Source organism: Nuphar pumila, chromosome 1 (genome assembly GCF_984573655.1).
Source record: "Nuphar pumila chromosome 1, dmNupPumi1.hap1.1, whole genome shotgun sequence".
Classification (NCBI taxonomy): Eukaryota; Viridiplantae; Streptophyta; class Magnoliopsida; order Nymphaeales; family Nymphaeaceae; genus Nuphar; species Nuphar pumila.
Window position 1 is genome coordinate 116,506,984 of NC_143249.1, and position 72,089 is coordinate 116,579,072.

General features: G+C 35.2%; 2 pseudogenes; both read right to left on the minus strand.

Moving 5' to 3' along the window:
* Positions 1–4,173: 4,173 nt before the first annotated feature.
* LOC149849111 (very-long-chain aldehyde decarbonylase CER3 pseudogene) lies at positions 4,174–31,567 on the minus strand (annotated as a pseudogene).
* A 21,504-nt stretch (positions 31,568–53,071) lies between these two features.
* LOC149849112 (very-long-chain aldehyde decarbonylase CER3 pseudogene) lies at positions 53,072–53,932 on the minus strand (annotated as a pseudogene).
* Positions 53,933–72,089: the final 18,157 nt, after the last annotated feature.

The following is a 72,089-nucleotide window of genomic DNA, read 5'->3' on the forward strand; positions in this document are numbered from 1 at the left end:
GTTTTGCTTGTGTGCTTCATCACACACGACTGTTCTGAGCCACTATCCACGTAGCCATTCATCATACATTCCATTTTTTTTTCTTTCTTTCCTCATTCTTTGATTCTGTAATGTATTTCGTTTAATAGATCTTTTAGCATCAAATTTATAACATCCCATTTTAATTCAATACTACATCTAATGCATTGATCTGATCTTCTTTTGCATTTTTGTTTAAGCATTTTCATTATCTTCTGTGAATATTTCCTTTCTCCTTAGAGATGGCCTTTCATGCTTATGTTCATGACATCAATTCTGTGCATTCAGCACAGAATTCACTTATGCATTGCATTCTCTCCACCATTAGCATCTGCATTTTTTTTTGACATCCCCTGCTCACACATGTTGGTTGAAAACGTGAGTCTCAAATCCAACTTGCTGCAGAGCCAGATGGTGAATTCATTGTAAACCCAAGATCTGGTTCCATTCTGGTACCAGATTGGGTTTCGTCAGAAAAAGCCCCTCAGCAGTTTAGGAAATCACTCTCAACGACTAAGTTGAAATCAGGTCAGAATTGCTGAGATCGATCTATCGATAGTCTTGTTGGGTCCTGGTTTAACTTTTGGAATGCATATTTTTAAAAGATATTTTCAATGAAAACAAGGGAAAATCGTCAACCAAAGATATAAAAACCCACTTTTCACAGAAGTGGCGAGTACGGGTCGAATCCACAGGGAACGAGATACATCTTGAATTAATTCTAAAATAACACTTTATTAATATCACAAATTTACAACTATGTCAATATCACAGTTTAAATTAAATAACAATCTAAACTATGAAAATAAACTAAAGAAGGAAGCTAAGTCTTTTGCAGATCTCCAGGGGCAAAATTGTCTTTACACCACATGTACAGTTGCACTTCATCTTTGAAATACACCTGTAAACAAGTTCTAAGTTATCAACCTACACAATGAAAACAAAAAGTCAGTACACTAATAAAAATTAAATCTAAATTACATCTACACTTATTGTTAAACTAATTCTACTATTAAACTATAGTTAAATAAACATAGAAAACTAAAATTACACTGTCTAACTAAACTAATTAAGAAAATGCATGCTAACTACTCTAACTAGTGTTAATTCACAAACTACAATACTAGAAAACACTAAAACTATGTTAAATCAAACAATTAATGAAATGACTATTTTGTCCCTAAAGAATGCAAAAGTGGACTTTGATAGCTTTTTGCAAATCAAAGATTTGAGGGGTCAAACAAAATCCAATTTTTCTGAAATCACTTCTGTTATGTAACTGATAGATCCAAGAATCTGACACACTTTACATATTTGAAAAATACATTCCGGATCTCCAGATATAAGCGTTTTAAAATCAGGATAATCTTGGAAATCGCAGGACCCGAAATTTAAAATATCGAAAAAGTTGTTTTCACAAAACACTTAAAAACCAGAACAAATCAACTCGGATCGAGCTGAAATTTGGTTTGCAGAAAACGAGTGCACGAGAGGGTAAACATCAGATTTAAAATTCAGTGCACTATTCATTTATCTAAATCCACAATTGACATTAAAACATTAAATCAAATATCAAAACAGTCCTAAACTAATCTAAGCTACTGTTAAACTACATCGAAAGGACAACAATTAAGCTAATTACAAAACTAATAAAAGAACTAAACAACTATGGGTAAACCTACTCTAAACAAGTCGTTAATTCTAATCTAACCTAACTTAAGATCTTATTCTAATTAAACTACCTAAACACATGAATCTAATTAAACCTAAGATACTATAGCTAATATAATTAACTAACTAACTAATTTATTAAATATCTAACTAATCCTAAAATCTAATGGAAACAACTACTAACCTACGGTTATGTTAACTAAGGTTAGTTACTAATTAGTAATAACTAAAGCTAAGCTTAATTAACTACCTAGGATTACTCACTAACTAAGTTATACACTAACTAGGGTTAGTTCCTAACTAAGTTAACTAACTATTTAAGGTTAGTAGAGGTTAACTATCTAACTAGGGTTCTAGGGTACGGTTAGGCAAGGATTAACTACTAGGGTTACTAGGATTAGTCACTAACTAGGGTCGACTAGGTTAGTTTCTAACTAAGGGCAGTTAGGTACTAACTATTGTTAACCTAATAACTAGGGTTAGTAGGTTTTAACTAATTTGTCAAGGTAAATAATATTAACTAGGGTGGCGGTTTTAGATATGTCTTTAAACTACACGCCACCCTATATGGGCTAACTATGCTAACTACATAATATTTACTAAAACACTAACAAAAATCTAATCTAGATCCTAAATTAAATGTAACCTAAAATGAGTACCTACCAAAAAGGGTCAACTCCTAATTAATCTATCTAATTAAAACCCCTAAATGGAATATAAAATAAAGTTAATAAATTCCTAAATAGGATATACACGATTTCTCTAATCTAATCCTAATTCTAAACTTACTAAGTTAACTAATATCTAATTAATGCTAAGTCAAACTAGGCAATTAGTAATTAAGGCTTATAAAAGATAAAACACGAATTTGGTAGGGGCCAACTCCATTATTTCTTACCTTAATAGCTTATTAGGAAAGCTCTTAATTTCAAAAACTGTCCAGCCTATTGGGACCCACACGTTTTCAATCATTTTCCTTAAAAGCAATAGACTCTTTTGAAAACCTTTCCTAAAATACAATACACGATTTTGGCTGGTCTTAAAAGAGAATATAGCATTTCAATTTTTGCCAAAATTGTGTAAACCAACTTTAGAAACTCTTTTGAAAGTCAAAGGGGGTTTTCCACATTTAAAACCATAACTCATAGGCAAATTGGCTGGACACATTTATTAAAACTTTCCTAAATTGAAATTCACGAATTTGGAAGAGTTGGTCTTCTACCAAAAACGTCTTTTTCAACTACAAAGACCATAGTGCCCTTAAATAAAATACATGATTAACTAAACAATTAATCTAAACTAAGGTTAAGCTAGCTACATTAATCTATGCACAAGCAACTCAAAGGGTATGCAAAATAAAGTACAAATTAAAACGATTAACTATTGTAAATGCTACACTAAAAACGATATTAGCAATTTAATTCTAAAAACTACAAAACCCGAATTACACTAGCTTGAGCTATACACATTAACATATTCTAATCTTAAACCTAGGCTAAAATGCTTCAGACAATATTCTCATAAACTACTACCAATAAAATGTAAATAAAAATCTAATTAATCGAAATACTTCATGAACAAACATCAACTAATCTAAATTTGACTAACAACATGACGCTAACTAAGGATCTAAATGAAATTATACTAACACACATTCATAACTGGAAATTGACACTATAACACACCGACATTAATCTACATAACATGCTGTAATTAAATAAATAAAACAGAAAAAATGCTAAACAGGAACTTACTCCAACCGAATAATCTAAAACAATAAATAACGTTAATAACCATTAAACCTAGCATAATACTAAACCTACATAAATCTAAACAGCAGAAATTAACTAATCTGAAACAACTTTATCAACCTATAATGAAAACACAACAGCATAACAACACACAACTAATGATTTTAAGCAAAACTACAAGAATCGATCTTCACAATTATAATTGAAATTCGACCAGAGCTAAAATGAAATCAAACTTAAACATATACTCCACACAATCAGACCTAAATACTACTGGGAAAATAAAGGAGCACGCAGACCACACACACCAGAAGATCACATCACATGCCTACACCCTAAAACACCAATCGTTGGAATGAAAATCACAATTAAATAAAACACAACACCTATAAACCTCTACGTGCTGGTTTATGCACGAAACCTCTATACTAAGGCTGACGACAAACATAAAAACATAGCACACCACTTACGCACAGTTTGGGTTCTATCTAGAAGCAATGGATGGGAAGATCTAACCTCCAGGGCGATTCGACGATTGAGGGGAAAGGCAGAGCGGACTTTGCTTGGCTTCGCATCGCGAGGGACCTCGTTGATGCTGGAAATACACCATGAAATAGTATTGTACAACTGCAACACGTTTAAAGTCCACCGAAGATGGAGGATGAACCGATTCTCGATCGAAGGGCTTAGAAGATCGGATGGAGGTAGAGCCGTTCCCTCTCGTTGGAGTGTCTCACACTTCCACACAAGAGAAGATGTCTTCAACCTCTGCTGCACCTGCAAAACACAGCAAACATGAGATTAGCCAACATGGATGTAAAAGAACTGGGAAGGTATGAAAGAAGGCAAGAGAGAAAGCTTGGATCTCAAGCATTTCTTCGAGCTCTAATGGAGATGGCGTGAGGTGAGGGATGAGAAGGGGGTTGGAGCAAGATTCGTGCCCCTAGGGCATGAAAACCAAAGCAAAGACAAAGATACAATGGGCGTCACCTCCCTTTTACACGATTTTCCCTATTTTGGCAATTTTCCAGAAAAAGGCTTAAAAGATAAATTATGTCTGGGTGCCTCTTTCTATGGGGTTTTTTTAGGAAATTAATTATAAAACGTGAATGACTGGAGCTGGGGTGGATCTACATCAGTTTTGGCTCAGATCTAAGACCCAGATGGGCAGTTTGGATCCTGAATATTTGATACAACTCTATGGTTTGACCCGCAACACTAAAAATGCATTAATTTCCTCAAATTAAGTCCGATTTCGATGAAATTCGAACCATAGCTCTATAACATCATTATGCACCTAAGTGTGGACCTTAAACTTATAGATGATGCATTTATGCATTGAAAATGTGTTAAGAAAACATAATACTTATGCATCATCAAATACCCCCATGCTAGAATAATTGCTAGTCCCTAGCAATACACTCTATCCTCGCAATGAAGATATGGACTACCCAAATAACATGAAAGCTCTTTATTAAATAAATAAAAAAACTAACTCACTTTCGTAGGAATCACGGTTGCATTTAGCACATGCAATAAGCCCTTTAAACCCCTGGGTTACCCCAGTGGACGAGTAAGGTCTCGTTAGAGTTTGCAGAGATGCTACCCACAAACATCTATATCATGCATGAATAAATTTTCAAAAATACTAGGCAATTAAGAACTCATTGTAAACAAATATTTTATGCAATCTACATTCTCAAAGCAAATTTAGAAATTTCATGCCACCACGGTAAAAATCTTTTTCTTTTTCTTTTTCTTTTCTAAAGCTGTAATTATCTATGAGATTTCTCAGAAAATCAAGTATTATCATGTTTTACTCATTTATACTCACCTGTATATTTTCTGCATAGTAATTCACAATTATTTCTAAACAATGAAATTTTTCTCTTTAAGCTCACTCTTTTTCTTTTGATATTCAATTTTTCACTATTTTTCATTCTTCTAACTTGAGCACTATTTCGAATATCCAGTCTTGTGACCCGTGTAACGAGCTTTGGGTCAGTGACTCCCAGGTCAGATGACCTTAGGGCACCAGATACAGAGTATCCCTCGGACTTAATTGCTCGAATCACTAAACCTTCTATTCTAATAGTTTACGTATAGTCTTCATCTCGTCATGTGCAATGTCTCTATCTCTTAGGCTTTCTATGCAGTCCATGTAACAAGTTTTCGAATTGGTGGCTCCCAAACCAGATGGCTTTAGGGCACCAGGTGTAAAACACCCTTCAGACACTACTTACTCGAACCAAATAGGCCACAGATATCGACTAGACAAGAAGCTGATCTCCTTCGTTATCCTTTTCGTCAAGAGACTCAAACACTTCAACTTGTATTTGAACTCCACTACTAGGACTCACGAAGACATCAACAACTAAACGTAGCTCTATTCTATAAAGCTCATTTTTCAAAAACATCTTTCAATTGCTTATCTTTTTCACATAACACACTGTGCATACTTGTACTAAAGTCATTCAAAACTTTATAACAGTCAAATACTATATTTTCTTTAACTATTTCATAAACAACTACTCTATTTAGATCAGAAAAAAAAATTCACATGGGGCTTACAAATTGCTAAATTGTCAGATTATGCAGATAAACGATCATATATGCTACACTTATTCTTAAAAGACCTACTATTATGAGTTTTAAGCTATCAGACATGAAGAAAATTTTTAATTTTTTTTTGTGTGCATCTAAACCATCCCCCTATGCTTGAATGACACTGTCCCTAGTGGCATACAAAATAATGCAAACATGCAATGCAGATGCACACTACAAAACAATAAAATGAATAAGGAGAAAGGATTGATACAACCTGGTATGCTCGAGCCTCTGAAGTTGTCAATTGACTGGACTTTGCACCACCACTATGCATGTACAAATGCATAGTTTTCTGCTTATCTGGTCAATGTTCTACTCCTGAAGGCTTCTTCATGTCTGGTGACTTTGAACTCATACATTGATGGATCGGATGTTCATACATGTAAATAATGAAATCCAAAACAAGAAATGAAATCAAAACATAATTCCGAACAAAACAAAACACATAAACAAATACTGATTTATTCTAATATACATATGATACATCCTACACTACAGTTAATCAAATAAAAACATTGACAACTAAAAAAACTCGACTATGTTAGAAGTACTCTATGAAATCAATCTAAATCAGTAAGTTAAATAACTACTCTATTTTACTCTATGTCAGAATAATCTAATTAAGCTATGAACTAAAAGACAATCTAATCTAAATCAGTAAACACAGGAAAACACTACTATATTCTCTAGAACTCACCTGTCTAATTGAGCATTTAAGCGTGGAATTCAGTGAATCCTAAGAAAAACAACATGTGCATCCTATATCTTTCTAACTATGTTAAAACCTACAAACTAAAACAATTAAATAAACTAAACTAAACTAAACACATATTAATAAACTGAAATCTGAGAAATAATCAGAATATAATCGTCGTTCATCGGCAACGGCGCCAAAATTTGGTTTAACTTTTGGAATGCATATTTTTAAAAGATATTTTTCAATGAAAACAAGGGAAAATCGTCAACCAAAGATATAAAAACTGACTTTCCACAGAAGTGGCGAGTACGGGTCGAATCCACAGGGAACGGGATACATTCTGAATTAATTTTAAAACAACACTTTATTAATATCACAAAGTTTACAACTATGTCAATATTACAATTTAAATTAAATAACAATCTAAACTATGAAAATAAACTAAAGAAGGAAGCTAAGTCTTTTGCAGATCTCCAGGGGCAAAATTGTCTTTACACCACATATGCAGTTGCACTTCATCTTTGAAATACACCTGTAAACATGTTCTAAGCTATCAACCTACACAATGAAAACAAAAAGTCAGTACACTAATAAAAATTAAATCTAAATTACATCTACACTTATTGTTAAACTAATTCTACTATTAAACTATAGTTAAATAAACATAGAAAACTAAAATTACACTGTCTAACTAAACTAATTAAGAAAATGCATGCTAACTACTGTTAATTAACTAACTACAATACTAGAAAATACTAAAACTACGTTAAATCAAACAATTAATGAAATGACTATTTTGTCCCTAAAGAATGCAAAAGTGGACTTTGACAGCTTTTCGCAAATCAAAGATTTGAGGGGTAAAAAAAAATCCAATTTTTCCGAAATCACTTCTGTTATGTAACTGACAGATCCAAGAATCTGAAACATTTTACAGATTTGAAAAATACGTTCTGGATCTCCAGATATAAGCGTTTCAAAATCAGGATAATCTTGGAAATTGCAGGACCCAAAATTTAAAATATTGAAAAAGCTGTTTTCACAAAACACATAAAAACCCGACCAAATCAACTCAAATCGAGCTGAAATTTGGTCTGCAGATAGTTAACACACAGATGTAGAGAATAAAAAAATAATTTTCAGAAAAATCCAGAAAAATCCACATAAAATAACGAGTGCACGAGAGGGTAAAAATCAGATTTAAAATTCAGTGCACTATTCATTTATCTAAATCCACAATTGACATTAAAACATTAAATCAAATATAAAAACAGTCATAAACTAATCTAAGCTACTGTTAAACTACATCGAAAGGACAACAATTAAGCTAATTACAAAACTAATAAAAGAACTAAACAACTACGGCTAAACCTACTCTAAACAAGTCGTTAATTCTAATCTAACCTAACTTAAGATCTTATTCTAATTAAACTACCTAAACACGTGAATCTAATTAAACCTAAGATACTATAGCTAATATAATTAACTAACTAACTAATTTATTAAATATCTAACTAATCCTAAAATCTAATGGAAACAACTACTAACCTACGGTTATGTTAACTAAGGTTAGTTACTAATTAGTAATAACTAAAGCTAAGGTTAATTAACTACCTAGGATTACTCACTAACTAAGTTATACACTAACTAGGGTTAGTTCCTAACTAAGTTAACTAACTATTTAAGATTAGTAGAGGTTAACTATCTAACTAGGGTTCAAGGTTACGGTTAGGCAAGGATTAACTACTAGGGTTACTAGGATTAGTCACTAACTAGGGTCGACTAGGTTAGTTTCTAACTAAGGGCAGTTAGGTACTAACTATTGTTAACCTAATAACTAGGGTTAGTAGGTTTTAACTAATTTGTCTAGGTAATTAATATTAACTAGGGTGGCGGTTTTAGATATGTCTTTAAACTACACGCCACCCTATATGGGCTAACTATGCTAACTACATAATATTTACTAAAACACTAACAAAAACCTAATCTAGATCCTAAATTAAATGTAACCTAAAATGAGTACCTACCAAAAAGGGTCAACTCCTAATTAATCTATCTAATTAAAACCCCTAAATGGAATATAAAATAAAGTTAATAAATACCTAAATAGGATATACACGATTTCTCTAATCTAATCCTAATTCTAAACTTACTAAGTTAACTAATATCTAATTAATGCTAACTCAAACTAGGCAATTAGTAATTAAGGCTTATAAAAGATAAAACACGAATTCGGTAGGGGCCAACTCCATTATTTCTTACCTTAATAGCTTATTAGGAAAGCTCTTAATTTTAAAAACTGTCCAGCCTATTGGGACCCACACGTTTTCAATCATTTTCCTTCAAAGCAATAGACTCTTTTGAAAAGCTTTCCTAAAACACAATACACGATTTTGGCTGGTCTTAAAAGAGAATATAGAATTTCAATTTTTGCCAAAATCGTGTAAACCAACTTTAGAAACTCAAGGGGGTTTTCCACATTTAAAACCATAACTCATAGGCAAATTGGCTGGACACATTTATTAAAACTTTCCTAAATTGAAATTCACGAATTTGGAAGAGTTGGTCTTCTACCAAAAACGTCTTTTTCAACTACAAAGACCATAGTGCCCTTAAATAAAATACATGATTAACTAAACAATTAATCTAAACTAAGGTTAAGCTAGCTACATTAATCTATGCACAAGCAACTCAAAGGGTATGCAAAATAAAGTACAAATTAAAACAATTAACTATTGTAAATGCTGCACTAAAAATGATATTAGCAATTTAATTCTAAAAACTACAAAAACCGAATTACACTAGCTTGAGCTATACACATTAACAAATTCTAATCTTAAACCTAGGCTAAAATGCATCAGACAATATTCTCATAAACTACTACCAATAAAATGTAAATAAAAATGTAATTAATCGAAATAATTCATGACAAAAACATCAACTAATCTAAATTTGCCTAACAACATGACGCTAACTAAGGATCTAAATGAAATTATACTAACACATATTCATACCTGGAAATTGACACTATAACACACCGACATTAATCTACATAACATGTTGTAATTAAATAAATAAAACAGAAAAAATGCTAAATAGGAACTTACTCCAACCAAATAATCTAAAACAATAAATAACGTTAATAACCATTAAACCTAGCATAATACTAAACCTACAGAAATCTAAACAACAGAAATTAACTAATCTGAAACAACTTTATCAACCTACAATGAAAACACAACAGCATAACAACACGCAACTAATGATTTTAAGCAAAACTATAAGAATCGATCTTCACAATTATAATTGAAATTTGACCAGGGCTAAAACAAAATCAAACTTAAACATATACTCCACACAATCAGACCTAAATACTACTAGGAAAATAAGGGAGCACGCAGACCATACACAGCAGAAGATCACATCACACGCCTACACCCTAAAACACCAATCGTTGGAATGAAAATCACAATTAAATAAAACACAACACCTATAAACCTCTACGTGCTGGTTTATGCATGAAACCTCTATACTAAGGCTGACGACAAACATAAAAACACATCACACCACTCACGCACAGTTTGGGTTCTATCTAGAAGCAATGGATGGGAAGATCTAACCTCCAGGGCGATCCGACGATTGAGGGGAAAGGCAGAGCGGACTTTGCTTGGCTTCGCACCGCGAGGTACCTCGTTGATTCTGGAAATACACCATGAAACAGTATTGTACAGCTGCAGCACGTTTGATGTCCACCGAAGATGGAGGATGAACCGATTCTCGATCGGGGGCTTAGAAGATCGGATGGAGGTAGAGTCGATCCCTCTCGTTGGAGTGTCTCGCACTTCCACACAAGAGAAGGTGTCTTCAACCTCTGCTGCACCTGCAAAACACAACAAACATGGGATTAGCCAACATTGATGTAAAAGAACTGGGAAGGTATGAAAGAAGGCAAGAGAGAAAGCTTGGATCTCAAGCATTTCTTCGAGCTCTAATGGAGATGGCGTGAGGTGAGGGATGAGAAGGGGGCTGGAGCAAGATTCGTGCCCCTAGGGCACGAAAACCAAAGCAAAGACAAAGACACAATGGGCGTCACCTCCCTTTTACACGATTTGCCCTATTTTGGCAATTTTCGAGAAAAATGCTTAAAAGATAAACTATGTCTGGGCGCCTCTTTCTACAGAGGTTTTTTAGGAAATTAATTATAAAACGTAAATGACTTGAGCTGGGGTGGATCTACATCAGTTTTGGCTCAGATCCAAGACCCAGATGGGCGGTTTGGATCCTGAATATTTGATTCAACTCCGAGGTTTGACCCACAACACTAAAAATGCATTAATTTCCTTATATTAAGTCTGATTTCGATGAAATTTGAACCATAGCTCTATAACATCATTATGCACCTAAGTGTGGACCTTAAACTTATAGTTGATGCATTTATGCATTGAAAATGTGTTAAGAAAATGTAATATTTATGCATCATCAGGTCTTGTTATCGTCGCAAAATTTTCCCTCTTCCCTTCCCTTGCGGGATAGAGAGGAAAATGCTTTCGCGAGTCAAACTTGTCCGGATTTTGGAATTTGTTTTGAAATACTCGCCTCCATTTTTTAAATAGCAAAAAAATCCATGGGATGTGGCTCGACCTGTTGGTACGAGGTTGGACCGTTCCTGCCGAGTTTTACAGAGGTAATCGAACCAAGGACCAAAAATGTGCTTGACTTAGTTAAATCATCGAAATTGTGTTTTATCCTAAATGCATAGAGAATTCAGGCATGTGCTATGAGATTTTGTAAAATGTAAGTTGGAAAAATATGATGTATGCTTAGAAAACATTTGGAGTTGAAAATCATTTCTCAGGAAAAAGATGGAAATCAACCTCTCAGAAAACTCAGATGAAAGGATTTGGAAATCACCAGAAAGTTTATGGGGATGTGAGAAAATGGAGAGAATTCTCGAGAAAAGAGGAACATTTAAAAAGGAAAATATTTGTCAGGAAAACTCTGACTTTGAAAATTTTCTTTGGAAAACGATTGAAATTCATTAGAAAACTCTTTGGAGAAAAAAAATCAAAACTTAGGAAATTGAAATCCTGAGAATATTGTCCTTAAAATATCTGAAAATTGATTTTGATTCTTGAGAAAGATGAGAAATTCCTTTTGAAAATGAGTCTTAAGAAAATAACATTTTCAGGGAAAATCACAAGAAAACTTGATTTGGGAAATCCAACTTAAAAAAATTTTAGAGTTTCTTAAGGAATCGATTTCCATGGAGTGAAATGTTCTTGAGAAAATCATGGGAAAAGCATATGATGCCATGATGCAGATGATTTGAATGTATGAATGCACTTTGGAAAATATATCCCGAAAGATTTTCTGAGAAATTTGTTGGAAAAATGTGTATTAAGCCAAAGTAAATTCTTTACATATTCTGACTGTGGCCATGAATATGTTCAGAGTTTAATTGATTTAATTCACAATATTTTGCAAAGTTGGAAATATGATGTGCAATTTTGAAGATAGCCTAAGAGTGTAGGCTGTATGTGACAAGTAGAAAGATGCTGAATCTGGGTCTCGTCCATATTCCGACTAAGGCCGTAAATATGTACTCCACCGAGTTCATCAACTCTCTAAAAGTTGGTGCATGTGCCATTTGTGTTCATCCACAGTGATTTTGAAATAAAATTCATGATTCATAGAATCAGGATATTGCAAAAACTCAAACTATATGAGATGCATCTTAATCTAAGCAGAAAAATAACTATTATTCCAAAATTTACATTTGATTGTTATATTGCTGACAAAAACAAAAATATAACTACATATTTGATAGCTCCAAAAGAAACCATATCTTTTAGATTTTCCTGCAAAATGAGAATTAGTACAAGAAATACGACATAAAAGAGATTTTTGAAAATTTCACATTAATAACAACGCCTACGTAATTACACTTGGATTACACTGGAATATACAATACATTGGCTAAAACATGATTTAAATGCCTATGATAATATCTGGGTACCATGCTTTAAACTTAAATGAGAAATATATACATATATCTCTAAATGCTTTATGCTAAATGAAATGTAGTAATGAAGATGTATTCACAAAAAAAAAAAATCTACATGAATGCTCATATATGAAAGCAAGTGTTCATGAAGAGATCCACACACACACACACACACATATATATATATATATGATAGGAAAATATATATAATGATTGAATTTCCATAGGTAATGGGTAAGTGATAAAAAAATACAGGGTATACACAGTTTCTGCACATGATTTTGCAAAGCCATAATTCCTAAATTATAAAACATTTCTTAGTAAAACTTGGTATGAAGACTCCCTATATATCAATAAAAGAGCATGCCAAAGATGATCCAGAAATCATGAATGGATATTGACATATCCATACACGAATATGGCTCATTATCAAGACTGTACACCTGCAGAAAAGAGAATGGGTAAATGCATAATATACAAAATGTGCAGGAAATATGCTGGAGTTAATGTGTTTTCATGAACAACTCTTACTCTTAAATCTGGGTATTTTTGGACAAACAGTGTGCCTCCTCCATTGAGAGCTTCATTCTCGTTTAAAGCTGCAAGACTGATGACTTTGACACCAAGCTTATCTGCGCTCAAAATTGCTTCTTCAATGTGTTTGTTGATCCCATCCCTAGCATATGGTAAGAAATACTGAAATCCAAACCTAGGGATAAGCCAAGTTTTCAGCAGTCGGTTCCTCAGCAAGTAGAATGAATTTATGAATGTCTTTCTCCACGGCCACGCTACGAGCATTGGTATGAAGGCAATTGGCCACACAAGCAGCATTAGAAGATTGGTTGTACATGCAAGTGAGCTAAAAGATCTAACCATAAAGGGCACATGCGTAGAGGAATACACATCAAGTGCATGTGCAAGGAAAACAAAGTCTGGAACCCTCACATCTTTGCCTGATCTGATGCTCCTATGGAGCTCCCAGGATTTTTTGTTAAGAGTATTCCCAAAGACATCATATATTGGCATAAACAGGCAGAAATTTGAGTTCATATCTGTATGATGAAGACTATGGTAGCTTGGAGTGTAAATGAGTTATCTAAGGACTGGCATGTGCTCAAACAGAGACACTGGCATTACTTCAACATTGCAGTGTTGTGAGCACCCCAAATTTTTTAAAGATTTGTAAAAATGACCTTTTTGCCCCTAGCTCCATCTTCTGAGAAAATCAAAACTAAAATTCGGTTATTCTTTAGATTTTCTGGATTAAATTCCATACTGATATATTCAAATTCAATTCTGAATCTGAATCCAGTGTTTTAAATCCAAAACCTGAGCCTCGTTGTCCGATTTCCAAATTAAAATTACAAAAATACTTCTGAATGGCTCGGGCAGTTCATCCGGCACTCTGTTGGATCCCCAACTCTGTATTTCTCGATTCAAGGCTTTAAACCTCGAATATTTTCTCTAAATCCGGATATAAACCCATTTTTTGAAGAAATTTTCTCAAAATGGCTTTTAAATCTCAGAAAAATTCCCCGTTGTAAATACTTTTGCAAAAACACAAAAAATTAGTTTTAATCTTTGTCTTCTCGTAAAACTTTTAAGACTTTATTCTAAAAAATGCAAAATAACACAAAAACCAAAAAATTGGAAAAATTACGAGAAAAACAAATGAGTTTAAAAATCAATTTTTGCTAAAAACCTCGGGCGCCCTTTTTTGTAAAAATTTGAAAATCGAAGGGGGGTCTTTTGCAAAACTCTCTTTTAGGGTTTGAAAATCCTTCGCAAGGAAAAAGGGGAAAGAGAGCCGCCCCCTCCATTCTCTCTTCACTCTCTCTCTCTCCCGATTCTTTCCATGGGAAACCCTCCATGGCACAAACCGTGGCACCTTCCCTTTCCTCCTCCACCCATCTACAACGACAGTCCTTCGCGGTTCTTCTTCCTCTTCTTTAAAAACTGGCAAAGGCAAACCTTCAGGGGCACCCGTTTTCACCCTACCACTGCACCTACTCTTTAGCTTCTTCACCCCAGCATCCTCTTCACCCTCCTTCACGATCCACTCAAAACAGCTCATTTCCTCTCGCCCCTTTGGTGGATTTCAGTCTTCATCGGTCTTCCGGCTGCCAGGATCGGCTATTCATCCCATCCCCTTTCATATTAGGTATCCATCATCCGTCAAAGAACGACCTTCACCATCAGCCAGGCCTACCAAGGATCATTCAACCAATCTTCAAGTCTCGTCTCTCGACGCCTCTGGATTCCTGTAAGTTTTACGGTAAGTTTCTCTCTTTCTTTCATTTTCTGTAAATTTCCCTGTAATTTCTTTCTCTCTTTTTCATTTTGCCTCCATTAACGCACCATAGGTGACATTGGATTGCATATAGCAAAACCCAATCCACCTTGTGCAAGAGTAAGGGAACGCTGGTATTCCAACATCATCTTTTATCTTATACATTTTTTTTCCTTTCTTTTAATTTTAGTCTGATCAATCATTTTATGTTTTCCTTTTTTTTTTTTTTTGCCTTGACGGCGCCTAATTACCCCTCGTTTTTCTTTAGTTCATTTTAATGGCATCTGATGCCTCGCTGTATATTGCTTTCCTCATCCGATCTAGTGGAATGCCCTGATTCCCTGCATTTTCTGTTCTCATTCTTTTCTTTCTATCTTTCATTTTTTTTATACACTGCATTTTTTTTCTTTCTTCGCATCATATATATCGTCTACTAATAGCTACCTCTGTTCGTCTGAAATTTTTTTGCTCCCACCTTACGGACTAGAATCCCTCATCGACCCTTGGTTGGCTGGTGAAGCCAGCGCAGAAGGCCTAACAGGATTTCCTTTTGACAACCCTTTAGAGCAGCAAAGTTTCTATTATTCAACTAAATTCTTCATTGATGGTTGTTAAAGTGAAGAATCCAAAGTCAGCACTGGATTTTGTTAGTTCCCCTTTGATCTATAAAACTACCTTAAAGTCTTACCCGAAACCGAGAGCAGCAACTTTTGATGCTCTTATTAAAAAAAAAAAGAGAAGAAATCCCAGCATTTCATGGGTAAGTTAGGATTGATTTTTACCCCTGCAGCAGCATCTCTGCTTTATTATATATCATTCCTCTTGTTGTTCCTTTTCCAGTTTGTTATATTACGTGGCCTCTTATTCTTGGTTTTGATATTTCGCTCATCTAGTTAATGTTCCCATGTTTACCATAGTATCATTGATTTTCTGCTTATTTGTTTCCTTGCATTTCTTTAAATATACTGTTGCATTTTTTTACGTCATTTGAGCTGAGGTATAATACTCCCCTTTTCGGAACTGTAGTATTTAGATTTTCCTCTTTAATGCTTACTGTCCATCTGAGTAATGAGTGAATATATCTTTGCGTACCCTCTGTGTATATGGACACCTCCTGGTCATGTGTCTTCATTTCACTCATTGGGATCAATTTGCTAAAACAGATTCACTAGGGGTTCGATTTGGAAATTAATTTGATGAGACTATGCTTATCTTGCTGAGTTTAAAATCGAAGAATGACCCCTGTATTGTTGATTGGAAGAGATCAATGGGTTGCGTGCAGAATGGCAGCAACGTTTTGTCATCTGATTTTTTTGGGGATTGTGGAGTCTTATAGACGGCACATTTTTGGCCCAAGATCAGTAACCATCATGCATGTGTTTTGCTACATTTATAAACTGACTCCCATTCTATATCGTATTACATGTGCTGGAGGGATAATTGTTCCTGGTGATTAGCAAATTCACTGCAGGATCTCCATGCCACCGAATTAAGTCCTTTTTTATCACCTATTTTGATTTTACATTACCTCGGAACTTGAAGAATTCCCTGCTATTCGGAAGATACTAGTTCTGCAACATATGACACCTCTCATCAAAGTAGAGTTTTCACCCAGATGCATGTCGGTTGATTCACTACCAGAATGAGGTAGTTGCAATGGCTGGTGAGGCACCTGCACTAAAGAAGGAGGACATGGGGATTGCAATAGGGTCCAAAATTTCTGTTGCAAAGGAGGTTTACAAATATGGTGCTGATTGAAGATAACCTAATGCCTACTGTCACCACGGCTTTCTTTCTTTTCCTGTGTCACAGTAGCAAAATTACATTGCTCAGTTTTCACACAGCATCATAGCATCACCACCTGACAGAGATATCAGTTGTTCGAGCTTTAGTAGGAATTGAGGTCGTATGCCACTGATTTATAATGAGATATTTGATATGCTAATCGTTGATATTTTGATGCAGCATCCTCGCATCTGTGCATATCAGAGTTCGTAGACTTCGATAAACCCATCAAAGGATAACTGCATGTCTGCAGGCCTGAGTCCTTGTTTTTGCGTCATAGGTACAATCTTTTTGGTTCTATTGTTTCCTGTTTCATAACATAATTATCATGTTTTAGTCCATCTATCGCATGTATAAATCCATCTTATGCAATTCTTTTGTTTGTAGCCAATTATCTTTCTTCCAAACATCCAATGTTTCTTGTTAATTTTGTTTAAATCAATTTTCCATTATGACAGAACTTATTAGTTAGGATTTCATGTTTTGGCTGGCTTGTTTTTCCTGAAATTTTGATTGACAGAAGCTTTGGATGTTGACTTGAAATGTTTTGAATGTATTCTATACCTAGATACAAGGTATAAAGTTAGATGTTATGACCTGAGAATATGCCTTTGCTGGCATACGTGTGGCATGCCCAGTTCGATGCAGGGAAAGGGTTGATCGTAAGTGTTTGTGCCACCTATTATACAAATTTTTTTTTGGGACATACTGCCTGGCATTGCTTGCAGTTGCAGATCATCTGCATTTTTATTTAGTGTATTTTCAAACATCAGTTGTAATCTTGAAAAGTCACCCCTGTCAAGCCTATTGTCGATCTTGCATCCCTGAGCCCAGCTAGTTCAGAGGATTCTCTGAATCAGTAAAGAATGGAAACTTGCCTTACTCGGTGTCCAGCTTCACCTACTAAGTTTTATCTCACTGTTACCTTGTCACAGCAATACCCACACCCGTCAAACATCACTTACAACTGTCACTACTAAGGACAGGTGTTGAGAAACTATGTTTTGATGATACATGATAAATATGATATGCTTTCATGATGCATATATATGATACATGACAAATACATGATATTCTTTCATGAGATATGATAAATATGATATGCTTTCATATGTCAAACTGAATATGTTATATTATGACTGGATATGATGTGCTATGTATTTAACGAGTATTTGATGTAAGGTTATTTCACTTAAGAAGAGTGAAGACAACTTGATCAAGTGCAAGTATTTGATGCAATCATACTACTTTGAAGAAAAAGTTTGATGGGCCATACATTCATAAAGATTATCCAAGAAGATTGGCTACCTCAAGATGAAGATTTTTCTTCTTCTTTAGAGTCATATGTAACAGAACCTTCAAAAGCATGCATATTTCATATTAGACTATATGCTTTGAAATCATACAAGCCATTTGTTTACAAAAAGTTAAGCTTTCATAAAAGGATACGTTATGTATATTGTAGCATTTCAAAAAACACCTTTTTGAAACAAATCATTGTACTTCCTACAAGCATTTATGAAAAAGACATTTTGACAAGATATAATAGCTCATGATTTCAAAAGCATTAATTGTACTTTCTTACAAGCATTTATGAAAAAGTCATTTTGACAAGATATAATAGCTCATGATTTCAAAAGCATTAATTGTACCTTCTAACATGCATTTATGAAAAAGACAACTTGAAAAGATATAAAAGCTAATGATTTCAAATATGAAAGAAAAAGACAAAATGAACTAATTCATAATACACAAACATTTACGTAAGAAATTTTGGTTCATAATACATAAGCATTTATGTAAGAAAAGACAAATTGTGAAAAGATGTATTGGTTCATAATACATAAGCATTTATGAAGAAAAGACAAAATATGAAAAGATGTATTGGTTCATAATACATAAGCATTTATGTAAGAAAAGACAAAATGTGAAAAGATGTATTGGTTCATAATACATAAGCATTTATGTAAGAAAAGACAAAATGCATTAGTTCATAATACACAAATTTTTACGTAAGAAATTTTGGTTCATAATACATAAACATTTATGTAAGAAAAGACAAATTATGAAAAGATAATACACAAGCATTTATTTGAGAAATGACTATTTGTAATATAAGTATTACTCAAGCATTTAGTGTACTTCACAACCATTCATTTTAGAATTGACGATTTAAGAAAATAAATATTATTTTATTAAAATAAGAAATGACCATTTATTTCTTTAAGCATTAAATGGCACCTCAAAAAGCATTTGAGAAATGACTATTTATTTATAAATAAAACCCACACTCAAGAATGTCGACTTACTTAAAGTCATCATTCCTTCTGTAAACATTAAATGCTATTCCAAAAAGCTTTTAAGAAATGACCATTTATAAATAAAGTACTCAACAAACATTTATCACACTTACATACATTTATTATAAGTGACGACTTGTAAGAAAAATATTAATATACTAATATTCATTAAATTGAGTAAAGACAAAATTACATGATAGAATATATTCCAAGGTTCAATGTACTACAAACCATTAATATGAGTAAAGACAAAACTACATGATAAACTACACTTCAACGTTCAAAAATACTACAGAACATTTATTATGAGAAAAGACCTAATACAAAAAATAACTCATTTAAAATACACCAACGAATAGTGTACTCCAAAAATACTTCGTATGAAAAGAAGACTTTTTGAAAAAGCAATATAGTACACTTATCTTTTTCACACTAAGTTGTTTTTGAAATGACCTGACTTCTCATATCCCAAAAGGACAATCATTTCAAAAAGACAACGACTAGTTTTCTAAAGACTATATATATACAAACACAACAGTGTGAAAAGACAAGCAAGTTTTCAACGAAAAAAATTTCTGCTCGACACTCTGAGAAAAGAGCTTAGAAAAAGAAAGAGAAAGAGTCAAGAAAAGCTCTCAGAAAAATACAAGAGTGTGTAAGAAAAGAAAAAGATCATTCTGAGAATCTTTATACGTGCATTCATACTCTACATATCATTCTGAAGGTTCTATAGGAAAGTGTTGTAACTTTCTGATTCCTGCTGTTTTCCTTCTCTGTTAAGAGAAGTAGACCTCTGAGAAAGAGGGTGTTTCCCTTCTCTGTTGAGAGAAGTAGACCTCTGAGGAAGAGGGTGTTTCCCTTCTTTGTTAAGAGAAGTAGACCTCTGAGAAAGAGGGTGTTTCCCTTCTCTATTGAGAGAAGTAGACCTCTGAGGAAGAAGGTGTTTCCCTTCTTTGTTGAGAAAAGTAGACCTTTGAGGAAGAGGGTGTTGTACTATTTATCCGGTAACTCGGATGTTATAGTGGAAGGCTCAAGTGTTTTACTTGGGGACTGGATGTAGGTCAGTAACTCGGTCGAACCAGTATAAATCCTGTGTTTATTGTGTTGTGCCTTATTCCCTTATATTTTATTTTATCGATCTGCATCGTATTTCACTATTCACCCCCCCTCTAGTGGAATTTCATTTGGTATCAGAGCAGGTTCTGCTAGTTTCGACATAACAAGTCTTCCGGCACAAAAATAGCATCAACCTCTTATGCTCGTGACATCGAAGGTCAACACTCATCTCGCCCTCCTTTTTTTAATGGCACTAACTATGGCTACTGGAAATGTAGAATGATCATATTTCTCAAGTCTGTAGATTTTGTTGTATGGAATATCGTAGAATGTCCATATTCTTCTCCTACATTAGACTACTCTTCATGGACTGATGAAGAAAGAAAAATGGCAAACTTAAATGCAAAAGCCATGAATGCTCTATACTGTGCCATAGACCAAAATGAATTTAACAGAATATCCATTTGTAATTATGCTCATGATATTTGGCATTCTCTGGAAGTTATTCATGAGGGAACAAACAGAGTAAAAGAAGCTAAGATCTCATCATTGGTTCGAAAATACGAACTTTTCAAGATGATCAAAGATGAAACCATTACTGAAATGTTCACTAGATTCACCAATATCACCAATGATCTTAAATCTCTGGGAGAAACTCATTCCCAGACTGATAAGGTAAAAAAGATCTTGAGATCTCTCACAACTGACTGGGAGAAAAAGACTACAGCTATTGAAGAAGCCCAAGATCTTTCCAAGCTTACTCTAGATGACTTAATAGGCAATCTTATGGCCTATGAAGTTCATATGAAGGAAAGAAGGGAAGAAGAACAACCTCCAAAGAAAAATCTAGCCTTCCCAGCCATTTCTGAGAATGAGGACTCAGAAAAAGAATCTGAAATTGCTCCTCTTACCCGAAGATTCCAATGCTTCATGAGAAAGGACAGGTTTTCCAAAAAGCTCAAAGAAAAGCAGGATAAAAAAGAAGAGACTATGTGCTATCAATGCAACAAGCCAGCTCACGTAAGACGTGACTGCCCTCTCCTAAAAAGAAAATCCAAAATCGAAGAACCAAAGAAAAGGTTCTTCAAGAAAAAGGCTCTACATGCTCAATGGGATGATTCAGAACCATCCACCAGTGAAGAGTCAAGTGATGATGAAGCTGAAACTGCAAACATGTGCTTCATGGCAAACGAAAGCTCTGTAAGTGAAATTTCTGACTTTTCCTTTGAAGAACTTCTAGATGCTTTTCAAGAACTATTTGAAGAATCTAGAAAAATGAGTCTCAAAAATAAAGTTTTAAAATCTAAAAATTTAGAGCTTTCTCAAAAAAATGAAAAACTCAGTATTGAAAATTCTGAGTTGAAAAAGAAAAATTTTATGCTTACTTCTGAAATCTCTTCTACTAGTTCTAAGACTAAAAATCTTCAAGTAGAAATTTCAGAATTAAAAAGTAAAACTGAAAACCTTATGAAAATGGTTTTCAAGTTTACCAAGGGAAAAGAGAACTTGGACAAACTCCTATCCTCTCAAAAATTCTCTTTTTACAAGAATGATATTGATTACTCTCATTATAATAAACCTTCTTGTTCAAATCAAAAGACCACTTTTGTCAAAGGTTCTGCTAAACCTAAACAGGAGTATTATAATTGTAATTTCATGTAGTCCTCTAAGATTATAGATAAACCCAAATCAAAATGGATATGGGTTCCAAAATCTAACAAAAAGGGACCCGATCGGGTACCAAAAAGAGTTTCTACTTGATCTATTGCAGGCATTGAAAAAGAAGAACAGATGGATATCAGACAGTGGATGTTCAAAACATATGGCAGGACATCCAAATCTTTTTGTTGTTCTTCATCATAAAGAAGGAGGAACCGTCACCTTTGGAGATAACAACAAAGGTTTGATAATTGGTATTGGCAATATTGGTAATATCGATAAACCTCTTATCAAAGACGTTCTCCTTGTTAAAGGTTTAAAACACAATCTCTTAAGCATCAGTCAAATGTGTGACATAGGATATAATGTCAGTTTTAAACATGATGCATGCCTCATAGTGGACACAAACGAAAATATTGTTTTAAAAGGTATAAAGAAAAATAATGTATATGAATTATACTTAGATAATATTACTGAACATTGTCTCATAAGCTAATAATGGCTCTCAAAATTTATGGCATATGAGAATGGGACATGTTAACTTTAAATATATCTCTAAAATGGCTAAAAATAACTTGGTTCGTGGGTTACCTAAAATACCATTTAAAAGAGACTATTTTTTGTGATGCTTGTCAATTAGGAAAATTGTCAAAATCATCCTTCAAATCAAAGAATGTTGTGTCAAGTAAAAGACCTTTAGAGCTTCTCCACCTGGATCTTTTTGGTCCTTCTAGGGTAGCTAGTCTTAATCATAATAAATATGCTTTTGTCATTGTTGATGATTACTCAAGATTCACTTGGGTAATATTTTTGAAAAACAAAAGTGATACGTTTTGTGAAATTAAAATTTTATGTAAAAAATTACAAAATAAAAAATCCTCTACAATTGTTAAAATTCGTAGTGACCATGGAGGAGAATTTGATAATGATCTTTTTGTAAATTTTTGTAACTTGCATGGTATTTCTCATAACTTTGCCTTTCCTAGAGCTGCACCTCAAAATGGTGTAGTAGAAAGAAAGAATAGAACCCTTCAAGAATCTGCTAGAACTATACTTCAACATAACAATCTTGCTAAATATTTTTGGGATGAAGTTGTTAATACTGCATGCTATATTTCAAATAAAGTACTTATTAGACCTTTGTTGAATAAAGCTCCCTATGAATTATTTTATGACAGAACTCCAAGAATAGACTACTTTAAAGTCTTTGGATGCAAATGCTTTATCCTGAACACAAAAGATAGCCTTGATAAATTTGATGATAAATCTGTTGAAGACATATTTCTAGGATATTCAAGTCATAGTAAAACATACAGAGTTTTCAATAAGAGTACTAATACTATTGAAGAATCTATGCATGTCAGTTTTAATGAATCTATTGGTCAATCTATTCATAATAAGACTAATGATGATGATCTTGAAAGTACAGATTTTCTTTTAGATAACACAGTTGAATCTAATGAAGATGATCATCAAAGAACATTTGCTGAAATCAGAGATCATCCTCAAAAGCAGATTTTGGGAGACCTGACCAAGGGGGTTCAAACAAGAGCTTAGTTGGAACATATTGCAAATATGGCCTTCATTTCTCAACTTGAACCTAAAAAGATTGATAAAGCCATCATAGACGAGTTCTGGATGCTAGCAATGACTGAAGAACTTAACCAGTTCCAAAGAAATGATGTGTGGGATCTTGTACCAAAACCAAAAGATCATCAAATCATTGGGACAAGATGGATCTTCAGAAATAAGCTGGATGAATCAGGTAATGTTGTAAGAAACAAGGCAAGGCTAGTGGCTCAAGGATACAATCAGGAGGAAGGTATTGACTTTGATAAAACATTTGCTCCTGTTGCTAGACTTGAATCTATAAGAATGTTTTTAGCATATGCAAGCTATATGGATTTTAAACTATATCAAATGAATGTTAAAAGTGCTTTTCTAAATGGTTTTATAAATGAACAAGTTTATGTAAAACAACCTCTAGGTTTTGAAAATGAACAATTTTCTGATCATGTTTTTAAACTAAAATGTGCTTTATATGGATTAAAACAAGCACCTCGTGCGTGGTACGAGACTTAAAACTTTTCTATTTTACACTCGAACTAAACACATTCAAATTAGACACCACTTTTTAAGAGAACAAGTTCTAAACAATATAATCAAACTGGAATTTATACCCACTAATAAACAATTAGCAGGCATTTTCACTAAACCTTTAAAAAAATGAAGACTTTGTAAGAATTAGAAGAGATTTAGGAATATGTAAATTAAGTGATTTATAAAATTAATTCATATGACTAATTAAAATATAGAAAAATGAGTCTACTCGAGTTCACCTTTATAAAATATTAAAATATAATCTTTACTTGACAAAATTCATCTTAACCAAAGCTGAATGGTAAATTCACTTTATGTCAAATCTTGGTTTCATTTACAAATTATTTTTTATCATAATCGAGTGTTTGTATTTCTTATTATTTTTATTTTGTCTTCATCCCATTCACCACTTTTTTCAAAGTTAAAAAAAAAAAAAAAAGTTCCTTCATGTATTCACGTACATCACATGTTACCTTGAAAACAAAGACTTTATGTCATTTTTTTTTATCTCTCAAAGTACAATTTACTTTTTGTCCTATCATCTTTCACACTTTTCTATAAAAAAAAAAATCCATAAAAAGACTCCTTCTCGACAAACTTGTCTTTCATCTTATCTTTTAATTATTAAATGTTCTTTTCATTAGTACCTTTAGTACCATCCTTCTCTCTCTCTCTCTCATACGAATTGAGCCTCCATTATTTTCAATCCATGATTTTGACTCCTTTACTAGTTTAAAGCTTAACTTTATTCTCTAAAAACTATGAACTTCCTCCAATCGAGTTTCTTTAAAAATATGTTTATCAAATAAACATTAATTCATGTCAATCATAACTGTATTTTATGTCTTTCATCTCATATCAATCATGAATTTTTTCTTGTTTTTTTATTCCTATCCTACTCGAAAATCCATATATGTCATCTCACTTTTCTTTATGTCTACTCTTACTCCTTTCACGCATATCCATAAAAATACTTCTTATATAAGCAATTATTACTCTTCACTCATGAATATCTTTTGTCTCCTCATTTCATCTCTCGAATACATTTTTTTTATTATATATTTTAGATTTTTGAATCCGACTTCTCCATGTCTATTCTTATTTTTTTATCTATCATTTATCAATTCTTATTCTTTTCGAATATATTTTTGACTCTTTCTCTTTTTGTCTCATCATCTCTCTTACCACTATTCAAAGTCAAAGTGTGTCATTCTCATATTTACGTATAATCATAAAAATTACAAATATGAAAACACATTAATCATGAAACATTTTTTAAGTCATTCTTTTCTTTAAAAAATGTCATATCTTTCAAAGTACACATCACATGATCACCCTATGACCTATTTCCTTTCATGTCTATTCATAAAAACTATTTATATATTAAATAAGCAATCATGACATTTCTTTATCTCTTTCATCTCATATCACTCATTAATTATTTTTGTCCTCTTCTCTATCCATGTCTTATTTGAAAATCCATGTCTGTCATCACTCTCTTCATACGCCCAACTTAAAATTTCTCATTATGTCTTTTCAGCTTGACTTTATCTCTATTCGTCTCTCTCACATGAATTGAGCTCACTTCCTTCTTTACTCTGTCTCAAAACAATGGATCGCCCCATGTATTTTTTGAAATCCATTTCTTGACTTGTCTTCAACTCTCAACTTGCTTCAACCTGGTCTATAATATTAACTCTTCGACTCTGATCCCTCCTTTTTGTCAATGACAAAGGGGGAGAAGAAAACCTACCTCTCCTATGTAGGAGAAAAACGTTTAACTCTTTATCTCATACACATGAAGTATACACAAACTTTTTTATGTTAATTCTGGTGTTTTTTTATGATTATTATTTCTATGCATTTTTTATTTCTGATATCATATTTAAATCATCATAATATATATGGCTTATTGACAGGGGGAGCATATATTGTCATCATCAAAAAGGGGGAGAATGTTGAGAAACTATGTTTTGATGATACATGACAAATACATGATATTCTTTCATGAGATATGATAAATATGATATGCTTTCATATGTGAAACTGAATATGTTATATTATGACTGGATATGATCTGCTATGTATTTAACGAGTATTTGATGCAAGGTTATTTCACTTAAGAAGAGTGAAGACAACTTGATCAAGTGCAAGTATTTGATGCAATCATACTACTTTGAAGAAAAAGTTTGATGGGCCATACATTCATAAAGATTATCCAAGAAGATCGGCTACCTCAAGATGAAGATTTTTTTCTTCTTTAGAGTCATATGTAACAGAACCTTCAAAAGCATGCATATTTCATATTAGACTATATGCTTTGAAATCATACAAGCCATTTGTTTACAAAAAGTTAAGCTTTCATAAAAGGATACGTTATGTATATTGTAGCATTTCAAAAAACACCTTTTTGAAACAAATCATTGTACTTCCTACAAGCATTTATGAAAAAGACATTTTGACAAGATATAATAGCTCATGATTTCAAAAGCATTAATTGTACTTTCTTACAAGCATTTATGAAAAAATCATTTTGACAAGATATAATAGCTCATGATTTCAAAAGCATTAATTGTACCTTCTAACATGCATTTATGAAAAAGACAACTTGAAAAGATATAAAAGCTAATGATTTCAAATATGAAAGAAAAAGACAAAATGAACTAATTCATAATACACAAACATTTACGTAAGAAATTTTGGTTCATAATACATAAGCATTTATGTAAGAAAAGACAAATTGTGAAAAGATGTATTGGTTCATAATACATAAGCATTTATGAAGAAAAGACAAAATGTGAAAAGATGTATTGGTTCATAATACATAAGCATTTATGTAAGAAAAGACAAAATGTGAAAAGATGTATTGGTTCATAATACATAAGCATTTGTGTAAGAAAAGACAAAATGCATTAGTTCATAATACACAAATTTTTACGTAAGAAATTTTGGTTCATAATACATAAACATTTATGTAAGAAAAGACAAATTATGAAAAGATAATACACAAGCATTTATTTGAGAAATGACTATTTGTAATATAAGTATTACTCAAGCATTTAGTGTACTTCACAACCATTCATTTTAGAATTGACGATTTAAGAAAATAAATATTATTTTATTAAAATAAGAAATGACCATTTATTTCTTTAAGCATTAAATGGCACCTCAAAAAGCATTTGAGAAATGACTATTTATTTATAAATAAAACCCACACTCAAGAATGTCGACTTACTTAAAGTCATCATTCCTTCTATAAACATTAAATGCTATTCCAAAAAGCTTTTAAGAAATGACCATTTATAAATAAAGTACTCAACAAACATTTATCACACTTACATACATTTATTATAAGTGACGACTTGTAAGAAAAATATTAATATACTAATATTCATTAAATTGAGTAAAGACAAAATTACATGATAGAATATATTCCAACGTTCAATGTACTACAAACCATTAATATGAGTAAAGACAAAACTACATGATAAACTACACTTCAACGTTCAAAAATACTACAGAACATTTATTATGAGAAAAGACCTAATACAAAAAATAACTCATTTAAAATACACCAACGAATAGTGTACTCCAAAAATACTTCGTATGGAAAGAAGACTTTTTGAAAAAGCAATATAGTACACTTATCTTTTTCACACTAAGTTGTTTTTGAAATGACCTGACTTCTCATATCCCAAAAGGACAATCATTTCAAAAAGACAACGACTAGTTTTCTAAAGACTATATATATACAAACACAACAGTGTGAAAAGACAAGCAAGCTTTCAACGAGAAAAATTTCTGCTCGACACTCTGAGAAAAGAGCTTAGAAAAAGAAAGAGAAAAAGAAAGAGAAAGAGTCAAGAAAAGCTCTCAGAAAAATACAAGAGTGTGTAAGAAAAGAAAAAGATCATTCTGAGAATCTTCATACGTGCATTCATACTCTACATATCATTCTGAAGGTTCTATAGGAAAGTGTTGTAACTTTCTGATTCCTGTTGTTTTCCTTCTCTGTTGAGAGAAGTAGACCTCTGGGAAAGAGGGTGTTTCCCTTCTCTGTTGAGAGAAGTAGACCTTTGAGGAAGAGGGTGTTTTCCTTCTTTGTTAAGAGAAGTAGACCTCTGAGGAAGAGGGTGTTGTACTATTTATCCGGTAACTCGGATGTTATAGTGGAAGGCTCAAGTGTTTTACTTGGGGACTGGATGTAGGTCAGTAACTCGGCCGAACCAGTATAAATCCTGTGTTTATTGTATTATGCCTTATTGCCTTATATTTTATTTTATCGATCTGCATCGTATTTCACTATTCACCCCCCCTCTAGTGGAAATTCAACAGGGGCGGTGAGAAATTAAAGAGAGTCATGGGCAATCACTACAATAACAATACAGGGGAAAAGAATGGGCAATCTTCAAAACCATAAGCAAATGAAGGCTATATGTTTTACTGTATCCTCTCACATACCTACAGCAATGTCAATGTGTGGTTGCAGTCTTCCTTGATATCTCCAACAATGCTTAGGCATTATCATGTTTTTCGGGTTAACATTCCTATCAGTGTCCAGACACTGATATGATTCCACCTTAGGCGTCAACAGAAGTGCTAATCCCTTCCAGTATTCGCAGCAAAAAAAAAATCCCATTTGCGTGTCTATAGCAATGCCCATGCATCGCTATGATTCCTTCATATTCCCATAGCATTCACCTCATGTTAACACCTATAGCTGCCACGAATATTTCTTGCAAATCGCCTGGTCCCCAGTTCATTCTTACCATGAGCCTATCACTTAGGAATATTCTCACATTTGCCTTTCTCATTAACGTCAGCCCTGCATGCCTATGTTTGTAAGCATTTTTTTATTATATATATCCATTCACCCATTGATTAAAATATCACTCATATGCTTCAAAATCCACCCTTAGCTTAGGATATTATATATATATACATACATATATATATACATATATGCGTCCTATTCTTCCATAAAAGCATGCATCCCTGCATACATCTCTCCATTAATACAAATATGATCATATGTATATCAGTTTCAGCATAGTGTGCTTCTGTGTTTCTGTATCTTTGCTAAGTGCTAATTCCATTTTTCAGGAAAGATGTGAATTATTGAAATATTTCTAGATTAAGACTTTGATGTTTTCAAATGTAACTCCAATGTTGTAATAAGATGTTAATGAAAATCTTACATTTTCAGCTTTTAGGTAGAATGAATGAGCATTGTAAATATCATAAAGTGCTTGTTTTCATGCATTTTTTTCTCGAATTCTCACAAATGGCAAAACGAATGGCACGTGAACCATTTCGTAAGAGGTAAATAATCTTAAGTTGATGATTTACATTAATGGCCATAGTCAAGATGTAAACAAGACTTAGTATTTTTATCTTTTATAAAATAACACTGGATCCACATTGGATCCTTTTTTTCAAAAAATCATCATATTTTCTTTAAATATTCTCCTATTTTATCAAAATTTAATCTAAAATTAATTCAATATATATGCCAATTGCCATAGTCAGGGTATATTGAGAGTTAATTCTATTTTAAATTCTATAAAAGCACCAAAAATATATTTTATTCTTCACTTGAATTTAAATGTGGTTATTATATAATACATTCAATGACCATAGTCAGGGATGTATTATATCTTCAACCTCATTTTAAATTCATTTGAAGAATGAAATATGATTTCCAAAAAAATCCAATTTCAAATCTTTTAAATTCATTTATCATTTAGGATAGAATTGCATCATATTTTCAAAAATTCCTTTTTTTCAGAAATCCAAGTGATTGTGAATATCTCTTCTTCAATTTCTATTTCAAATTCCAATTCTATCTCAATTTCAAAGTCTAATTTGACTTTGGAATCTCAAAAAGAAAATCATCTTACATTCAAATTCAAAATTCAAATTCAATTCAATTCCATTTTTCAAAAGTTCAATTTAACTTTGAAACTTCTGAGTTATCTTATGATTTCACATTCGAAATCAAGTTCATCTTCAAAAATCAAAATCAAAAGTTGAGATTGATTTTGAATCTCAAGACTTGACTCTTCTTAAAATTTTAAATTCAATCTGGGTTTTCAAAACCCAGATCCATCTTCAATAGTCCCATTTGGATTTTCAGAATCCAAATCCAAAGTCGGATCCTAATCCCAACTTGGATCCAGATTTCCAAGTGCAAATCTCCACTTGTTGGATCTCAGATCTCAGATCCAAAACCCATCTTAGGATCCAGAATTCAATTCCACTTCAGATCCAAAATCTAGTATAGGATCCAGAATCCAATTTCACCTTGGATCTCAGACTTCAGATCCAAAATCCATTCTAGGATCCAGAATCCAATCTCATCTTGGATCTCAGATTTCAGATCCAAAATCCATTCTAGGATCCAGATCCCAATTCCACCTTGGATCTCAAATTTCAGATCCAAAATCCAACTTCACCTTGGATCTTAGACTTCAGATCCAAATTCCATCCCAGACTTCAGATCCAAATTCCATTTCAAATTTCGGATCTAATTCCACCTTGGATCTCAGAGTTCAGATCTGAATTCCATCTTGGATTCCAAATCTTGGATCCAATTCCATTTAAAATTCAGAATTCAACTTCATCATCTGATCTCGGATTTTAGATTCAACTCCTATTTAGGATTCTAAATCCAAAATTCAATTCCATCTTGGATTTTAATCTCAATTTAGAATCCAGACTTTGGATTCAAATTCCATTTTGAATTCCAAACTTTCAAATCAATCTTACTTCTCAATTCTATTTAGATTTCCCACATTTCATTTTGATTTCAAACTTCAAAGTTAGAACTCATTCCAAATTTCATCTCTATCCTGGTTCAAAATTCTAAACTCAAAGTCCATTTATGACTTTGAAATTTCCTTTCTTCTCCTTTTATCTCAACTTCAGAATCATTCCTTTCAATGTCAAGATTTATTCTTTTTAAACTCTGATTATTCTAAAAACTTAGAACTTTAAATCTTAAGTTCTAAGTTAGAAACCATTTCTTCACTCTATTTATGAGAAACACTTGGAGATTTCCAAATCATTTTAAAAAAGAACATACATCTTTGCATTGCACAGACATGATTCTTTGTGCATTTAGACTTAGGATAAATTCTTGGATAATTTCTTAGCAAAGCAAAAGGCATGAATTCGACCCTTGGTTTGATTACCCCTGGTAAAGGCGCCAGGAACGGTCGAACCTCGTACCGACGAGCGGATCCCGTCTCCCAGTTTTCCCGCAAATATTTCAAAAATGGAGGCGAGTTATTTTCTCAAATATTTTCAAAATTAAGGTCAAGTGAGACCCCGCAAAAGAGTTCCTCTTTCTCTTCTCTTCTTTCTTTTCTCTTCTCTCTTCTTTTCTGTCTTTTTATTTTCTCCCTTCAAAAAGGAGGAAATACAGGTTGGAAAGGAAAAGAGAAGGAAGAGAGAGAATATACGAGAGAAAAATTTTTGCGATGATCACAAGTGTCCCATGCACCTTAGGAAGTCAAATATCATCACATAACCATAGAACATGGTGACAGATGCACCACCAATCCATGATGACCCCAGCATGGGAATCCCCATGAGCTAGCCCAACACTAGATGCTCCAAGAAGGTGTCCATTCCGGCTGTGAAAGACTGTGTCACTACAGATGAATGGTGGAGTGAATGATAATGGCATAAGGGCTTTAAGCATTGGCATGGAGGCCACTGAAATATACCGATGAGTAGTCCCACCAAACCACAGACTTGAGGCAAAGGAGACGTAGAGAGGAATCATACATGTTGTACACATTTCAGATATCACATTGACAGACTCACCAACCATTTAGAGTATGAACGAGAATAAATGCAACGGCACCAGAGAGTCCCATGTGAATCAAGTTAAATGTTACAGGAAATGGAAAATTGAAATATTTTGGGAGATAGAATCCATCACCATCATACCTGATTTTTTTTTTTTTACAGACAGCAACAACAGTGAATGTCTGCTTAGTAATACCCTTATGAGGTGCATCAAGCACCTAACAACAAGAGATATATTCATTTTATTTCCTGTATGCCAGGATCATAATGGCACAGTTATGATACAGAAACTATACATGACTGATATTCACTTAAGAAAAAAAAAAACAAAATGTCCACGATGAAATGAAATTTAGCAAGTATACTATATATAGAAATGACATAAGTCTGGAAATTCATAATTCAGAACAATGCAGACAGAGACTAACTCAATGGTATGTATGGGATGATGATCTGAAAGGGAAAGAAGGATGCAGAGATGAACTAAAAGTGAGTGCAGGAAAATCAAAGAAAAGAAAAGGATAAATTGTGCTCTCTTAAATGGACTCAAATTGCCAGACCACAAAAGATGATGATGCAACACAGGATATGGTGATTTCATCTGAAACTAACCTTGGCCCAACAGAGGTTGACAAGGGAGTTTCCTTCGTTGGTGGGTCAGGCCACGAAAGGGGAAAGGAGGACCACACACTCCTTGGTTGTGCCTTGAAAGCTTTGCTTAATCAGCAATAAAGGGGTCGATTCTTTTCTGCTTGGCTGAAGGAAACAAGAAGAAGTTCTCTATCACACGACTAGCTCAAAGAAGAAGAGTGTGGATCCGTGCAATCTGGATGGAAGAGGAGAGAAGGGATGGGAAGGAAAAACCAAAAAAAATGGTAGAGAAAAAAAGTTTCATGCGATCGGCTGAAAGAAAACCAATCCCCCCCCCCTTTTTTTAAAGATTTTTGAACCTCTTTCTAAAAAATCACATTTTCCTTTAGGAGTTCCGTTATAGTTTTTGAAACTTTTGAAACTGAAATTTTGAAAATCTGCCGTTTTGGAGGGGGACGAAATCTTAGATTTTAAAAAAAATTTGGGTTCATTTACCTAAGGTTTAGGTAAATGAATTTTTTTAGGAAAATTTGGCTACGGCGCCATCTAAGGCTGCTATTATAAAAATAAGATAAACGGGAGTTTTTTTTTATGGTAACGCTACCACAATCGGTTTTAAAATCTTTTTGACATAAGTTTCATTTTTTATTGGCAAATTTTCCTAAATTTTCCTGCAGGGAGCTCCAGTGGGGCGCCACCTGTGTGTGGGCCCACTAACTGTTTTATTAGATAACTGTCATATAAAAAAAATACAAATAGGATTTTGCAAACTTGGTGCCATCTCTGGGTGGGTCCCGCTTGAAAATAAGAAACTTACCTGAGAGTCTGAGTGTGATGCTAGTTCAAGGCATGTCCCACACCATTTATTAAAAAAATAAAAAGCAAAAGAAATAACCTCTTTTTGGATTTTTTTTATAATACGAAGTAAAACTTGGTTTGTTTTCAAGAATTTGGAAGAAAAATGGTTTTTCACGGCAAAAATATGTATAAAGAAAATGCAAAAAATTTTGTAAAGAGATTTAAAGTCTTTTTGCAAAAAGTTTTGGGATAACATCTTCTAAATTTAAAATCGTGTCCCAAAATTTTAAAATCAATATCAAAATATCCAGATTATTTTTCTAAGAAAAACTTTTGTAATTCAGAGTCCTGGGGGTAAAATGGAAAAAAATTGGCAATTTTGAAGACCCAGGGTTTTGAAATCAATTTTGAAAAGTAAAAAAAAACTCAAATCTGGATTGACAATTTTGAAAATCAGGAGTTCTGGATCTCAAAATGATATGTTGTGCAATGAAATGATATGAAATGCTCATGCAATGCTATGCAAAGACATGTTTCAAGAAATACTACTCTGAATCAGAAATGAAAAATTCTAGCTTTTTGTCAAGAGTAGAATTTTGAAAGTTTGCAGTTTGAAGATATTTCTGTGTCTAAATAGAGAAATTTTGAGACTCAAGAATGAAATTTAGGACTTTCTGCAAGGTTCAATATCAAAAAATGACCATTTTGCCCTTTATTGATTCTAGAGAATTGAAATGTGATGATTGAGGGAGATATCAGGAAGGCGAGTGAAAATTTGGGGTGTTTACAGATGCCCCTCTTTGCTACTAAGCCGGCTTGTGGTCGAGCTTAGTGTCAAAGAAAACACACCAAATTTGGGCTATATAAAATGCCCCAGTTAAAAGGATCCGACTGGGTATAGAGATATTAGCCCGGTGAAGATGGTAGATATGGAATGGAGAACGAGGAGGAAAGATTCGCTCTTCGGTGGTGAAGTTTAGGTTTTTGCTCTTAACCTGGATGGGACAGAAAATGCTCCGCATGGGGAGAGGCTCAGGTTTGACCCTTAATCTCCTTGGGGAATGAAATATCTCATTTGAAATGAGATTCAGGTTTGTACCCTTATCCTGATCGGGCGGAAAATGAAATACCTCTTTGAATGAGGCTCAGGTTTATACCCTTATCCTAATTGGGCGGAAAATGAAATACCTCATCAAAGGAGGCTCAGGTTTGTACCCTTAACCTGATTGGGAGGAAAATAGAATACCTCATCAAAGGAGGCTCAGGTTTGTACCCTTATCCTGATCGGGCGGAAAATGAAATACCTCATCAAAGGAGGCTCAGGTTTGTACCCTTAACCTGATTGGGCGGAAAATGGATGGAGTCCTCGAAAGAAGAGACCATTATGGAACCCTCGGATTTTGCACAATAAATCCGACAGGGGTTTTGCAAAAGGAAGAAAAATGGGGTCCCTAAAGCTTGAAAAGAGGTTGATCTTCGGCGTCTCATTGCTGAGACTAAAATCAGCTTTTGAAATTGCCTTTTGCAAGAAAATGCTTGGTGGTTTGACCTCAAACCGAAATGTGACTGTCTATGGTTGGACAGTGGGGACACAGGGAAGTGTGCAAATCAGGGAGCTCACGCTCTCCAGGAAGGGAAGGAATCAAGTCCTTAAGAGGGATTTATAATTGGTGTCAGGATGTATAAAAAATGAACATCAAGCTCTCACTTCACGTAAGGATAGCTAGAAAATATTGTCAAAATGCTGAGAATTTTGTTATTGGTTCAAAGTATTTGAAAATGATGCATATTGTTGCAAAATCATTCCTCCTTTTCTACCTGAAGTATTACCTCCAAACGAGATTCACTTCGTAGAATCAAGATTTGGAATCCAAATTGCTTGCAATTGACCTTCTTCAAGGAAGCTATCAATTTCCTTGATATGACCAGGACAGAGAGAGTTTAATATTATGAAAGCAATTGATGAAAGAATATTGATTATAGAATTTCACAAATTTAAAGAAGATTCTTGATAAATTTGGTAGTTTGATATCTTGGGAGCTTCTCTTCTGATAATCTTTCTGCACTCTTTTGGCTCTCTTGGGTTTCGGTTACATTTTCCTTTATTTTGGAGATGTCCTGACTTTTTCTCTCTTTCTTTTTCCTCTCTTGCACTTTTTTTGGAAGGGTATGTCACAAACTCCTTCAACTTGGAGATGTTTTGATCCTTCTTTGCTTCAGAGGTCATGTTGATGATATTTGGCTCATTGGCTTGAGATTTTTGGATGATAGCTGAAATTAAATACCCTTTAGGGATTGTCGGGAGGTTCATCGCATTTGCCTTCATCTCGATAGTGCTTTGGACTTTCCCTAGAAGGATCCGTCGCAAACTCCGTCATCTTAGAGATGATTCAGATCTTCTTTGGCCCTAGGGGTCTACTCGCTTAATTCGCCTTCATCTTGGCGACAATTGAGAGATTCGTTTTGCGGATATTTAATTGCAGCTTAGGTGATTTTGAGGAAACAGGGCTTGGGTGAATTCTCTCCTTTTCTAACGCTCAGGATATTTCCACTGCCTCATTTTACAAGAATAATCTTTAGAGATGTGCCATAACTGCGATCAATATCAATCATCTATGACTTTGCAATAACGTTGAATCTTCTTTTCTGGCCATATCAAGGATTTATTCTTCATCCTTTTGGTTGGCCGATAGGAAGAATTTGAATTTTGAATCTCTTTTCGCAAAAGCTTCACTGTTTTGGAAGTAATGCTAAAGGTGAACTGAGGTAAAAAAATTTGTGCAATAAAATTTTAAAATCAACAGGTAATTAATTGATAAATTGAAAAAATGTTCTTGAAATCCTTGGTGAAAGAGAGCATTTGAGGTTCGACTCAACACATCCGTGACGAAACTTCTCCTCTCTTTTTCCCCAAAAAGAGAGACTCAGGCTTAGCCCTTACCTGAATGGGAAATGAAAAATACTCCTCTTTTCCCTGAAGAGGAGGTGTTTGCAAAATGAACTTTCGAAGAGAACTTAAGCTTTCGTCAAAGCTCCCTAATATTAGGCTTCTCCTATAGAAAGAAGGCCGATAGTAGTGAGGTCGGAAAATTGGGTCATGAAGGAACGAGTCCATCATACTCTCCCTGAAAAGAGAGTCCTCCATGACGAAAATGGCCTAGTACGAAAATTGGGGGGCCACAAGAAAAGCGAGTCTCCGTCGAGCCTCTCCCTTTAAAAGGGTTCCTTGTGTGAAATTGGAAATTATTTTGCAAACGGTTCACAAAGACGCGAGTCCCTTCAAACTCTCCCTGAAAAAGGGCTAAGTGAACGAATTGGATAGCATGCAAAAAGAACGAGCTCCCTCGAACTCTCCCTAAAAAGGGTTTTTCGCAAGAGAAAATGATTGAAATTGGATATTGGGATTGATTGACCTAAAGGTCCAAATTGGAAATTGAGAAATTGATTGTTGGAAATTGGGTGACCCGGAGGTCGAAATTGGATGACCTAATGGTTGAAATTGAGAATTGGTTGACCAGAAGGTCGAAATTGTGTGACTCGAAGGTCGAAATTGAGAATTGAGTGACCCGAAGATCGAAAATTGGAAATTGAATAACCTGGAGGTCAAAATTGGAAATTGAATGACCCGAAGGTCAAAATTGGAAATTGAGAGACCTGACGGTCAAAATTGAGAATTTGGTAATTAGAATTGAGAATTGGAAGTTTGGTGACCCGGAGGTCCAAATTGAGAATTGACTGATCCAAAGATTTAAATTGGAAATTGGTGGGCAAAATGTCAAATTTGAGACATTTGACTGACCCTGCATAATAACTTGGATCAATACAGAAGAATGGCTCGAGTTAGAGCTTGAATAAGGTAAAGAGATCGCGAGTCGAAACTCGGATCAACAAACCCGAGTCGAAACTCGGATCTTCAAAAAAAAAATAATTTTGAGGAAAACCTGAGTCAGAACTCGGTTTTTCAAAGAAAATAATTTGAAACAAACCCGAGTCAAAACTCGGATCTTCAAAGGAAAATAATTTGAATAAAAACCCGAGTCGAAACTCGGATCTTCAAAGGAAAATAATTTGAATAAAAACCCGAGTCGGAACTCAGTTTTTCAAAGACCCGACTTAAAAGTTGGATTTTGAAAATAGTGCCAGTTCGAGCACTGGATTTTGAAAGAATACCAGTTTGAGCACTGGATTTTGAAATAATACCAGTTTGAGCAGTGGATTTTGGTTCACTATTAATGGTTGTTTTTTAATTTTGAATAACAATTAGGAATTATGATGGGATTGTTTGTTGAAATTCCAATACTGACCAGATTGTTATTAATGTAGTTGAATGCAAATGAATGCAAATTGATGCACATGAATGCACAAGTGTGTAAAATGAGAGATTTGTTTATCCTGCCTGCATACAGAACAAAATTTTAAAAATGCCCCAGTGTAACTGGGAAAGAAAGTGTGATCATTATTTGAAGAAAATAGGAGGATTACAAGGGAAGAATAGATGCTTCAAGTATAGAACTTTTTCAAGTGTCGAGCATTAATGGGATTTGGTAATTCTACTCCATCGGCATTGATGAGCCGATATGAGTTGCGAGGTAATGCTTCTTTGACGACATAGGGACCTTCCCAATTTGGCGACCATTTACCGCCAGGATGATGTTTGAGATAAGTTGTGGATCGCAGTACTAGATCATTGACATTGAATCTCCTTTCGATGACAGACTTCACGTACTGCCTAGCTATTCTCTGGCGATAGGATTGGGCATGTTCTGCTGCTTTTAGTCTTCTCTCGTAGAGCAAGTCTAGCTGTAACAGTCACTGTTGTTGGTATTGATCAAGAGGTAATTGTAGGAGTGATGCAAATGTCAAAGCGGGCTTCTGAACATGTAGCGGCAATACTACTTCTGTTCCATAGACTAGCTCTGATCGAGTAGCATTTGTTGGAGTGTGAATGGTGGTCCGATAGGCCCATAGTGCATCGTGGATCTTCTCATGCCAATCACAGCCTGTTTCTACAGTTCGCGCCAAGATACGAATTAAAATCTTGTTGGTGGCTTCTGCCTGACCATTCCCTTGAGGATAGTAGGGAGCGGAAAATGATGATAGATCTTGAATATTGAGCAGAATGTCTTCATCTTTTCATTCTTGAAGTGACTGCCATTATCTGACACGATGTCATGTGGGATGCCGAAATGGCAAAGGATGCTCTTGTAAATAAAAGAGACCATGTGCCGGCCTTCTATTGTGCGTTGAGTGATAGCTTCTACCCACTTGGTGAAATATTCTGTTGCGGCAAGGGAGTACTTGTGGCCATTTGAAGCAGAAGGAGTGATGGGACCTACGACATCGAAGGCCCACATGAAGAACGGCCATGGAGAAACAACAGATTGCAAATATGTTGTTGGAGCATGAATAGAAGGTGCATGTATCTGACATTGAACACACTTCTTCACAAAATGGTAACAGTCTTGCTGTATAGTTTTCCAATAATAACCTGCTCTGATGATCTGCTTGACAAGGGTTTGATAGCCGACGTGGCCACCAAAAATGCCTTTGTGTGCTTCTCGCACGACTTCTTTGGCTTTGTCTTTGTCTAAGCATCTGGAATACTCTGAATTGAATTCGTGATGATAAAGGATATTGGCCATAATGAAATATCGAGTAGACATGCGCTGAATCGCTCGCTGCTCTTTCTTTGAGAGTTTTAGAGAAAATTCACCAGTTTCTATGAAAGTTTTGATATTGTAATACCAAGGTTTCTTCTTTTGCTCAGCCTGGTTTACTTGTTCCGTTGGAAGAAAGGCAGGTTGGTCAAGTCTGCCAATTTCAAAGGAGCGACAAGATTCTCTATTTTTGAATGCCATAATGGAGCCTAGGTTGGCTAGACTATCAGCCACTTGATTGAAATCTCTCTTGATATGAAAGAGCTGAAATTCTTCAAACTTGCTGATGAGAGCTGAAATGATTTTCTGATAAGGAAATAGCTTTTAATCTTTCACTTGCCATTCGGCTCGAACTTGATTGACAACTAGAAGAGAGTCACCATATGCATGCACTCTCTTGACATTGAAGTCTAGTAGAATCTTTAGTCCTTGAATCGGGGCTTTATACTCAGCCATATTGTGGGTGCATTGAAAATCTAACTTGAGAGAAAATGGAATCATCTCATTCTCAAGAGTGATTAATAAGATTCCAATGCCTATTCCAGCCATATTCTTGGAACCGTCGAAAAATAAATTCCAGATTGGAGATTGCTAGATGTTGCATAATTGCTCATCTGGGAAATCATCTTCGGCTTTCACCTCTTCTGCCAGAGAAAAATCTGCCAATTGATTTGCAATTGCTTGACCTTTAATTGATTATTGTGAGACATATTCTAAGTCATACTGCATCAGTAAGACTTTCCATTTGGCGACTCGTCTGCTGAGGAAAGGTTTCTCTAGGATGTACTTGAAAGGATTGAGTTTAGACAAGATTTTGACTTCAGATGCCAGCATGTAGTGTCTTAACTTCTAACACATCCATACCAGAGCTAGGCAGGTCTTCTCTATTTGAGAGTTTTTCTTTTCATAGTCTATGAAAGTCTTACTTACATAATAAATGGTGTGCTCTATCAAGTTGCCTTCTTTGTATTGCGCCAAGAATCCGCCGCATTAGACTTGATTGACTGAGATGTATAGTAAAAGGGGTTTTCCCTATTCTGACGGCTTTAGAATAGCAGGATTGAGGAGATACTTCTTTATCCAATCGAACGATTGCTGACATTCTGGTCCCCATTCGAACTTCACTCCTTTTCTGAGTAAGTGGTTAAAAGGTTCGCATCTCATTGCCAAATTGGAAATAAATCTCCGAATTGATTGCATGCATCCCTGAAGGCTACACAATTCTTTGAGATTTGTCGGGGGTAACATATCAATGATAGCCCTTGCTTTGGCTGGGTCAACTTCAATTCCTTTTTTACTGACGAGAAAACCCAACAGTTTGCCTGATTCGACTCCAAAGACACACTTTTGAGGGTTAAGTCTTAACTTATAAAGAATGAGTCACTTAAAAACTTGATTGAGGGCTTCAAGGTGATCTTCTTCCTCTCTGGATTTTACGAGGATATCATCAACATAAGCATTCATGATTTTGAGCATCTGATCGTGAAAGATAACGGCCATTGCTCGTTGATATGTTGCTCCAGCATTCTTGAGCCCAAAAGGCATAACTGTATAGCAGAAAGTGCCCCAAGGCGTAGTGAAGGAAGTTTTTGATTGGTCGCGGGCGGCCAACTTAATCTGATTATAGCCAGAATATCCATCCATAAAAAAGAATATAGCATGTCCTGCCGTGCTGTCGACTAGAAGATCAATGCTTGGAAGTGGATAATCATCTTTCAGAGTTGCTTTATTGAGGTCTCTGAAATCTATGCAAATCCTCACTTTGCCACTTTTTTTTGGAACGACGACAATATTGGCTAACCAATCTGGGTAGTCAATAGTTCGGATAAATCCTGCTTTGAGCAAATCTTCGAGTCCTTCTTTGACTTGTTGTTCTATTCTGGGATCCATTTTCCTCAGCTTCTGCTTAACTGGCTTAGTATCTGGCTTCAAAACGAGGTGGTGTTCGACTAATTTTGGGTCTAAGCCCGGCATATCTTCATATGTCCATGCGAACACTTCTTCATGTTGCTTGAGGAAATTAGTGAGCCTTTCTTTCTCTTTCGGGCTCAGACTGGTGCCGATCTTTAGAATTTTGGGATTGTCTTCCGAACCTATATTGACCTCTTTGGTTGGATCTTGTATTAGAATAGATGGTTTGTCCTGCTTCTGAAATGAGGCGAACTTTGGTAATTCCTAAAGAGACTGATCAAATTCTGCATAGTCATCTGACTGCTTTGCAGCCTTGCCATCTTCTGTGCTCGCCTTGACTCGGTGAATCGCTGTCGATTTCTGAAAAGCTTTTGGATTGAGGACGAGCTTCTTGATTGCTCAAGAAGACATTATGAAATTTTGGATAAGAAATTTGGTTCAGGTAAAATCGCCCATCATAAGACAAACAATCATTTGAAAAGAATCTTGCATAAAATGGCATTAGAATTATAAAATGAGGAGATAGAGGGAAAGGAGACAGATGGCATTGAGATAGACAAAGAAACTTGAAATTTTATTGATTTTGAAATGATTAAAGACATTGAGACATTTATTTAGAATAGGAATAGAAAGGAAGTGCAACAATGATTTCTTAATGTGCCCCTTTAACAAAAACAGTCTGCTTTTGCTAGCTTTCACCGAAAAACCCTAGTCCTGCTCTGTGGGGACGATGCTTTTGAATCATTGGCTCTATGCGACCATCTTCATTTTTGCTCAGTCCCTTTAAGGGTTGATAACCATGCTTCAAAAGTAAATCAAATACCTTTCTTGCTTTCATGAACTGCGGAAACAACGGATGATCTTTGAGAGTGTTGTAGTTGATCCGACCTCCAATCTTAAAGAATTTGGGACCTCTCCATCGATTCATGGCTACAGTGTGCAGAGATAATTCTGAGGTTGTCTGGAGTATTTCCAGACTTTTTCCGAGACTGACTTTTTCTCTTTCTCTGATGCTGGGGATATCTGCAGTGAATGACGGTCGAGGGATCATGGGCTGCGGGAGCCTTTCTTCTAGGTCTTCTCCCAGTACTGTTGTAATCATTCCACCTTTGGACCATTTCACACATTGATGAAGGGTGGAAGGTACCACATTTGCATTATAAATCCATGTTCTTCCGAGCAGTAGATTGTAGGTAGGTGGTACATTGACCACATGAAAAAGCATTGAATGCACATAATAGTTGATGAACACTTCCAAAAATATCTTTCCTTTAGTTGTTTAACCATGGTTGTCAAACCCATATATAGTAATAGGATCTGGAATGTATTCTTCTTCCTTGATCCCTAGTGCCTTTGCTGTCATTTCAGGACATATGTTGAGGCTGTTACCTCCATCAACCAACACATGGGGTACTGTCATTCCTCTTACTCGAACAACGATATACAAGGCATTGTTGTGAAAGGAATGAGTCTTTAGAAGGTCCTCATCCGAGAAGGTGATTGGCGCATTTGTCATGGCTAAATTCATAATCTGAGCCATGTCTTCAGGCGTGGTACTGGGTTTGACTTTGATTTTTCTGAGCAAATCATCCAGTACTTGTTGATGTTTACAGGAACTCTTGGCTAAGTCCAAAATTGAGACATTGGACAGAGCACTCAACGGCTTTTGACTTTCATTTTTTGGCCTGGGATTGATGAACTGATTAAGGAATTTCGGGATTCCTTTTAATTTGGGGGATGATTTTGTGGGTTCTTCAGACACTTTCATCTTGCCAAATGTTGAGATTAGGTCCATCTTCTTAATGGCTGGCGCTGCTTGTCGTAACACCAAAACCTGATGCTGAACTTGGAGATCTTGAGAAGAACACAGCTTGATGTGTTCTTGAGGTAGAAGGGGTTGTTCAAATATCATTGTTGTGGTGTGCGGAGGAAAGGGCTGATTAAGAATGTCCATTTTCTCTTCTTCTTCTCCTTCCACCAACAAATTCTTGTCAATAAGATCTTGTACAATGTTCTTGAGAACGAAGCAGTTCTCAGTGTTGTGTCCCACTGTCCTGTGGAACTTGCAGAATTGGTCTTTCCATTTCTCCATAGGCACAGGGGGATCGGCCAGTCTAGGCAACTTGACCATTTCCTTCGTCAGCATATACTCGAGCACATTTTCGAGCGATTGATCGAGAGGAGTGAATTTTATGTAGTAGCTCCATCCTTCATGTTTAACCTTTTCACGCAGTTTTGGCCCTTGATTCTGCTGAGGAGGCTTGTTGTATTGAGGAGCAGGCTTTTCTTTCTGATCACCTTTGTTGTTTGCATTGCCTGCACCGTAGCAATAATCTTTCTTCTGCCCTTTATAATGATTGTTGTTGTTGTTGTTGGCAGAGTAGGTGAAGTGAGTTCTCTTCTTTTGTTTACCTTGAGGGTTATTCTTGGAAAAGGTGAATGCTTCATAGACTCCATTCTCCACGCTTAGCTCGAGCCATTCAGCTTGTTCAGTCAGCTCAATAAAAGTACGGGATGGCGCGGTGGAGATTAATCCTCTCAGAGGTTGCGAAAAATTGTTGAGGATCAGTGATAAAGCATGCCTTTCTGATATAGGATCCCTCATTTTATTGCAGGCTGATCTCCATCTATGAATAAAATCCCGTGTTTTTTCATTTTCGTTCTGCCTTAGATTGCAGAGATGGCTTAATGTCGGGAGCGCCTCCGTGTTGAGCAGAAAGTGTTTAATAAATAAATTCACCACTTTATCGAACTCCTTGAGCTCAATGGGATTGATATGCTCAGCATACCATTTGGCTGCAACTCCTTCCAAGCTGTGGGGGAAATATAGAAACAATGCTCTATTGTCCCTCTTGAACCTTGAGCACTCAGCAAAGAACGTGGCGAGATGAGCTTTTGGGTCGCCAGAACCGTCGAACTTGATGAACTTTCTGGGAAGGTTTTCGAGATCATCATCCCGTTCTAGGCCGTCATAGAAGTCCTCGTTGGTGAAGACTTTCTTGCCCTTGTTGCGGGCTTGCAGATCTTTAACAACTCTGCCCATTTCTCTGAACTGTGTCTGCAGGGGTTCTTCTGTGACCTGACTCTTTGGTTTGCGATTCCTCCTTTGTTCTCGGCCACATTTTTGAACTATTGGAGGCACCTTATATTCTTCATCGGTGTCTTTCGCTGATTCTGATTCATCTAAAATTTCCTCTGGCTGAACCTGCTTCTTGGAATTCTTCTTATCCTTGTGACCATGGAACTTCTGTCTAAACGGATTCTTCTCTGTACTGGTCCCAGCCTGTTCGCTCATCATCTTGTTTATCATTTTCTGGAACATGGCATACATTTGTGGATCTATGCCATTGTCCTCTTGCTGCTGATCTTGACTTCTGGGGGGATCCATTTCTCCTTCTGAGGCTGAGGAGTGTTGGGGTGATGTGGTTCTTCTTTCTGATCTTGTTCAAACCATCAAATGTTGCGGATGCTCTCTGCAAAGAAAAGACCTGATTAGATTCTGAAGGAATTGGTTTTTTGGAACAAATATTTACTGGAAATATGGTAGACAATTTGAAAAAGTTATCCCATTACTAGGGATTGAGTCATCGCAGTAATCACGACAATTGTGTTGTCATTCTTTGAAAGAGAAATAAACAACGGAAAAATGTGCCTTGTTACCTAGGCGAGGTCGTCAAACCATAAGAGAAGGAGAGAAAATTTTATTGGAATGATAAATTTTGAACTTTTATTGATCTTGACAAAGAGGTGGAGGACAAACAATTTGCCACCATTCATGATAGTCGACAGACACTTTAGGACCAGGAAAGAATTTAAGAGAAACAAAGGAATCCTAGTCGTAGCGGGCAGAATGATATGCCCTGAACCATTGTGTGGAAGTGAGATCGAATTTTGCCATAGCTCCTGATAGTAGTCAGGCTTTGACGTATTGCTGTCTCTGGGAGAACTACTGAACACACCACTCTGGTTGGTAGTAAGTGCAGAAGAAAGGTCCCAACAATTTGAATCGCTTGCCATAAGCATATGTATATCTAGGAGGAGACAATTGTCGATCAAAGTAGTCCCATACTATGTCATCTTCTTGAATGTTGTCAATCATGGACCGATACTGCGCCACTGGAAGAAGTTCTTGACCATTGTATCTGAAAGAATTTGCTCGGGCTGGAATGTGTTGGAAGAACCATGATTGAAGAGCGTAAATGCATCCTTCCACTAAGATGGATTCTCCGAGTGAGAAACGAGTCAAACCCCAGTATAGGAAAGCAAGCGCTTCCATGGCTATGGAGAGACGGTTGGTTTGTCGACTTTCCCATCTTCTCATAAGCTGGATTATTCTGATATCCATGTAGTTTTGTCCATCTGGGAAGATGGCTAATCCTACAGTGCATAGAACCATTGCATTTTGGATCCTTTCTTTAGCTGTCCTTGATAATGAGCTGACTTCAACGAAGGTCCCATATTGATGGTACAACTCGAGCAGATTGACATACTCGTTTCAGTCCAACTGAATCAGAGGCCAGGATCGGCGGCCTGCCATACGAGCTAATGAGTCTCTGGGGTCCAAACCCTTGACATTGATCAGAAATTGATGCTCTAACGAATCTCCTGGTTGACCGGCTGGTTCTGGTAACCCCATAATTTCTGAAAATTCATCCATTAAAATGGTCATCTCTCCCCATGGGAACCAGAAGCTATATGTCCGCGGATTCCATCGCTCTGCCATTGCGTGGATCAGGTTGTCATTGATGGTCTGCTTTCCGACTGTTGACGCCAATTCTAATCCGCACTCGCTCAAATGGTCCAGGAACATGCGAGAAAAGCTTTTGATCCATGAATAATACCACCAGGGAATAAAAGTTTCGGTGCTAAGGGCTCGATGTTCAGGACGACCTTGTCGCACCTCGTAGGAGATGTGACCTTCTTGGAAAATAGGATTGATTTGACTGGATGCCATCAGACTGAAAACAGAGAACAACTTGGAATGAGACTTAGGAAAATATAGGGAATTTTGAAAATTTGCAGGCAGGATATAAAAATGCAGCTGGAAATTCGAGATCCAGTAGAACGGGAGAATGAAAAATCACCTAGAGTTTTGAAAGAAATTGGATATTGTTATCATCGCAAAATTTTACTTTTGCAAATCAAACTGACCTTTGAAAAAGATTTTGAAAATAACTCGCCTCCGTTTAAAATGCGGGAAAATTCCGTAGAATGGGACTCGCCTGTCGGTACGAGGTTCAACCGTTCCTGCCACCTTTAACAGGGGTAATTGAACCAAGGATCAATCTTATGCTCTACTCTATTCAACTTGTCTAAATCATATTCTAATTTCTAAATGCACATAGAATCAGGCATGTGCTATGAATTTTCTAAAAAATGCACATTTGAAAACATGATGCTTGCTTTGAATAACTGAAACACTTAGAATAGATATCACATGGAAAATCGTGCATTGGGATTTGAAATGTACTTCTGAGAAAAGTAAAAATCGATTTCTGAAGAAATGTAAGGATTTTGTGAAAATCGACTTTGAGAAATATGAAATAACTTTGGAAAACTTGATTTCTTTAAATCAGAACTCTGAAATTGAAAATATAACTTAGAAAATCGAATTTGGAACTTGGGAAATACTTAAAATATCATTGGCAAATCCATATTTTGAGAAAATCGATTTTCTTTTAATAAGACTTAGAAAAATTTGAAGAAATTGATTTCTCTGATTTGAAATTTGAATTGGAATTGGGAAATTCATGAAATGAATGAATATGATTTTGAGGAATTAAGAAAATCTCTTTGTATTTTTGAGAAATGCAGTGCATTTTGAAGTTAGCCTAAGAGTGTAGGCTGAATGTGGCTAATGTGAAGATCATAAATCTGGGTATCATTCATATTCTGACTATGTCCATAAATACGAATTCCACCAAGTTTATAAACTTCATAAAAGCTAGTGCACGTGCCATTCGTGTAGACCATGGTGAATTTGTAAAAATATGCATGAATCATCATCCATCACACATTAAAATTATAAAGATAAACTATATGCAATGCAACCTAAGCTAAGCAGGAAATGTAAATTCTTATTCCAAAGTTTAATTACAAATTACATCACTATTGAAATTTAAATACATGAAAAATAAAGTCTTCAATGTACCTGCAAAACTAGAAAACTTGGTTAATGAAAATATGTTGGCTTTTCTAGATTTATCCAACAATATCAGGAAATTGTGGGATTTTGCTAGATATAAGCCTTTTTGCCATGATTCTCTTAAATCAAAATGATAAAGTATGAAATAAAATTGAATAAATAAGGAGGAGAAGATATGAAATTTCAAAATTGGTGTCAAAATAACCAAAATACCCCTAATAACAAAACTATGGCCTTGAAATTAGGGTTTTTAGAAAGATATTTTGATAAAATGCAAGTTTTGAAATTCAAATGAAAATATACTAAACTAAATATGATGTGACATGCTTAAAAATATGAAAATTAGGGTTAGGGATTTCGAAATTGAGGTCAAATGACCAAATTGCCCCTGATAGCAAGACTATGGCCTTGAAATCAGGGTTTTTAGAAATAGATTTTGGTAAAAACTTAGGTTTTATGCACTAAATGAAATCAAATGAGCACAAAATTAAACCTAAAGCATCCTAATATGATTATGAACATGATTAAACCCTAAAAATATATGCTTATGCACGAAAATCCAAGAATATCACAAATTTTGTGATTTTTGCAGTGTTTTGGAATTCTTCGGGTGCCCTGTTTTGCAATTATATTAATTCAGACATCAAATGGATTCAAAAATTCATCAAATTCAGTACCTGCACTTATTATAACCCTAATATCAAATTAGAATTATAAAAATATTTTTTTGACATTATATTAATCCGAAAATTACATTAAACCCTAAAAATATGCTTTTTTTGACCTAGTTCACCAACCAGTCTCAGTCCAAGACCCGAACCAGGGGTCAAATCTCCATGGAAATTTATGAAACTTTACAGAGACTAACTAGGAAGGAAAACAGAGATTTCCCAATTTACAGATCAGAAAAATCATCTCCGGTTAGGGAGAAAACTTTCCGGCAATCTGAGCTAAAATATATCACTTTTAACAGGGATTAAAACGGCTACTTCAGATTGAAAATACAGGAATAAATAGCAATCCTAAACAAAAATCTCTGAAATTTTAGTGGTGAACATTAGACAGAAAAATAACAATACTCACTTTTTACAGATTTAAAATTGGATCTGTGGTTTGGGATTTATGACTAACACAAGTCTGATTAGGGTTTTGGTAAACCCTAACGAGTTTTAAATTTAAAAACAGATTCTCTGAAAGGGGAAAAATACTAAACAGTGGTCAAAAAATCCGAAAATTTCACAGAAGACAGATCTACTCAATGTGAATCCATAGCATATTACAGATCTAAAATCGAATATAAGATGAGAGAAATATCATAACAGCAAGTTACATTCTTGATTTTAACCACGATTTTAAAGCTTTAAAAACCCGATTTGATGTCTGATTTTTTTGACAGGGTTCCCGAGATCCAAAACCTCTGATTTTTCTACAGTAACTCAATAACTCATGCATGCATCACATATAAAAAAAAAAGAAAGAAACAATGAGTAATTCAATCCGAAATAACGTTATCTTTACTGTTCTAAACCTAAAACACACAGAAATTTAAGAAACTTGGAAAACCATGCATTAACTAATGTAAATCAATAAAATAAACCATAAAACAGCAAATAAAAATTATTTCTATGCTGTAGAACGTAAAACAAACATGAATAAACCATGAAAATAAAATAAAAACAGGGAATCAATGGCTGGAATTTGATATCACCTTTAAAACATAGATTTAACCCATTAAAAGGAGTAAATCATATATTTTATTGGTTAATAATGTAAAGAATCATATTAAAATCAATTCTAATGGATTAAAATCCCTGTAAATCATCCAAAACCGGGTTAGATCACCTTTTTGGATCGTTCTTGCTGATTCTTGATGGTTCTTGAGGTTGAATCTATGGTTTAATCCATGAAGATGATGGTACCAATGGCTAAATCATGCGTAAAATAATGAAAAATATTAAATAAAAACTAAAAATTAAAGAAAATAATTACCTTGAGGTTGCTGCAATGGAGGAAGGGCTGAAGAGAAGAGAGAAGCTCCAAGAATCCAATAGGAGAGAGATGGGAAAATCAACCCCCTATGGCCTTCTATTTATAAAAAAATTTTAGGTTAAAAATCAAATGTTTTAAAAAAATTGGACTCTTCTAAGGGGGGGCGATTTTTGGGTGGAAAGACCTAACTACCCCTAGCCTAAATTATCTAAACTAATGCCTAATTAACCCCTAGACTTTCCTAAAAAATCCCCAAATGTAATGCTACTTGGCATTTTCTCACATTGGGTTTTTTTAAAACACCTTTAAAAACCTTTAAAAACACTAATTTTAAAAACTAACTTTCAAAAATGAGTTTTTCAAAATGGTTTTGATTCTTCTAAACCTCTAACACTAACCAAGACATCAACTAACCCTAGTCTAGCCCTGACTGACTCGAATATGGCACCACCCCGAGTGGGCCCTACTTGAGTTTTTCGCAAAAAGATGATTTTAAAACTTGAGATTGAAGGAGTTTTCAAAATGATTTTCAAAAGTAATCTTAAAATTAGAATTTTTGAAATGGCATAGGGTTCTAACTGAGTTAGAATTCCTCTGGATATGGTGCCAACTGAGTGGACCCACATTGAGTTTTAGAAATTTTGAAATAAACACTGAAAATGGCTTTGAAAAGGGGTTAAAATCGATATTTGAAATTCAAGATCTTTGAAAATAGGGTCTCAAGCGAACTGGAACTCCGGGTTAGAGTCCTGAACTCTTAGGTCTCTGAGATTTTAGATTTTAAAAGCCAATTGAAAGAATTTTCAAAAGATTTTATCAAGAAATGATGAAATAAGTCAGAAAACACAGTCAGGGTTAGACTCCTAACTCAACCGAACTCTAAAATAGAGTCCTGAACTAACTGGACTATGTAAAATGACCTAAATTTTGAAAATAATCGAAAAAGACTGAAAATGGAAGTAAAACAGACTTCAAAACAGACTCATGACTGGATTAGGACTCTGAGACAGAGTCCTGATCGGACTGAAATTTTCAAAAATTTGAGAAATTTGAAATTCAGAAGCGACACCACCTCAATGGGTCTCATCTGTGAATTGAAATCGATTAAAATTTGAATTTGAAATGAATCCAGATTGTTTCCTTGAGAAAATATTTCAAAATATAAAGTCCTGGGGTTGGAAAATGACAGAGTATTGAATAAAAACCCAGGTTTTGAAATTGATTTTGAAATAAAGCTTTAAAATTCAAATCTGGATTGAATGTTTTGAAATAGGAGTGCTGGATCTCGAAAATGAGATGCAATGACATGCAATGCTATGCAGAATACATGCAATGATCTGTAATGACTTATGAAATGGACAAACACTGGATGAGGGTGAAAATTTGGGGTGTTTACAAATATTTAAGAAAATCATCCAGGGTTTGAGAAAATATCTTGTGGAAAATAAGGATATTTTGAAAAAGGCCTAATAAGTTGGAAAAAAATTAAGAAATATGAAGAACTGAGGAAATAAGATACATACAATCACATCCTGCACAAACATTTATGCACATACATCACTCCCTAAAAGGTTGACTCTAGATGCATCATTTTGAAAATAGTTGTAGGACCCTAATCCTAACTCTAAGTTCAGATCATCTTTGTCCAATCTAGTTATGCCGATATACTCGAGCTGAGACCCGAAGTACGTGGCATATAATTTCAACTCCGGTTCTAAGGTAAGGTTTTTCAACATCCTTAAGCGCCAACCGATATACTTTAGACTGTGGCCCGCGGTACGTGGTAGGGGGGTGTTAACCCAAACACGTGGCCCAGTTGTGAGGCTCTGTCCCGAACTAGGGTTCTGGAAGAGAGCCCAGCAATGTGAAGACCAAGTAAAATTAGGTAAGGGAGGTTTGAAAAACTGATCACATGCAAGAAATAGAGGGCTCTTAATCCTAGAGAGATAGATTTTGAAAATTTTTGAAGAAGCATACATTGTTTGCATTCAGATCCTAAATTGAGGAGAGTTGTATTTAGACCTAAGTCTATGTGAGCATGAAAATATCTCCTCAATCTGGTCCTACCAAACCATGCCTAGTCTATATGCAATCAATGTCAGCTAGGTCAGAATCTAGGCTCCTAGGTTCGCATGATATCAAAAGTAAAAGAGATGACATTTTGTGAACACAGTTTCGGTAATTGAACTAAGTCAAGCACAATTTTGGTCAGACAAGGACAGGTCCCATCACGGTCGCCAAACCTGTTATCGTCGCAAAATTTTCCCTCTTCCCTTCCCTTGCGGGATAGAGAGGAAAATGCTTTCGCGAGTCAAACTTGACCGGATTTTGGAATTTGTTTTGAAATACTCGCCTCCGTTTTTGAAATAGCGGGAAAATCCATGGGATGGGGCTCGACCTGTTGGTACGAGGTTCGACCGTTCCTGCCGCCTTTAACAGGGGTAATCGAACCAAGGACCAAAAATGTGTTTGACTTAGTTAAATCATCGAAATTGTGTTCTATCCTAAATGCACAGAGAATTCAGGCATGTGCTATGAGATTTTGTAAAATGTAAGTTGGAAAAATATGAAGTATGCTTAGAAAATATTTGGAGTTGAAAAGCATTTCTCAGGAAAAAGATGGAAATCAACCTCTCAGAAAACTCAGATGAAAGGATTTGGAAATCACCAGAAAGTTTATGAGGATGTGAGAAAATCCTGAGGAAATGGAGAGAATTCTCGAGAAAAGAGGAACATTTGAAAAGGAAAATATTTGTCAGGAAAACTCTGACTTTGAAAATTTTCTTTGGAAAACGATTGAAATTCATTGGAAAACTCTTTGGAGAAGGAAAATCAAAACTTAGGAAATTGAAATCCTGAGAATATTGTCCTTGAAATATCTGAAAATCGATTTTGATTCCTGAGAAAGATGAGAAATTCCTTTTGAAAATGAGTCTTAAGAAAATAACATTTTCAGGGAAAATCACGGGAAAACTTGATTTGGGAAATCCAACTTCGAATTTTTTTAGAGTTTCTTGAGGAATCGATTTCCATGGAGTGAAATTTTCTTGAGAAAATCATGAGAAAAGCAAATGATGCCATGACGCAGATGATTTGAATGTATGAATGTACTTTGGAAAAGATATCCGAAAAGATTTTCTGAGAAATTTGTTGGAAAAATGTGTATTAAGCCAAAGTAAAATCTTTACATATTCTGACTATGGCCATGAATATGTTTAGAGTTTAATTGATTTAATTCACAATATTTTGAAAAATTGGAAATATGATGTGCAATTTTGAAGATAGCCTAAGAGTGTAGGCTCTGTGTGACTAGTAGAAAGATGTTGAATCTGGGTCTCGTCCATATTCCGACTAAGGTCGTAAATATGTACTCCACCGAGTTCATCAACTCTCTAAAAGTTGGTGCACGTGCCATTCATGTTCATCCACAGTGATTTTGAAATAATTAGGATATTGCAAAAACTCAAACTATATGAGATGCATCTTAATCTAAGCAGAAAAATAACTATTATTCCAAAATTTACATTTGATTGTTACATTGTTGACAATATATATATATATATATATATATATATATAACTACATATTTGATAGCTTCAAAAGAAACCATCTTCCAGATTTTCCAGCAAAATGAGAATTAGTACAAGAAATACAGCATAAAAGAGATTTTTGAAAATTTTACATTAATAACAATGCCTACATAATTACACTTGGATTACACTGGAATATACAATACAATGGCTAAAACATGATTTAAATGCCTATGATAATATCTACGTACCATGCTTTAAACTTAAATGAAAAATATATACATATATCTCTAAATGCTTTATGCTAAATGAAATGTTGTAATGGAGATGTATTCACAAAAAAAAAATATCTACATGAATGCTCATATATGAAAGCAAGTGTTCATGAAGAGATCCGCACACACACACACACACACACACACACACACATATATATATATATATATATATATATATATATATGATGGGAAAATATATATAATGATTGAATTTTCATAGGTAATGGGTAAGTGATCAGAAAATACAAGGTATACACAGTTTCTGCACATGATTTCGCAAAGCCATAATTCCTAAATTATAAAACATTTCTTAGTAAAACTTGGTATGAAGACTCCCTATATATCAATAAAAGAGCATGCCAAAGATGATCCAGAAATCATGAATGGATATTGACATATCCATACACGAATATGGCTCATTATCAAGACTGTACACCTGCAGAAAAGAGAATGGGTAAATGCATAATATACAAAATGTGCAGGAAATATGCCGCATTTAATGTGTTCCCATGAACAACTCTTACTCTTAAATCTGGGTGTTTTTGGACAAACAGTGTGCCTCCTTCATTGAGAGCTTCATTCTTGTTTAAAGCTGCAAGACTGATGACTTTGACACCAAGCTTATCTGCGCTCAAAATTGCTTCTTCAATGTGTCTGTTGATCCCATCCCTAGCATATGGTAAGAAATACTGAAATCCAAACCTTGGGATAAGCCAAGTTTGCAGCAGTTGGTTCCTCAGCAAGTAGAATGAATTTATGAATGTCTTTCCCCACGGCCATGCTACGAGCATTGTTATGAAGGCAATTGGCCACACGAGCAGCATTAGAAGATTGGTTGTACATGCATGTTAGCTAAAAGATCTAACCATAAAAGGCACATGCGTAGAGGAATACACATCAAGTGCATGTGCAAGGAAAACAATGTCTGGAACCCTCACATCTTTGCCTGATCTGATGCTCCTATGGAGCTCCCAGGATTTTTTGTTAAGAGTATTCCCAAAGACATCATATATTGGCATAAACAGGCAGAAATTTGAGTTCATATATGTATGATGAAGACTATGGTAGCTTGGAGTGTAAATGAGGTATCTAAGGACTGGCATGTGCTCAAATAGAGACACTGGCATTACTTCAACATTGCAGTGTCCCATGCACCTTAGGAAGTCAAATATCAGCACATAACCATAGAACATGGTGACAGATGCACCACCAATCCATGATGACCCCAGCATGGGAATCCCCATGAGCAAGCCCAACACTAGATGCTCCAAGAAGGTGGCCATTCCGGCTGTGAAAGACTGTGTCACTACAGATGAATGGTGGAGTGAATGATAATGGCATAAGGGCTTTAAGCATTGGCATGGAGGCCACTGAAATATACCGATGAGTAGTACCACCAAACCACAGACTTGAGGCAGAGGAGACGCAAAGAGGAATCATACAAATTGTACACATTTCAGATATCACATTAACAGACTCACCAACCATTGAGAGTATGAACGAGAATAAACGCAACAGCACCAGAGAGTCCCATGTGAATCAAGTTAAATGTTACAGGAAATGGAAAATTGAAATATTTTGGGAGATAGAATCCATCACCATCATACCTGATTTTTTTTTTTACAAACAGCAACAACAGTGAATGTCTGCTTAGTAATACCCTTATCAGGTGCATCAAGCACCTAACAACAAGAGATATATTCATTTTATTTCCTGGATGCCAGGATCATAATGGCACAGTTATGATACAGAAACTATACATGACTGATAGTCACTTAAGAAAAAAAAATAGGATGTCCACGATGAAATGAAATTCAGGAAGTATACTATATATAGAAATGACATAAGTTTGATAATTCATAATTCAGAACAATGCAGACAAAGACTAACTCAATGGTATGTAAGGGATGCTGATCTGAAAGGGAAAGAAGGATGCAGAGATGAACTAAAAGTGAGTGTAGGGAAATCAAAGAAAAGAAAAGGATAAATTGTGCTCTCTTAAATGGATTCAAATTGCCAGACCACAAAAGATGACGATGCAACACAGGATATGGCGATTTCATCTGAAACTAACCTTGGCCCAACAGAGGTTGACAAGGGTGTTTCCTTCGATGGTGGGTCAGGCCACAAAAGTGGAAAGGAGGACCACACACTCCTTGGTTGTGCCTTGAAAGCTCTGCTAAATCAGCAATAAAGGGGTCGATTCTTTTCTGCTTGGCTGAAGGAAACCGTAAGAAGTTCTCTGTCACACGGCCAGCCCAAAGGAGAAGAATGTGGATCCGTGCAATCTGGATGGAAGAGGAGAGAAGGGATGGGAAGGAAAAACCAAAAAAAAAACGGCAGAAAAAAAAAGTTTTGTGCGATCGGCTGAAAGAAAACCAATCCCCCCCCCCTTTTTAAAGATTTTTGAACCTCTTTCTAAAAAATCGCATTTTCCTTTAGGAGTTCCGTTATAGTTTTTGAAACTTTTGAAACTGAAATTTTGAAAATCCGCCGTTTTGGAGGGGGACGAAATCTTAGGTTTTTAAAAAAAATTGGGTTCATTTACCTAAGGTTTAGGTAAAATGTTTTTTTTAGGAAATTTTGGCTACAGCGCCATCTAAGGCTGTTGTTATAAAAATAAGATAAATGAGAGTTTTTTTTAAGGTAATGCTACCACAATCGGTTTTAAAATCTTTTTGACATAAGTTTCATTTTTGATTGGCAAATTTTCCTGAATTTTCCTGCAGGGAGCTCCAGTGGGGTGCCACCTGTGTGTGGGCCCACTAACTGTTTTATAAGATAACTGTCATATAAAAAAAAATACAAATAGGATTTTGCAAAATTGGTGCCATCTCTGGGTGGGTCCCGCTTGAAAATAAGAAACTTACCTGAGAGTCTGAGTGTGATGCTAGTTCAAGGCGGGTCCCACACCATTTATTAAAAAAATAAAAAGCAAAAGAAATAACCTCTTTTTGGAATTTTTTTTATAATACGAAGTAAAACTTGGTTTGTTTTCAAGAATTTGGAAGAAAAATGGTTTTTCAGGGCAAAAATATGTATAAAGAAAATGCAAAAAAGTTTATAAAGAGATTTAAAGTCTTTTTGCAAAAAGTTTTGGGATAACATCTTCTAAATTTAAAATCATGCCCCAAAATTTTAAAATCAATATCAAAATATCTAGATTATTTTTCTGAGAAAAACTTTTGTAATTCAGAGTCCTGGGGGTAAAATGGGAAAAATTGGCAATTTTGAAGACCCAGGGTTTTGAAATCAATTTTGAAAAGTAAAAAAAACTCAAATATGGATTGACAATTTTGAAAATCAGGAGTTCTGGATCTCAAAATGATATGATGTGCAATGAAATGATATGAAATGCTCATGCAATGCTATGCAAAGACATGTTTCAAGAAATACTACTCTGAATCAGAAATGAAAAATTCTAGCTTTTTGTCAACAGTAGAATCTTGAAAGTGTGCAGTTTGAAGATATTTTTGAGTCTAAATAGAGAAATTTTGAGACTCAAGAATGAAATTTAGGACTTTCTACAAGGTTCAATCTCAGAAAATGACTATTTTGCCCTTTATTGATTCCGAAGAACTGAAATGTGATGATTGAGGGAGATATCAGGAAGGCGAGTGAAAATTTGGGGTGTTTACAGGTCTGCTGCAAAAGGCCAACCCCACAGCAGCCAAAGCTTTTGTCCCTTCCCTTTTTTTTTTTTGGATTGAAGGTTGTTGATCGGGTCATCTGAAGGCATCAGAAGATTGTTTATATTCTTCTACAGCCTACTCCCATTGTGACTAAATCGTCATATATCCCTCTGTGTCAACCTAAAATCCCCATTCATTTACCTGTTGTAGGTGTGTTACCTTCACCTAGTTTTGGTGCCCAATATCTACTATATTTCGCACCTCAAAAAAAAATCCTTATGCCTTTGTTTCATGTTACACCATCTCTTGCAAAGTTTCATATCTGCAGTATTATACTTTGTCATGCTCGATTGGAATGGGATTCACATCAGGTCTCGCTTCTGAGGAGTTAAGCCCGATTTGGTTTTAGCAAAACTCTGAATATTCATGTTGCTACCATATTGTGCGATGGCTTACAATTTGTCATCCAAGGATTGCCATGCGTCCAGTTCATTTGGAGGTCTCAACTCAAGCACCCTGTTGGCCTCTGATTTGGGTTTCGTGTGATTTCCTCCCCTGATCCTGCAATACCTCATGTGTTATCTGAGAACTTTGCAGAAGACAGGCTGAGAACTCGGGGATATAAAATACTACTTTGATTGGTAGATCAGCAGCTGGCGTTCAAGTGTTATGAGCTTCCTGTAGGTTCTTGTATTATTCTGCTTGTGATCATTGTTACAAAAAAAAAAAAAAGAGTGGGATTAACAGGTCGTTTATGCAGCTACATAAAGACTTAATATCAGATTTTTTCTTGTGCTAATTATATACACATCTACAGTCATTTTTGCAGGTAATATCTTGGGGAAAACAGGCCCCTAATGTGATTACAATGATACGAGAGCCAAGTACTCTGTTCCCTTTTGCCTTGAGCTGAGGTGCAGTAAAACATTGATCATCCAGCTTCCATGTTGATTGTTCTGCATATGTCCATCTCCCCTTACTATTTCTATGCATGATATGTTCGGCTCCTTAGTTTTAGATGAGTTGAATCAGTTTTAGTATCAGCAACATGCTTCATCAACATGGCATATTCACGGTAGCATCTATTATGTTACCCATCCAGTGAGTCAAATATCTGAATTTTACAAAATTTCTGTTGGTGGCTACAATATTATTAGATCAAGCACCATTATCAGCCCATTTGCACAGTCACCTGTCAAATGCACTGTTTACCTAATGATTTGATTTCGCAGTAATAGTTATAGCACCAACTGTGGTTTCATCACAACAGCATATTCATTTGCTGATTTTTTTTTATTTCAAATTCTTGTTTTCTTCCTATTCCATTATGTCAATTTATGATTCCCTGTCTTTGTTAATAGTGACTCCTAACTGTTTAGCCTTAGCTGTTAATAAGTGTTAATTGTAAGTAGGTTGATTTAGTCGGTTTAAATTGGTTAGTATATTTTACTTAGGTGTATTAATATTAGTTCATTGTAATCTTCTATACTAGTGTTTAACATTAAGTGCAGTAGTATTAGTGTGTGAGTTGACATACACATTGCTCATTTAAATCAGAATGTCAGTATTGCAAAGGTTTGTATGCATTGAATCCTACAAATCTGATTTGACTCTTTGCTTGAATGCAGATTTAACTGTAGATCAGCTTCAATTTTTGACAGGATTTGTCTCTACTAATTGATACCTTGTAAGCCCCTTTTGAGTATGAAAGCAAGGTTGATATAACTCTGTGTGATTGATCATGTGTTAAATAAATCATATAGGCTGAAGCACTGCAGTGAATGAACCTGTGTTGATGCTGAATGCTAGTGTAAAGGATGTTAGCTCTTTACAGCCAATAGGTGTAGTGGCAGTCAGTATGTGTTAACATTAATGAATCTTTGTCAAGCAGTGTATATGCATTAGTGGTCAGAATACATTAGTATATAGTGTTAGCATGTTAACAATAAGGGTATGATTAGCAATTGTTGAGTGTGTTAGGTAGGGTGTTATGTTTTCTTAATGTGTCCTTATCAAGCATATGTAGTAACAGTTTCAGCGTTTTGTAGCACATACTAACATCGGTTTTAGCATATATATAGTCTTTTTGCACTTACCTAGTATGCTTTCACTTACCATAACATTTCATAACATTCCCATCTATTTCCTCATTACATTTTTGTGGTAGCTTCATTAATATCATTTCAAATAATCACATCTTCATCATCATTACATGTATCCCTCATTAGACATAAGCTCCTCTATTAGCTAATGTACAACATTTTAGCAGTACATGTTCATTTTCTCATTAGCCTATGCATGGCATTTAGGTGTTACCTGTGCATTTTCCTATTAAATCACATATTGTATTTAGGTGTTATAAATGCATTTTCCATTAGTTTATGCACTGCATTCAGACACCCCATATATATTTCTAGTTTGGCATAGGAATATAAATTTGTATAGGTATAGTCATATGCATCCTCTTCTATATATGGCATTTTACATTGTGCTAACTCCATTTTGCAGGAATATGTGAAAAGCTGAATCAGAAGTTTTCGATATTTTCAATTCCAGTGTTGTAATAAGCTAGATATTAATGAAAACTCTACATTTCCAGTCTTAGATAGAATGAATGAGCATGTAAATACCCTCTGTTTCATTATTCTCTTTTATTCTAAAATTTCACAAATGGGAACACGAATGGCACATGCACCATTTTGTAAAAGGTGATTAAATTCTAAGTTGATGATTTGCATCAATGGCCATAGTTAGGATGTGAACAAAACTTAGGATTTTCATCTTTTATGGAATAACATTGGATCCACACTGGGTCTTTTTTCAAAAGTCATTATATTTTCAAATATTTTCTTCCTTTACTAGAGTTTAACTAAATATATATATATATATATATATATATATATATATATATATATATATATATATATATATCAATGGCCATAGTCAGGATATGTTGAGGGTTAATGTCATTTTAAACTCTATAAAGGCACCAAAAATGTGTTTTATTCTTCACTCGAATTTAAATACGATTATTATATAATACATCTCATGACCATAGTCAAAGATGTATTATATCTTCAATCTTATTTTAAATTCATTTAAAGAATGAAATATGCTTTTCAAATTCAATTTCAAAATTTTTCAACTCATTTCATCATTTAAAGATAGAATTACATCATATTTTCAAAAATTCTTTTTATTTCAAAATCCAAGTGATTTTGAGATGATTCTTCAACTATCTTCACTTCTCAAATCAATCTTCAATTCTTATAAATTCAAATTCTTCTTTCTATTCTCAAAATTCTATCTCATTTTAAAAGTTCAAATTCCAAATTCAAAGTCCAATTTGACTTTGAAATTACAAATTCATTTATTATATTCAAAATTAAATTCAAATCCAATTTCAAAGTTCAATTCAACCTCGAAAATTCAATTCATTTTCATTTCTAGGATTCAATTTCAAATCCGGTTTAGCACTTCATATCAAATTTCGAAGTTCAATTTAAACTTTGAAATCTCATATTCATCCCCTGATTTCAAAAACTCAAGCTTTAAATCAAGTTTATCCTTTTCATTGAGCCTTGATTCTCAAATTCAAAAATCAAAGTTTTGAGATTGATTCTGAATCTCAAAATTCGATTTTTCCTAAGTTGCAAATTCAAAATTTGGATTTTCAAAATCCAGATCCATCCTCAAAATCCCATTCTTTGGACCTTCAAAAATCCAAAATTCCATCTTGGGTTCTAAATTTAGAACCCAATTCCATTTTGGATCCAGATTTCCAAATCCCGTCTCCAATTTGGATCCCAGACTTCGGATCCAATTCCATTTAGGATCCTAGATTTCGGATTGAACTCCAATTTTGGATTCCAGACTTCGGATCCAAAGTCCATTTAGGATTCTAAATTTTGGATCCAACTCCATCTTGGATCTCAGACTTCGGATCCAAAATTCCATTTAGGGTTCCAGATTTCGGATCCAATTCCATTTAGGATTTCAGATTTCAAAACCAATTTCATTTTCAAATCACATTTGGACTTCTTAAACCCAATTCTATCTTCAAACTCCATTTGGATTTCTCAAATCCAAATTCCATCCTGATTTCAAACTTCAAATTTGGAATTCAATTCCATTTCAAATTTCATCTCCTCTCTTAAATCCAGGTTCAAAATTCAAATTCAAAGTCCATTTCTGACTTTGAAACTTTATTTTTTTTTCTTTATTCTCAGCTTCAAATCATTCTTTTCAAATTCAAGATTTATTTTCCCAACTCTGATTATTTCAAAGACTTAGAACTTCAAATATCTTTCCTGATCTATCTCAAGTTCTAAGTTAGATTCAACTTTCAAAAACCATTTTCTCACTCCATTATCAAGTTCATCCCAGAAAAACTTAGAAATTTCCAAATCATTTTCTCAAAAGAGCATACATCTTTGCATTCACTCAAGCATGGTTCTTTGTTCATTTTAGACTTAGGATAAATTCTTAGATAATATTTAGGCAAAGCAAAAGGGCATAAATTTGATCCTTAGTTCGATTACCCCTGGTAAAGGCGCCAGGAATGGTCGAACCTCATACCGACGAGCGAATTCTGTCTCCCAATTTTTCTCGCAAATATTTTAAAAATGAAAGCGAGTAATCTTTTAAATCTTTTCAAAATTAAGGTCAAGTGAGACCTTCGCAAAAGAGTTTCACTCTCTCTTCTTTTCTTTTCTCTTCATTCTTCTTTTCTGCCTTTTATTTTCCCCTTTAAAAAGGGAAATAGAGTTTAGAAAGGAAAAGAGAATGAAGAGAGAGAAACTAAAGAGGAAAATTTTTGCGATGATCACAGTTTTAAAGCTTCATTAATCTCTGTCAAATCTTCATCAAAAATTTATTCTTTATCAATTTTATTGATTCTTTATCAATTTTTGTTAATTTTTTTTTCCGATTCTTTATCAAATCTTTTATCAATATTGTCAATTTTATTCTTTCCCATTCAGGATAAGGGATAATCCTGAGACCCCTCATAGAAGCAACAAGGCTACCTGTGAGAATTCTTTTCAAAAACAAAATTTTCATAAAATTATTCAATTTTTCTCCACTTCTATAAATTTTATTCTTTTCCTCTTTCAGGTTAAGGGATAAACTTGAACCTCGACATTCGAGGTATTTTATAATTTTTTCCTCTCTTGGTGTTCTATCTCTTCTTTCTTTTCTCTTCTCTCTTCTTTTCTGTTTTTTATTTTCTCCTTCAAAAAAAAGGGAAAATAGAGGTTAGAAAGGAAAAGAGAAGGAAGAGAGAGAACACCAAGAGAAGAAAATTTTTGCGATGATCACAGTTTTGGCGACCGTGATGGGACTCGTCTTCGTCCGGTTGAATCTATGCCTTTTCTTTGCTTTGATATTATCTAAGTCTTTATTCTACAAATGTCAACTTCATTTTCATGCAAACCTTTGGAGCCCAGACTCTGTCCTAGCTGACATAATGCATATAGGATTTAAGTATGGTTTGGTAGGACTATATTGAGGAGATTATTCCATGTTTACATTAGACTTAGGTCTGAAATACAACTCTCCTCAATTTTAGGGATTGAATGCAAACAATGTATGCAAGTGTATGCTTCTCTTCATTTAAATTCTATCGCTTTAGGACTTGCATTAGAGTCATCTGATTTCTCGCATTTGAACATGTTTTTTAAAAAACATCCCTACCTATATTGTCCCGGTCTTCACGTTGCTGGGCTGTCTCACTGAACCATAGTTCGGAAGAGCCTCACAACTGAACCACTTATTTGGGTTCGCGCCCCCCTACCACGTACCTAAGGGCCATAGTCCGAGGTATATCGGTAGGTGCTCAAGGATGTTAGGAAGCCATTACCTTAGAACCGGAGAGATATTTCTATGCCACGTACTTCGAGCTTCGGCTTGGGTATATCGGCATACCTTGATTAGAATCAGATGATCTGAACCATAGAGTTAGGATTAAGGTCCTGCAAAGCCATTTCAAAATATTGCATTTAGAGTCAGCTTTAGAGAATGCTATTTGTGCATCCTTGTTTGTACAACTGTGATTCTTTGATATTTATTTATTATATTTCTTTATATTTTCCAAAAACCCTGGGTATATTATTCAAAATTTCCTCTTTGTTTGCAAAAACCCAGGTGTATTTTTCTTCTTCTCCTCCTGATTTCTTCAATTCTTTTGATCTTGCCTGTAATTTTTCAAAATTTTACCATCTATCCTTTTCAACCTTTTTTCTTCCTATCCTTCAGTATGTCTTCTGATTCCATTCTTTGCCTCTTTTTTAATAAAAAAATCTCTTTCATCAAGAAATGTCCTTTTTCAAAAAGGCATTCATTCATATTGTTTATTCTTTCTCACAGAGAAACAATGCGATTGTCGCAATTTTCTGTGACGACTCAATCCCTAGCAATTGGATATCTTCTATCAACTTGATTTCTTCTTTTATCAAAATTTTCTCCAAAGTTTTCTTTTTCTAAAATATCCCATTTTATCCTACAGAGAGAATATTGATATTTCATCATGGTTCGGACAAGGACTGGAAAGGAGACAGTTCCACAACAAAGCGACAGTGAAGAAGAGGAAATGAACTCCATCAGGTCATCCAGGCAGCAGGGCCAAGAAGCAGAAAGCGATATTAATCTGGCCACATACAAGTTGTTTCAGAAGGTGATGGCCAAAATGATATCTGAACAAGCTGAGGAAAACCCTAAGAAAATATCTTCTAAAAGTAAAACCAAGGGAAAAGTCAGCAAAAAACAAGTTCAGTATGACAACACTTCAGAGTCAGCGGAAGAGGACTCAGATGAAGAGCAACCAGCATATTTTCACAACCCCTTATATCGGCCCAAGAAAAATCAGTGAGGGACACGAGTTGGCAAGCAAAGCCAAGCTTCAGATCCCAGCAGAAGATCTGCTGCATGAACAACTGAGAGAAGTAGCCCGTGCAATCAAAGATTTACAAGCTCAGGACAAAGGCAAAAAGACCCACACCGGTGCGGACTTTTATGATGGCTTAGAAGGGGATGACAACTGGGAGGATCTTCCTCATAAATTCATAAAGTTTGATGGGACCGGCAACCCCAAGGCTCATCTGGCCACATTTTTCGCCGAGTGCAACCGATTCAGAAGGAACAACAAGGCTCTATTCCTATGCTTTCCACGCAGTCTGGAGGGAATTGCAGCAAGATGGTATGCCGACCATATCAACCCGATTGAGCTGCGCAACTTTGACAAACTTATCAACTTGTTCATCGAAAGGTTCATTTTCAATACTGAGGCTCCGCCCACCCTCAACCATCTTTTCAACCTGAGGCAGAATGACAATGAGAGGGCAAAAGATTTTATTCATAGATGGAGATCCACCTGCAACAGAATGAAGGACCCAATATCAGAAGGACATGAAATCTCAATAATTTTGAATAATTTCTCTCAACCTCTGAAGGGTCTGATCTCCACTTCTCCATCTAAATCCTTCATCAAGTTAATAGAGTGAGTCAAATGGCTCGAAATGGGGCTAGAGAACGGAACCTACAACGGCATCACCTTGGCAGGAGGCAGTCAGGATGTGAAAAAAAAACCAACTTCACCTTTTCTACCAGTTCCAACAACAACAATAGCAAAAATAAAAGGGGTGGTAGAAAGAACCACATCGACGGATCAGGCATAGATGATTGCTTCAGTCAAAAGAATGGGATCAACAGGCAAAATGACAGCCCTCCCTCGAGCATCCAATTAGAATCAAAGCCCCAAGGGACACCAAAGCACAATGGTTGGGGATACGACTGTGAATTTACCTCATTAGAGCAACCATTTGAGCAAGTTCTTGAGTACATGATAACAAAAGAGATGGTCAAACTCCCCAAGGTAGCAGATCCTCCTGTGATTATGGGAAGGTTTAAAGATCAGTTTTGTAAATTCCATCGGGCAATGGGTCATGACACCGAGCACTACTTTGTCTTCAAAAACATCATCCAAGACTGCATTGATAAGAAGCTTCTGGTGGAAGATGAAAAAGAAGATTAGCCAGCCATCCTGACCTAGCCTTCCCAGACCATGCCAAAGTTGTTTTGCTTTCTTTTCTTTTCAGTCATCTTATAGGGGCAAGTCAGCCTCAGTCTTTTGTAACCTTTTGGTCAAAAACTTGTAAATATTTCAGTATTTGTTATTGATTCAGCTTATCAATGCAATGTCAATTTTCTTCATATCTTTGATATCAAGTACTTCTTTCCTTTGCCACACTGGGGCATTTATTTTTGAAATATTGTATTTTCATTTTCAGAAAATCCTCTTCGTCATTGGCTTTTATCAAGCCACATTAAATTCCTATTCTTTTCAAAATGAGGGACAATCCCGACATCATTCATGAGAGAAATGATATTGCCTATGAGGGTTTTTCAAAATCATAAAATCTTGAAAATTTCTGCAAAATCTTCGTCATGAATACCAAAAGTCCAATACTTTGGTCCAATCTTTTCCAAAATCAACCATCACGTTGATTTTCCTTTTCCAAAATGGGTTTTAAACCATTGCCTTCAAAGACAACCCTCGTGTTGGTTTTCTTTTCCAAAATTGGTTTCGAACCATCATCTTCAAAATCAACCCTCATGATGATCTCTCATGTTGATTTCCCTTTCAAAGATCAGCTCTCGCACTAATCATTCTTCTCATGGTTGATTTTCTTCCCAAAAATGATTTTCTCATTTTTTGAATGAACATTCCTCTTACGTAAAAGATCCCACATGCAGACATGATCAAATAAACTCTTTTCTTTTCTCAATTTTCAATAATCTTTTGTCGATCTTTATCAGTCTTATCAATTTTTATTCATCTTTATCAATTTTTATCGATTTGTCATCATTTTTATGAAATCTTTTGTCTATTTCTTCTTTTACCCTTTCAGGTTAAGGGATAAACCTAATGCCTCTTTTCAATGAGGTATTCTTTCATTCTTTTTCCCGCTCAGGTTAAGGGATAAACTTGACCCTCGTTCTCCGAGGTGTTCCCATTCAGGATAAGGGATAATTCTGAAACCCCTCATAGGAGCAATAATGCTACCTATGAGAATTCTTTTGCAAAGACAATATTTTCATTTTTTTTTCTCAACTTTGTAAATTTCTATCAATTTCTCTTTATTAAGTTTCCCCAAATTCTATTTCTTCTTTTACCCTTTCAGGTTAAGGGATATACCTGATGCCTTTTTTCAATGAGGTATTCCTTTATTCTTTTTTCCGCTCAGGTTAAGGGATAAACCTGACCCTCATTCCCTGAGGTGTTCCCATTTAGGATAAGGGATAATCCTAAGACCCCTCACGGGAGCGCCAATGCTACCTGTGAGAACTCTTTTCAAAAGCAATTTTTTATAAATTTATTCAATTTTTCTTCACTTTTATAATTCTTATTCTTTTCCCCTTTCAAGTTAAGGGATAAACCTGAACCTCGACCTTCGATGTATTCTTTTTCCCTTTCAGGTTAAGGGATAAACCTGAACCTCGACATTCGAGGTATTCTTTCTTCCCCTTCAGCATAAGGGATAATCCTGAAAACACCGACAATTATTCTCGCTTAATTCTCAAGTATCTTACAATGTCGGTCTCCTTTCCAACTCTCGGTCAAAAAGCTCAGTGCTCGTACTGGTACATTTTCAAAATCCAGTGATCATGTTGGTGCATTTTTCAAAAATCCAGTGCTCGTACTGGTACATTCGCAAAAATCCAGTGCTCGTACTGGTATACCTAGCGCTCGTGCTAGTGTCTGGCTGATTGATCAGTTGATCCGCCTGGTTTAGTCTTTGCGCTAACCATTCATGAAAATTCCAAAGTGTAAATTTCAATTTTGACCTTTGGGTCATCAAATTATCATTGTCAAGCCTTTGGGGTACAATTTTATCAAAGTATATCATTTTCAAGCCTTCGGGTTACAATTTCATCAATGTCGCCCATTTTTCAAGCCTTCGGGTTACAACTTCATCAATGTCTATCATTTTCAAGCCTTCGGGTTACAATTTCATCAATGTCTATCATTTTCAAGCCTTCGGGTTACAATTTCATCAAAGTTTATCATTTTCAAGCCTTCGGGTCACAATTTCATCAAATGTCTATCATTTTCAGGCCTTCGGGTTACAACTTCATCAATATCTGCCATTTTTCAACCTTCGGGTCACAACTCTAGCAATGCCAATCATTTTTTCTATTTCAAATCCTGCTTTCGAGCTGGTCGAACAAAAAATCCTGCTTTTGAGCTGGTCAGTCAATCAAAATCCTGCTTTCGAGCTGGTCGAACAAAAAAATCCTGCTTTCGAGCTGGTCGAACAAAAAAATCCTGCTTTCGAGCTGGTCGAACAATCAAAATCCTGCTTTTGAGCTGGTCGGTCAAAAAATCCAGTTTTGAGCTGGTCGGTCAATCAAAATCCTGCTTTCGAGTTGGTCGAACAATCAAAAATTCTGCTTTCGAGCTGGTCGAACAAAAAATCTTGCTTTCGAGCTGGTCGAACAAAAAATCCTGCTTTTGAGCTGGTACTTCCATCAAATCCTGCTTTTGAGTTGGTCGGTCAATCAAAATCCTGCTTTCGACCTGGTACTTCAAAAAAAATCCTTCTTTCGAGCTGGTCGAACAATCAAAAATCCTGCTTTCGAGCTGGTCGAACAAAAAATCCTGCTTTCGAGCTGCTCGAATAATCAAAATCCTACTTTCGAGCTGGTCGGCCAAAAAATCCTGCTTTTGAGTTGGTCGAACAATCAAAATCCTGCTTTCGAGCTGGTACTTCCATCAAAGCCTCTTTTTGAGTTGGTCGGTCAATCAAAATCCTGCTTTCAAGCTGGTACTTCTAAAAAAAATCCTGCTTTCGAGCTGGTCGAATAATAAAAAATCCTGCTTTCGAGCTGGTCGAATAAAAAATCCTGCTTTCGAGCTAGTTGAACAATCAAAATCCTGCTTTCGAGCTGGTCGGTCAAAAAATTCTGCTTTCGAGCTGGTCGAACAATCAAAATCCTGCTTTCAAGCTGATACTTTCATCAAATCCTGCTTTCAAGCTAGTCGGTCAATCAAAATCCTGCTTTCGAGCTGGTACTTCTAAAAAAATCCTGCTTTCGCGCTTGTCGAACAATCAAAAATCCTGCTTTCGAGCTGGTCGAACAAAAAATCCTACTTTCGAGCTGGTCAAACAATCAAAATCCTGCTTTCGAGCTGGTACTTCCATCAAATCCTGCTTTCGAGCTGGTCGGTCAATCAAAATCCTATTTTTGAGCTGGTACTTCCAAAAAAAATCCTGATTACGAGCTGGTCGAACAATAAAAAATCTTGCTTTCGAGCTGGTCGAACAAAAAATTCTGCTTTCAAGCTGGTCGAACAATCAAAATCCTGCTTTCGAGCTGGTCGGTCAAAAAATCCTGCTTTTGAGCTGGTCGAACAATCAAAATCCTACTTTCGAGCTGGTACTTTCATCAAATCCTGCTTTCGAGTTGGTCGGTCAATCATAATCCTGATTTCGAGCTGGTACTTCTAAAAAAATTCTGCTTTCGAGCTGGTCGAACAATCAAAAATCCTGCTTTCGAGCTGGTCGAACAAAAAATCCTACTTTCGTGCTGGTCGAACAATCAAAATCCTGCTTTCGAGATGGTCGGTCAAAAAATCTTGCTTTTGAGTTGGTCGGTCAATCAAAATCCTGCTTTCAAGCTGGTACTTCCATCAAAATCCTGCTTTCGAGCTGGTTGAACAATCAAAATCCTGCTTTTGAGCTGGTACTTCCATCAAATCCTGCTTTCGAGCTGGCTCTTCAATAAAAACCTGCTTTCGAGCTGGTATTCCAAAAATAAAATCTAATTTTGCTGGTAAAAATTGCCAAAAACCTCATGTTCATTTCACTTTCTCAAAATTTGAACTCGAGGTCCTATCAAAATCTATTTTGAGTCATTATTTCACAAAGGATTCTCGAAAACTTTGCCAATTTGCTAAAAATATTTGTTGATTCCAAATATTTTTATTGCACAAAAGAATCACCTCAGATTACCTCTAATGTTCTTTCCAAAATGGTGAAACTTTTTGCGAAAAAGGGATAAAATTCAAATCTTTTCCTTGTTGATCAACCAAAAGGATGTAAGAAATATTCTTGGTATGATTAGCGATAGAAATATTCAATGATGTTAAAAAGCTAGAAGCGAATTGATATTGATCATGGCTATGGCGCATGTTTAAGGACGGCTATCTGGCAATCAAGCAGTGGAAATATCTTGAGCTATAAAAGAGTCCACTTAATCCATATCTCCTCATCCATTTAAGCTGCAATCAAATATCTGCAAAAGGGATCTCTCAATTGTCGTCAAGATGAAGACGAATAGGCGAGCTAGATCCCCGGGGCCAAAGAAGATTTAGATCATCTTCGAGATGAAGGAGTTTGTGATAGATCCTTTCAAGGAAAGTACAGATCACCGTCAAGATGAAGGCGATTGCGTTGAGCCTCCCGACAAACCCTAAAAGATATTTGATTTCTGCTATCGTCTAGAGATTTTTGACCAATGAGCCAATATCATCAATAGAATTCCTGAGATAAAAGAAGGATCGAAGCATATCCAAGATGAAAGAGTTTGTGATATACCCTTCCCCGAAAAAGAGAGAAGAGTCAGGACATCTCCAAAATGAAGGATGATGTAAAAACCCGAGAAAGCTCAATATCTCAAAAAGAGTGCCAAAAAGATCATCATGGGAAAACACCCAGATATCAAACTGCCAAAATTGCCAAAAGTCATTTTTCTTATGCGAAATTTTTTTATCAATATCTTTTCACTACTTGTTTTTATGAATATAAGAATATTTCTTCTCTTCTCATATCAGGGAAATGGATAACTTCCTTGAAGAAAGTCATCAGCGATAAAAATTTGAATTTGACTCTTAAGACCAAGGAGTTAACCTCGTTGGAGGAAATACTCTAGGTAAAAGAGGGAATGTCTTCTGCACATACGTGCACACTTTCAAACATTTGAATCAACTATAATTTTATTTGGTTGGCAAAATTTTCTGGTTATCCAAAAGTGAAATAAACATTCAATATCTATTTTAATGCAACCTAGAGTTGTTTACATATTTCAAAAAGAGTTGCCTCATTCAGGAGAGGTATCTCTTTTTGTCCCTCCATGGTTTCTTCATTCGAGAAATCCGTATAGTCGTACCCGCTCAGGTTAAGGGTCAAACCTGTACTTTCTGCAAGAGGTCATCAATTTCAAAAGTTGATTTCAGTCTCAGCAATGAGACGCCCAAAATCATTCCTTTTTCAGGCTTTAAGGAACCCCATTTTTCCTTATTTCGCAAAACCCCTTTCGAATTTGTTCGTCCAAATTCTGAAGGTCCCATTATGGTTTCTTCGTTCGAGGATTCCGTATGGTTGCCCCTTTCAGGTTAAGGGTTAAGCCTGAACCTCGCCCCTTGAGGTATCTTCCTTTCTCAGGTTTGGGTTAAACCCGAGTCTCGTTCCAACAAGGTTCCTCGTTTTGATGAGGTATTTTCTTCCAGTCCCATCATGGTTCTTCCCATCAAGGAATTCATGCTTTGTATATCCATCTAGGATAGGATCCTACTTGAGCTTCATCTCATGAGGCATTTTCCAAAAATGTCCCATCAAGGTCCTCATATATTTCTTTCCCCATTCAGGTTATCTTGAGATATCTTCGTCCCATCCAGGTTAAGGGCTAAACCTGAGTCATTCCAAAAAGTTGATCTTGTCTCACCCATGAGACTTGATCAAAATTCTTATCTTTCATCATTTCGGGATCTTCACCCAAAGTCCCATCACGATTTTCTCACTTCTGTTTTCAAGGATTTTGTCTCCCCAAAGCCATTCAGGATAAGGTATTAAGCCTAAAAAACTATGTCTTTTAAATAAATTCTTCCACACTCAGTTCAGATCTGCTGACTGAGGCATTTTTCAAAATTTGAAGTGTTTTTCTTTGCCACTAAGTTCGGCTTTCAACCGGCTTAGTAGCAAAGAGGGGCATCTGTGAACACCCCAAAATTTTCAAAATGTTGTAAATATTTCCTTTTTGCCCCTGGCCTCCATTTTCTAAGTAAATTGAGTCAATTTCAATCAAAATTCCAGTTATTTCTCAGATTTTACTGGAATCAAATTCATTTTCTATATCTAACTCAATTTTGGATCTGGATCCAATGCTAAAACCCAAATCTGAGCCTCGTTATCCGAATTTTTAAATTAATTTTCCAAAAATACCAAAAGTAATTTCTGAAAGGCTCAGATCGTCCATCTGGTATCCGGTTGGATCCATAGCTCTGTATTTCTCGATTTCGAGGTGCAAAACTCGAATATTTCCTCAAGTTTTGGATCCAAACCTGTTTTCTGAAGGATTTTTCAAAGAACAACTTTAAAACTCCCGAAATACCCTTTTTTGTAAATATTCTCAAATTTCATAAAATATTTCAAAAATCATTTTTGTTTTCTTGTAAATTTTAGAGTTTTTATCTCAAAAACACCAAAAAATGTAGAAAATGCCAAAGAAAACAACAAAAAATCCAAAAAAACAAAAATATACAAAAAAATAAGTAGTTTAAAAGCTTGTTTTGCTAAAAACCTCTCTTGAAAACCATTTTATGAAAAACTTTTTTTTAAGGGAGCCCCCTTTTTGAAAATTGGGGAAGGTTGCAACGGCCTCCTCCCGTTCGCAACCTCTATCATCCTCTCCTCCCGTTCATCTTCAACGAACTCCCCCTCTCGATCCTTCCAGCTCCGCTATAAGAAGAGGCATCCAAGCCTCTTCTCAGTTCATCCATCCTCTACCCCTTCACCCGATCTCTTCTACTCAATCCCCCCCTTTTCCCTCTGAATTCTTCCCCTCAAGGCCACAGAAGAAGCCTCCTTCTCCTTCCTTCAGAATCTCTGCAAACTGGGTAAGTTCTCTTCTCCTTTTCCTGATTTTCCTCTTTGTTTTCCTGTTTTGGGGCCACCATTGACGCACCATCGGTGGTGTCGAGTTGCTTGTGCAAATCTCGACTCATCTCTGTGCAACAGCAATGGAATAGATTGATTCTGACATTTCCCTTTTCCTTGTCATTTTATTATTTAATTTTGTTCTCCCTTCCTTCAGTATTAAATTTCGATGGTTCTGCATATTATGATTCCATTTTATACCCTATTTTTTTGTGTTGATTCCCTTTTCCCATTGCAAATCTCGGTGATTCTCAGTTTCATTTTGATAATTAATCCATGTGGTGATCATCTATCGGTGTTCAAACCCAGGTTTGTTTGATCATCTGCTGAAATTTTAAATTTTTGTTTCCATCTTGATCGATGATTGATCTGGATAGCCATAACTTCATTTTTCTCAAATTAGATCTTGTTTTCCTCTTTGATTTTTGGTTTAGATTTCCTGTTTTATTTTAAATATCTGTTGATATTTGATGTCTTGCTTTGACAACCATCGATGGTATTTCATTCCCCTTTTTGTTCGTGATGTTTTGCTTGTGTGCTTCATCACACACGACTGTTCTGAGCCACTATCCACGTAGCCATTCATCATACATTCCATTTTTTTTTTTTCCTTATTATTTGATTCTGTAATGTATTTTGTTTAATAGATCTTTTAGCATCAAATTTATAGCATCCCATTTTAATTCAATACTACATCTAATGCATTGATCTGATCTTCTTTTGCATTTTTGTTTAAGCATTTTCATTATCTTCTGTGAATATTTCCTTTCTCCTTAGAGATGGCCTTTCATGCTTATCTTCATGACATCAATTATGTGCATTCAGCACAAAATTCACTTATGCATTGCATTCTCTCCACCATTAGCATCTGCATT